Source organism: Ambystoma mexicanum, chromosome 6q (genome assembly GCF_040938575.1).
Source record: "Ambystoma mexicanum isolate Mex_15411 chromosome 6q, UKY_AmexF1_1, whole genome shotgun sequence".
In the NCBI taxonomy this organism is placed as follows: domain Eukaryota; kingdom Metazoa; phylum Chordata; class Amphibia; order Caudata; family Ambystomatidae; genus Ambystoma; species Ambystoma mexicanum.
This window is the reverse complement of record NC_090937.1, coordinates 278755144-278827232: the sequence shown is the minus strand read 5'-3', so window position 1 is coordinate 278827232 and position 72089 is coordinate 278755144. Positions and strand designations below refer to the sequence as shown.

The 72089-nt window shown below is 46.8% G+C and overlaps 1 long non-coding RNA gene across 1 annotated transcript; it reads right to left on the bottom strand.

Moving 5' to 3' along the window:
• Positions 1–52830: 52830 nt before the first annotated feature.
• On the bottom strand, positions 52831–58155 carry LOC138515970 (uncharacterized). The gene is made up of 2 exons (XR_011282188.1): positions 58057–58155; positions 52831–53250 (listed from the first exon to the last, which is right to left on the bottom strand). It is a non-coding gene; the product is annotated as an uncharacterized lncRNA (long non-coding RNA).
• Positions 58156–72089: the final 13934 nt, after the last annotated feature.

The window sequence follows — 72089 nt, the reverse complement described above, 5'->3', positions numbered from 1 at the left end:
TTTAGGGTATTGTATATCTCGCGTGTACATAGTACTGTGTAAAATGTGCTTTTCTTGTGTTTTTTTTTCATGTGTTATTTGATATACGCTGATTGTATTGGGATTTGTTATGGATGCTGTGTAAATAAAGTTTCCAACCCTGGGCCGGGGATATCTGTCCATTGTTCCTTCCGCCTCAGAATTCCATCTAGTCCCATAGCGCGGCTGGATGGTACAGTCCAGACAATCAGAAGAACACAGATAAGTCTTATAGTAAGAACACAACAGATACACATTTAAATAAAGGATTTCCACACCTTGGTGCCTGTTAATTTACCAATATTTCCCTCAGGGGACAAGCAACACAGCTTTCTAGGCCTTAATTGGGCCACGGACTACATATAGATCTGTTGGTTAACCTCAACTTCAGACAGGCTGTAAGCAAACTGAACACACTTGTTGAAAAACGGATACAGTTCCCATTGTTGATAATAGGTACAATTTCCTTTATTGAAATGGTACGTCAGACTAAATGTATGTATCTGTTCTAAATATTCCCTTAACGTGGACTATTTGCTCTGTTCTCCTCTCTTCTGCCACTGACTTGCGTCTCAGGGATTTCCATTACCTCAGAGCCATTTTCATCCAGAAAAGCACTAAATTGGGGATCAGATATTTTAGTGGCTGACATCCTGGAGCAAACTTTCTGCCTCTAGACCTTTACAAGCGAAATGGGTGTGTTTCACCATTGGAGGTTTTCCTGCAGTCAGACTGAGGTCTGATATTCCCAACTAGTGCTTTACATCCAAACACGTGGCCTGAATCGTGGTGCACAGTAAGAGGTAGGTTGGAGTTGATTGTGTATGTCCTAATTTCACAAAGAGTTAGTGTCTGTTGTGGATGTTTGAGGGTGGGTGGGAGTTCTGTCTTGGAATTTCTGTAAATGAAGAGCAGTAGTCTTATATCTGCCGAACAAACAAAAAGGGATTGCTAACTATAGGTTCACGCTTTTGTACTTTATCTTTGAACATCACCCTTACAACCACATCCACCTTACATCAGACCTTCTGCATGTCTCTACTCCATATAGTAGGTGTGTCTGCATGAATTCTGATTTCATGCATTTGACTTGGATATGTCTCCTAGTGTCACACTTCTCTCTTGCTGTGTATGGAGAGATACACTGGTTGTTTGGGGAATGAATTAAGACCTCCCTGTAGTTTATCCTTCTAGGATGCAATGAAAGGTCTTTGCATGCACTATAGAACATTTGTGGGACTGTTGCTTATTTTGGCCAAATGCTGAGGCTATAACCTGAAACAGCGGCTATCACCCAATTGCACAGACTTGCTTAAACATGTTGCCATTACCAGTAAGAAGCTTATGGTGAATGATTGTGCCATCCTATATACCCAAATACTTGTTGGCAGATTCCAAGTATACTTGTGGACTAAGGCGGGTCTGCCACCTCTGGCGAACCAGTAGAAGGAGTCAGACTAAGTAATGCCATGTTCAAGGATGTTTGTTTAAATAATAAGAAAAAAGCCTATCTGGCCCTACCGCTATGAGGGACGTTCCCTGCCTAACCAAGCTTAAAGTAAGGGTGCTCATCAAAGTACAAAAGAAACAGTCCTTAGTCCAAATCCTATTAGCTAATTTGCCCTACCACTTAAGAAAATATAACGCAATGTCAGATTTTAAGTCTTTACACGGTTCCCTTTTCCCAGGATAGACAATGTTTTCTTAATACAATTCCACCATTTCTTACTTGGTCCTTAATAGTATCCTTGTTTTGTTGTTAAGCACTGGAACCATTCGTGTTCATTGTCCTCCCAGTTCGTGTTTACAGGACTCTCCAAAGTCCTCTTGCCTTCGAACAGGCCTACTCCAGCGGGGTTTCGTTTGAGATTTCCAGGCTCCTGTAACCCTGGTGGCGTCCCAGCCTCGACTATGAATGTTTCTCAGTTTTCCCGGGCTCTCGAAATCCCTCTGGCCCTCTAGTAGGCTTGCTTTATCACAATTTTGGTAGGGCATCTGCCCGTACGGGCTTCCTCGGCTCCTGTAACTCATGTAGCTTTCCCAGCTTCTGATATCACAGTTCGCCCCTCTCAACGGCATTACCTCTTCGGGAGCGTTTTCTTCCCTTCGGCTGCTAATGCACTTTTCACATGGAAATCGGGGTACCAGTCTCTCCGCTGCGGTCTGGTTTTGCGGTCAGTTAATGGGCCCCAGGCCCACCATGCATTCCATGTAGTGCACCACCATGCGAGGCACTCGCTTTACCATCTCTGTCTCAGTCTCGACCATGGCTTCTTGGCAGGTCAGGACACCAGCCTTCCAGCATTTTGCAAGCATTTTGTTCACTCTTCTTACTACCGCTGGCTCCGTGGTCCAGCGTGGCTCTGCCCCTCCAGGACTTCTTCCCTCAGAGACTCACCTTTGCATAGGATTCTCTCTCCTGCATTCCAAGTCCTTCGTTCTTTTATGTACGTCATTACACAGCATAAAACAAACACAAAGGGTGTGGCGCCGCTCTTTAACTGCAGAGTTCAGGTGAGATTCAGCATTACTTGAAGCCAGAGAGATAGGAGAAATGTCACTATTGGGAGAATTAACAACAGTCTTTCCTATTCCCATGTAGGTCGATAATGTACTTTGGGCCGGGAATGTTTTACATATGGGAGTCCTTGTTCCTGAGTGGGGTGTCACTCCCAGTGAGGTTCCACTTACCCTGACCTGTAGGGAGGGTCTTGCTGAGCAGGCTCACCTCCCTAGCCTAGCCTCAAAAGGGGTGGCTCTCATCTGGGATGAAGAAACAAATGGTCCATATACGTCACACACTCTTGCCAATAGAGTCGCTGGGTACACACCTGTGGATAGTCTTCTTGGTCGTTGCATGTTAGCAGATTATTGGGACTGACTAGCAATATTTGCATTAACCTTGTGCCGAATTGTGCATACATTAATGTTAAACCACTTTGTGTGCAACAATGCTGTTCAAGGTTGATGTCAACGCCTATCCTTGAATGTTGTGCAAGCTACACAACCGCAATTGTTAAACAGCGTTTTTTAAATAAAAAATAAAGCTCCTTCTCTCCAAGGAGAAAATCAGTCTCAAAATGCTCTCATGCCACCACCTCAACGATCCCCAATTACCGTCACCACAGGGGTGTACATCTGTGTAGATCTGTAAATAATGAACATACATCTAACGTCTTTCTCTTGGAGCCCTCATTTACTCTTTCCAGCTCTTTCTCTGTGACCAGCCAGTTCAATGGATTGACTATTATCTTATGACTCTGTGGAGGTTTGTAAAGCACCCAGAGACAGGGCTGATCCAGCCATCAATATGCCCTCTGTTCAGTGTTTCTTGAGGAAGCGTTTTGTAATTTATGTAGGTACATACAAATACAAAATACAGACGCTAATCACAGACTTCTGCACCCTTCCAATCATTACAAGTATGGAGGGACAAATATCCCGAGGTTTAAACGCTAACCAGCATAGCAGTAGAAGTATTAATGCAATAGGCAGAACATATTCTGGGTACTGTGATAATGCCTTGTTCCTGACCCTGGGAGTGCTTGTGTGGGAGATTTAAGGGGCCAGTCACCACCACCTGCTACATTCTGTGGCACCCGGTGCTGTATGGGGAGATCTCCCTCAAAAACCCATGGCCATGGATCAAGGGCTCTTCACATGCAGAGCCTGCATGACACTGTTCTTTGAAGCAGGAAGCTAGATCAAGACGGGAGGAAACGGACAGCAACCGCGTCGAGCCAGGCTTCTCCCATGTAGCTCTAGCCCTAGTGAAGAGCTAACAGATGTCTGCATCACTGCGCAGGTCTGCCAATGAGGTAACCAAGATGACATACTAGCGTCTTGTAGGCTTGGTCCTCCCCTCAGAGATCCTGCTCGATTGTACAGCTTAATTCACTGTAAGTTACGCAAGACCTAATCCTGCACTGCCACATAATAATACTATTGCAGGAGGAACTTGGCTTTAGGGGGGTTGTTTGGAGTAGCAGGGCAGAGAAAATATCTGTAAAGAAGGGGTTGGAGATGCAAGAGAGGTTGGTGGTACAGAATAGGTTAAAGGCGGCAAAGAGCTGCAAAGAAGAGGAGAGGTTGGAAATCCAGAATGAAGTGAAGAAGCCAGAGGGGTTGGAAAAAATGGCTGTGTAAGAGGAAAGAGTAGGACAACAGGGAGAGGAGAGATGTGGTGGAGCTTTGGAAGGAGGAGTGGGAAAAGATGAAGCCAAGAGTGAAAGGAGGCTGAGTGATATATTGAAAGTAGCACTGAACCCAAATTGGAGAGGTGTAGTGAAGCCAAGTTTCAAATGACGAAGTGGTAGAGAAAAGCAAAAGGTAGGAGTTTGAAGTCCAGGACGTAGGAGGAGTTAGATCAGTGGAAGAAAAAGTGAAGGAGAGACTGGGATTGGAGGGTAGTGGTAGCTCATTTGGAGAAAGAGGTATAATAATCAACTAACATTCACAATTTGCAGAGGTTAGATGGGAGGAGGAACACGTTTATAGTGGAACATCAAGGAGGTCTGTCCAAAGACACTTCTAGGTTGCGGGTGATGTTAGACCTCAGGCCCATAGGCACAAGTGAGTCTGTATCTGGTGATGAGGAAAGTAAGAGTGGGTGAGCTTCTTAGGATCACCTCCCATGGTCAGGGGAAAAAACAAAAGCCTTCTAGGAACCCCATAGAACTTCCAAGCAAGCCTCCCCTCTGCGTTATGCTAACCCAAACCACAGATTTCCAAAGCGACCTGTTGAAATACATCAGCAATATCTTCCCTCGATTGGCCAATGGAAAACCTACCCACCTGCCAGGAAATGTTGACAAGAAACCCTGTGATGCAAGGGACATTCTTCAAGAGACAATTTGAAGAAGGGCTATTGAAGAAGGGTTTTTACGTAGGGAGGAATTCTTCATTAACTTGTGTCCGGTGTTACCAAAACTTAAGACTGACTATAAATGGTACAGAACCTGGTATGTGTTTATGCGCACTTCTCAAGGATATGAGGCATACATAGCTTAAGGTTGTCTGTAAAAAGTGAAAAACAGGGGTTCAACAGGGATCAGAACTTTCATCTGTGATTTTTCATCTGTAATTTCTAACATTTACTTTGACAGAGGTTAATATGTTACAAAAGCATGCTTTATATACCAAGTTTGAACCCCTGTTTTTCACTTTTTACAGACAACCTTAAGCTATGTATGCCTCATATCCTTGAGAAGTGTGCATAAACACATACCAGGTTCTGTACCATTTATAGTCAGTTTTAAGTTTTGGTAACACCAGACACAAGTTAATTAAGAATTCCTCCCTACGTAAAAAACCCCCAAAAAACGTATATCCACTCTATTCAAACCACAATATTTTTAGATGGGCATTCCGCCGTAAATTGTTTCAAGGGAACGCGATTCCCGCGCTGTACAATCTTGTTTTTCCCAAAATATGGCAGCGACATTAGAAACCATAAAAGGACTACCAGAGATGCTCAGACGTCCACTTTGATTTTTGCATTTTCAACTTTTAAAACCAAAATTGGTAATAACATACAAAATGAAACATATATTTGTAGTTCAGGAAAATTTGTAGTGTCCGAATATGGCATTTAATTGGACATTTCAAAAAATCGTGATTCGATCCAGACAACAATTTATAATTGGTTTCAAATTTCCTTCATTCATCCAACACTAGGGAAGCCCGTAACAACATATGTAATACCAACAGCTTAACACCAAAAACAAACATAATGAAAACTAAAGTAGGATTTAGCTGACTAGTTTTCATGGCCGCAATAATAACAGTAACACGGCACAGAGCAAATGTGGACTCTTTGCGACGGAACACGCCGACACAGGTAAGCGTGCTGGAGGGGCTCCCGCAGGGGGGCTTATTTCACATAATGCGACCGTACGTGCTAAACACGTGGAGTGCTAGCGCAACTTTAGCTTCAAGTAACCATGGTAAACACTCGCACACATGGCGTGCAAACACGATTTGGAAGACCATGGTTGATTTAAATGAAGACCTGGTCCAATGCTTATTTTCATGAATAAACTTTAACAGATAAGCCCAGTTTACAAGTTTACAACATGGAGTTCAAAATTAAAGTCACTTGGGAAATTATATTATGATATTCTTTAAACAATCTATAGCTCGCTCTATTCACTGGTAAAGTGCACTTCACTAATTCTAAAGGAAGGCAATTCATTAATGGGCCACATGATGTCTCTTTTTAGGGATTTAACCCATGACTATTTAACTCAAACCACCAACACATGAACCTTGAATCAACCTTACTAGGTAAGAAGAAACACACCTCCCTCTTTTTTGGGTTGATTAAGGTTTTAAAATAATTTCTTTGAAAAATGCAACGGGACATTATTTATTAACTAATTATTTCTTTATGTCTTTCTTCTTTATGTTTGCTATCATTATCTGTTGCATTTTCTTTCTTTTTGTCAACCATCCCTAACAATCCCACCCTTCCCCCTCCCTCAATGGCCAACCTTTTGCATGCATGCAATTGTTATGTTCTATTTGGAATGTGTATACAACTATTGCTCATTTATCTTTTTCGTTTTTGTAAATGTTAATAATAACTCTGTTAATGCAACTGGATTAGCCCTGATTTGAAAAAGACGCAGACGTCGAAACATGTGTAATCACAAAGGGCACGCCTTGAATTTATGTACAATTAAAAAAAAATTAAATTAAAAATTCAAAGCTTACAATTTGGAGAATAAGAGGCATTGTTTGGTCTTCCTTTTCTTCTCCACGACAAGTGCGCATGACACTAGTACAAGTAACATAGTTTGTTGTATTGTATAAAACTAGCCCTTTGAGGAGTCAGGAAGGCTGGGATTGGATTAACCTCATCTGACCCTTAACCTGCAACCTGACCTACAGATGAAAATCTTAGGCTACAAGATTCTGTCTTGGTGAATTTTTTTTGTTTTCTCTGTAGTGGTTGTGTGCAAATGAACCAAGTTCCCATCCCTCCCCTTTTCTTTTTTGTGCATAGTGAATAAGATGGTCCAGGCCACTTTGCTTGTGGGGCCAAACTTTGTGACAGTATCCACGAGCTGCCAAAAGAAATTAAGAGTTGAAACAGACCACCGCTTTGCGTTGACGTTCAAACGCTCCAGACCAGATCAGGCTGACCACACGCAAACGATGAGGTGGAACCTTTCCTGAGGAATGTTGCTGCTACCACTCGTCAGAGAGGCACTGTCAGTGGCATTTAGACAGGTCTGGCTCAAGGACACTTGCAATTCACTATATTAATAAAACAGCATGCATTTTAAATCTGTTATTAAACATGACGCATTTATTGAGTGAAATGCTAAATGCCATTACATGCTGCTTTGTTTAAAAATCTGCATGATTTTCCTTGAAATTCATTTGATCAAACTTCTTGGCTATGTAGTTGACTGAATCTTTTTTGTTTTTGTTTTTTATTAGTCTCATTTGGTTTCCAAATAAACCTTTAAAACATTTAATATGATATAAAACATTAATTTAAAATTACATAAAATGCATTTTATAATAGAAATATATTGCTATACATCGTCTATCAATTAATTGATTACTATGCAATTAGGTATCCAGTGATAATAACAAATAAATGTTAACAAATAATTTTCTCACGAATAAAAAATACTGGAAAAACACAGCATTTTCCTATTAAAAATATATATGGTGTGGGGCAAGGTATTAAAACGGGTGGGGAGGGGAGTCGAGGGTTGGGTTATAATCGTAGAGAAATGGAGCTTGGAGGGACACCCCCCAACTTAAAACATGTTTCGTTAAATTCACATAGATCCTGCAATTATGAACCTTATCAAATATTAAAACAGATATATGCTTCAAATAATCAATACCCCTTTTTTCTATAATTTCAAAGCCATTTTTTCCACAGTTCAAATACCATATTTGATGCAATGATTCATCTACCCGATGATATATATGACCAGAATTCGTTAGTAATAATACAATCTAAATTGTGACTACGTCTGGTATCGTGCAACTCATAATATAGCTTTATAGACCGAGGGAAGGGTCATTATTGCAGGATAATGCATACGTTGGGGAGGGGTCATTATCCTAAGCAATAATGTCCCGTCCCAAGGTCTATAAGGCTCTAAGAGTGGTAGTAGCAATACATGTTTTGGAGTTTTGAGGGTGAATTAAAAATGTTACTTTAATGAGTAAGGTAATTAGAAAGAGTGAGTTAGTAAATTAAATGTGGTTTTATTTTGAAGTGTTTAAATGACAACAACTTGCAAACTTGGTTAAAATGGAGTGGGTTTAACATGGGCATGCATTATACATCATGTAAAAATGAACGTATCATCTATAAGAAAGTGAAAGCATATTAGCTTTCTCGTTGGTATGTTTAAAAGGATGTCGCAGTGAAACAAATTTCCTCTGAGAGAATAGGGCCCTTATTCACAGAAACTTTTCCAATTGGGTTTTCCATTATAAAACGCTTCTATGAAATAGTGTCCTGTTAAAAAAAACGTTGCCTCGAATTTGCATTGTGATTTCCGTTTGTTTTTGAAGTTAGAATGGTCAGAATGCAGTCAATATCAGTAGTTATTGACTGCGCTCTGAACAGTGTTTTTGTTTGAGAGGAGGCCAATAACAATCTCCACGCGCTAATAAGGTTTAAGCAAAGAACATAAAGTTAATAAATGACATGTGGATTCTAATGACAGTGCAAATCCTATAACATCTCTCTGTTCTTGGAATTCCCATCTGTGCACCATTGATCAGCAATGACGGTAGACAGTTTAATCTTAGTTGCATAACAATTTTGTTCTAAATAAAATTCATGTATTTTCTAGTAGTGAGTAATTTGAAGGACTGTCTCGAATACTCATTAAGATTTTTAATGAACTTAAATGGGTAATTTTCATGGAGCAGTCCCATTCATTAGCCTTTTTAGTAAGTGTTTTTTGTTTATCCAATAATTTTCTTCCAGATTTATAGACCAATTCTTTTTACAAGAATTCACATATTTAGCTAAAACCTTCAGTATACAAGCCTCATCTTTGGATAGTAATAATCCAAAGTCCCTCAAAATTGTGTTTTTTTCACTTTTTAACATTTTCCTGGACTGAATCGCTGGGGCTGTGAATTTTCCACAGGGCATTCTTTTTGTTTTTCCATGATACCTTCAACTATCCCTCTGTAAATAACTCTCCTCTCGATCCCTTTGCTCCTCTACTTCTAACTCCCTTAGGGTCAGTCGTTTCTCAAAGAAATGAGCTGGGGGCAGATCTCTCTCTTCAGCTGGGGCCTCCCTTTGGAACAGCCTCCCAGCCACCTTGAAACTTGAGGAGAACCATCTCCGATTTCCACAAGCACCTTAAGACCTTCCTCTTCGCTTCTGCCCTTGCCCCTTTTCTCCCCTACTGATCTTTTTTCTCTCTTGGCACCGTGCACCTGTCCACCCTCTGTCCTTTAGGCCCAGGTACCTGCTCACACTGCCTCCCTCCTGCACTGCCTGCGGGCCACCCCTTGCACTGGGATCTGTAATTGTAGCCACACAGTCCCCCACTTTTCTTCTGCACTTATTGTCATGTTCACCTGGCTCCCACAGAGGCGTCGATCTGAACTGGACAGCTGCGGTCTCCACCAATGTGACGCGTAGGGCCGAGATGAAGGACTGGACTGGCCCACCTAGCTTCGTTTGCTTGGCCCGTAGGAATATTCTTTTGCAAATGGAGAAAGGGGATTAACCACCCGTGGAGTTGAGCGTAAATCCCCCCACCCCCGCTGTTCTCCCCACAGAACACCTTTGATGTCCCCTCTTATAGTCTCACCTTATGGTTTGAAAAGATGAGCTCTCCATCCTGCATTGAGCACAGGGGCGCGTTGATAACCAGTTGCTTCACTGGCTCGAAGGAATTGGTGAGTTCCAGAACAATATTGACTCCGAAAAGTATGTAGTTCGTAAGAGTTCACATGTCTGACTTTCACTCTTGTCCGATTCCTTGCAGTTTGCCGCTTGACCCCAGCGAAGAGTTCCTCGTGGTAGCTGACGAAGTTCAGGTAAGGATTTGGCTTCTCCTACACAGTTCAATAAAATAAGGCCAGAATGTAACCTGTTGCTTGCTCCCTTATTCAGGTGTGGAGAGAAAATATGAAGTTCGGGGAATAATGCCTCCGGCGGTAAAATTAGGTAAGTCTATTGTGGTGAGAAGAGTTCCCCTTGTTTGTCCCTTTGTCTCACCTTGTTGTCCCTTTTGTTCCCCTTAGGGGCTGGGGTACGGCGAGGATGCAATGGAGACTGCGCCGACCCGTGAAGAGGAATAGTACCCCCGGCGATAATCAGATAAGTCTATGGGGGTAGTTACTATTGCCTCTGTTTATTCCCTTGGCTCACCTTTGCTGTTCTTGTGTTCCCCTTAGGTGCCAGAGTGCGGCGGGAACGTGCAGAATGATGCGGTGGATCGTGAGGATGCTGCCAAGACCGGTGAGTTCAGCGCGGCGCTGCAGCAGGTGAGGCGGCGCACGTAAAATGCTTCTTTCTTCCAGCTCGAAGGCGCGGTGGATCTGGAATTCAGGTAAGGATCGAAGGTTTTGCTCTTATTCTAACCTCTTCTCCTTCTGTTCCTCCCTTTTTCTAGGAGCTGCAGGCTCGAGGCGGTCGTGGCAGAAGACTGGATGCAGGCTTGCAGGCACGGTTAGCATTAGGCTGCTGGATGCAGAATGACGCGAAGCGTGTGCTGCTCTTCGGGCGTGGTTTAAATAGCCTCCAAAGTAGTCCCAGGTAGGTATTCCTCCCCAGCCCCACCCGAGTAAAAAATAGTCCCTTGGTAAAATAGTCCCTTCCAAGCCTCATTTGGCTTGGAGCTCTGCAGCATGGTCTGCATCAGGTAAGCTTGCAGCATGGTCTGCATCAGGTAAATTCTACTCTATGAGCCTGGCGCCATAGGTGCCAGGACTGACTCTCCATATGATCCTGGCGCCATAGACGCCAGGACTGCACCCAAACAGCCCCTAGCAGGGGTTTTTGGGCTTGCTCAAAATAACTTGACGCCTGCTTCCGGGGTTGCTGGACCTGGTCTGGTTCCCCGGGGGTAGGCATCATGACACTTATCAGATATACCCTATCTGACTAATCATGCACTTTCCACTTGCTGGCTGCACTACCACTTTTCATTGCTTGTATTTATTTATTTATTTCACTTATTCTGTTCTCTCCTCTGTTCTGCACTTTCCACTTCTCCTCCTTCCTCGTACTTTCCCCCTTTTTTCCCTTTTCCATGCACTTGAGCGTTCTTAATGTCACTGGGCCTAGTAAGATCGTTGTTTTTGTTCTCCCTTGTTCCCCTCCCTTTGCTTGGTCCCGCTCTGAAACACTTGTGTATGGGGGCAATATAAATAAAATATCATTTCATATCATATCAGGATGGTGGGGGAATGTTATTTTCAGAATTTAAGTTAAAGGGATCCAACATATAAAGGGCATTGGGTCTCATTACAAGTTTACTGGTATGTGGGCGGTAAATATACCCAGATACCACCAAACTGTATACTGCTACCGCCACGTGGTCCGGCAGTATTACCACCAGATCACAAGTGGCGTTGGCGGTGTAAGTTCCCATTTTGTTTTAGTCCATAGGAGTCTATGGGGGATTTTTGGCAGAATTACCACCGCAGTAATTCCACCGCAGTAATTCCACTGCAGGGGAATCTACCAACTGTAGGCCAAACTCATAGTTGGGTGGTGCAATAATTTGGCGGTATATGGTAATACCACTGCATTTTACCCGCACTGCCCAACTAGTAATTTGGCCGAATGTTGCTTCCTATTTAATGTTGATTTGCTAAGGGTATATGCTCCAGAAAAAAAAAATATTCATTCAGAGGTGACAGTAACAAATATTTAATAGTAATTCTTAAACCTATGGTACTGGGCTACATGTAAAACGGTGCTTTAAGGAAACAGGCTTCACACACGAGTAATTAAGACAGTTCAGCGAGTTAAGTGCTCACCTCAGAGATATATGTGCAACCTGCAGTCATATGATGGGTCCTACCATGATCTTTACATTGATTATCATTAAATTGGGTGCTAATAGCACCTATTATTATATTGCTTAGAAGGTCTAGCATTCTACCATGCAGCACTATATAAAATATTGGAATATGTTTAGTAAGATAGAAGGTCTGTGGCATATGTTAAACTTGTTACAGCGTTATTAGCTGAGGAACCCTACACACACAACCCTCCACAACTCCCTGACATTGAGGCAGACTCTCCTAAAGTAAGGGAGGCTTGAGGTGCAGTCAGGAAGTGATGTCAGTATCTGGGTATGGGAGGCGATACCTTGCATATGATGAAAATGTAACTGACACATGTGCGGGTATAACTGGCATAAAATATAAGTGGCTCACAATGAAAGTACCTAGCCACATGGAGCTTTGCTGGCATATTGAGGTAGCTCTCCTTACCTATGATGGTTCTGCTGGGAAGTCCACTGACATATCGTGACTGCACCCATGGCGCATCAGCGCTGTACCCTAGTTAATAGGTTGTTGGTAACAAAATGAACCTTTTACCTACTTTAGAAAATATCCATTATTTATTTAATGTTTGCTTATCATACAGATTTTACATCAGTGATGGTGCTTCCCTTGGCACCTGCAAGGTTAAAAATCATGAACCGGTACTTCATATGATGTAACTGAGGTCATAGGTTATTCGATGGCACTTCCTGAGATGTCGTTGAGTGAGTGATGTCACTTCCGCAGCCCCAGATGTTTTGGTGAAATGACGTCACTAATCACATCTGTCAGGGGCTTTCAGATGACTTCTCATAACTCATTTTAATCTTCTTAGACCAGGAAAATAAGTGTAGCCTGGTTCTGTAGCACACACAAAACTTATAGCTCACTGTCCCAGTGAAACATACCACTGTAACCCGCAGCGCATTACACCAGCAATTGATGCCCAGTAAATGAATACCTCCATGGGAGCTGAAACACCATGCCTCTACCAGCTACTCTCCCTGCTACCAGGTAGTTGGATGGGTCTTAAAAGCAAACTGTACTAAACTGTACTAAAAGACCATCCAAACCTGTTAAGCTATGCTCCTTCTTAGAGAGACAGCAGTAACACATCATTCACGCCCATCGACACCCAAGGACACACAACCAGACACTGTCACAACACCTACGATATCAGTCTGGTCCAATGTTCTCTAATTATGTTTCTCTGAGTGCAGAACTTGCATGCTTTCATGTGCACGCTATTTTCCATGTGCGCAACGCACAACTGACTAACGAAGAAAGCCGCTTTGTGAGCATGTGCAATTAGTGAGCTATAATCTCAGAAGGGAATTGGAAGGGATGGTCCCCAGCCCCAATTACTGTAATTCTTTACATAGTACTATAAAACGTGCATCTTAAAGCACTTTCCCCAAATACATTGGCATAAAAAACAAATGTTTCATAGATGGTTCAGTGAGAGCTCATAAACCAATCCAAGACTTCACGATCTGCCACAGTACGTAGCAAAATCAATCCAGCGCAGATATAAATGCTGAGATGCAACAAATAATGCATTATAGAACATTGGTCTAAGTGTGGTTTTTCATTTAATGTGTACCATGTTTTATGACACTGGAAGAAAATGTGCTCATCTGAAAATGTATTAAAAAGAACAAATATCGCTTATCAGAACTCATGTGGGTGGCAGTATTTGCCAAACGGAATAATGGCAGCCAAAAGGAGCAGACATGCCCGAAAACATAACAATGGGACTTCATGTGTTACTTGAATTAGGTAATGAAGGGGTCAGGGAACATGCCTCTCATAGTTTATTTGGCAGAGGAATAACTGTATCAGAATAGCAGCACCCCAGAGTATGATCATCAGAATACCTTTTCCACTGCTTACCATCACCATTACATTGCACTGAGAACAGAGCAGTGACAACACTTACTCATAACTGGCTGTACAGAGAAGCAGAGAAGAACACACCTTTACTCACAAAAAAACAGGAAAATACTTCCAACCCGAAAAATAATGAGCAAAACTATGCCAAACAATAAAAACAGGATACAGTGGGCATGTAGAGGCCTTCCTCTTGCTTCCTCCCACAAAGGTCCGCTGATATTTACCGAGCACCTTTACCAGCAGGACAGGAAGGAGCTCTAACAATATTACAGCCTGTTCTGAAGAGAAACCTGAAGGAAAAATTATGGTTTTTTATAGTCATGAATTACTAGGTGAAAAGAAGGATTACTGTAAGGAAACCATAGTGTCAACAGTAAGACGACAGACACAAGTGATCACAGTTCAAGGGTGTTTATTGAACTTTAAATAAAGGTTTGAAAAATGCCTGTCTAATCCTAAATCTAAAGATGGGAGCAAGCTACGACCATCAAATAATAATAACACAGTCCTAGTGATGTCTTGTCAAAATAAAAGGGCCTATACTAAAAAGAAAATATTGCCAATCCTTATCTCGAATTGCAAATAGTATGGGAAACAGTGTTATGTAAAAGAAATAAGTGTCCAAGAAATGATAAGTCAGGATATCCCGACCGCTGGCCTCCCTTCCCCACGTTTTCAGCACAGGACAAGGTGGCCCACTCGAGCTTAGCACAGTCTCTGGATTCTCTAGCACGAGGGTGCAGTTCAAACATTAGCATCAGGGCCTTCTGTGCCCAAGTCTCTTTGCCTATCAAAGTTTCTTATTTCAGAGGGTCTGATGTGACAAACAAACAATAAGTTCCTTTCCTCTCAGGATTTCACACGCACTATAATTTCTCATGTGATTCACCATTGACATTAGTCAGACACTTTCGCTAAGGCCACTTGAGCTTCGCCGGACCACTCTGTTGCTTCACAACATTTTATATACTGGATTCTTTCTCTGTCGCTGCTTCGTAGGGCTACAAATTCCACAATGTAACAGTCACTTGTTACGATAATTGCTTTAAATGTCACAAATCGGGTTCTCTCCCATTGTACACAAGAACTCACCAGTTGACTTGACCTTCCTTCTATTAAGCTTTGTCTTTGCCTTGGGTCCGGGCCTCCTGTGCCGGCCTTGCTCCTCCCCAACTCCGTCGTTTAACCGGGAGGGAATTCGAACAGCCCCAGCAAGGCGAGCATCTATCCTCAGGGTCAGGCCATCACCAAGGGCCCTCAGCGACACCCAGCTGGTAACTGAGTACCGCCTGAACAGGGAGACCATCACTGAGCTGCTGGACACAATTCATGAAGACATTGGGAGCAGGATCAACATGCCTACAGCCATGCCCCCACTGGTGAAGCTGGTGGCAGTCCTGCAGTTCCTGGGGACAGGCACCTTCCAGGACTCTGCGCCCATGATGCATGCCATGGCACAGCCCACATTCAGTGCAGTTCTGGGCCAGGTGCTGGATGCCCTTCTGCGCCATGTCAACCCATATATTGCACTGCTGACCACCCAGGCCCAGGTCAATGACATGAAGGCAAGGTTCCATGCCACTGCACAACAGCCATTGACTGCACCCATGTTGCGTTGGTGGTGCCCCAGGCCCATGAGGCTGTATACAGAAACTGGAAGCACTACCACTCCCTCAACGTGTAGGTGACCTGCAGGACTGACCTCATCACCCACTGCTGTGTCCGCTACCCAGGTTCCACCTGTGACTCCATGGTACTACACAACAGCACACAGCCAGGATACATGGAGAGGACAACAGACCTGGATTGTGGGTGTGCACAACACCTGCCACATATTCACATTAAAGCACCAGGCCAGAAAGGTGGGGTGGGGTGAGGGGGGTGGCCGTAGCAACGCATGAATGAAGCATAGCATGACAAGTGCATTCACCGGCAGGACCCAGGCAGCACCAGCACCAATGAAAGATGGCATTCCACGGAGCATGCACGCGTCAGACACACCTGGGCACACATGCTGACGGGGACACACTGCTGCCGTCACAACGACACATCATACCACATGTACCACAATGCATAAGGAATGCAGCACAGACCCACACGGCAGCACCCAACAGCATGCCCACCCATGCCACAGCCATTTGCCCATATTCAGTCACCTGGAACACGCCACAGAACACCCACCACATTGCCACAGAATGCATCTATAGGCTAAGGCATGCATCTCGCCATACACAAAGGCCGCACAGACAGCACACAGTGCAATGGCGGGATGTACACTTGCATGCATACGTCGACCAATGCCCCAACACAGTGTGTGAGCATACCCATGTATGAGACAAGTGACTAATGTCAGTGTTCCACCCCATGCAGTACACTCTGGATATCCACATCTGGCGTGGCCGATGTCCCCTATGTGTGATCCACGTACACCGCACAAGACCGCCTACACCTATGCCCACAGCCGGACCTGTGTAAGCATTGAACGCACCTTTGGACTCCTCAAGGCACCATTCCATTGCCTAGATCGCACTGGTGGAGCCCTGATGTATGCCCGGACAAAGTTGGGAAAATAGTCCTGACTCATTTGTCCTTCGCCCCAAAGGAATGGGCTCTTGCGCTCCCCTAACCCCAGCCTAGCCCCCGCATTCATCCTGTTCTCTGCTGGCCCCCAATGCTAGTGGACAAGGCTCAGTAAAAAGAGAATAGAAATTGTAGCAGTAAAACACACTCTGGGATATTTGCATACCCACAATAATGTTCCTGCAAACAAATATTTGAAGCCTTGCTGGGGTATGATGGGGCATTCTAAGAAAAGCAGGAAATGTCACAAATCTGCATACATTGTAAACAATTGTTTTGCAGGCCAATGAAAACTGTTTGCAACATCTCCTCCCCTAATACAGTTGAATGGGATTTTGCAAGTGCTCAGTTGAACTGCTTATGACAGGTGTTGGGTCTTGACTTCATCAGTAAGTCAAGGACGCTTTAATATAGCAGGAAACGAAATAATACACAGAGCCGAAGGTGACCGTCTTATCTCTTCATTAATTAGGCACAAACTGAGTTGTGGGCGGTAGCCCCACCCACTAGTAACAAGTGGGTCGCAGCCCACTGGAACCAACACAATAGAAAGGAGACTCGACTGCTTTACACTAAACAGTATCAGTAGAGATGGGAAATTACATCTCCCCCTTCCTTAGCATATAAACTGGGTTGTTAGTTGATTTCCTCTATCCATCTTGATGGTTTTCATATTGTCCTCCGTGATGGGATGCGTGCAGGTGGATGCTCACTTGGTTTTGGACAGTCACTGTCACTTTCGTCAGCGTCTCTGTCTTCTACTTCTATGTAGTCAGAGTCTATATCTGATGACTCATCTGCCATGGTCATTTTAGTGCCTGATGGTTCTCGGTCACCTTCGAAAGTCCAGAAGAACGATGAATTCCGTGTGATGGTGCCTTGTGGGCTTGCAGCAGTTATCATTGACCCTTGTATGTGGGTCACGTCATTGGCTCTGGCTTGAACGCTGGAGCGTCTTTGGCATTTTGATTTTGTCGGACTAGAACCTGGTCACCTATTTGGATGGAGCTTGGTCTCACGTGTCTCCAGAGGGCCGCATATTATTTCATCTTTATTTTGCTTTCCGTGTCTTTCGCTCTTGCATTGTCCACATAGGTGTTGGGAAGAGTATAACAGGGGTTGTGTGGTAGCGTGGTTCTTACTACCCACCCAAACATCAGGGCTGATGGACATTCCCCCGTCAAACTGTGAGGTGTGTTCCTGTTTTATCGTAGTAGTGTGCAGATAGCCTGCATGAAAGATCCGTTGGTAATGGAGCAGATTTGGAGGGCACGTTTTACATTGCTCATGCATTTCTCCACCATTCCAATCGCTTGTGGCCACAGTGGCGTGATCTTGCAACGTTGAAAACCAAGGTGTTCCGCAAACATGGCAAAATCATGCCCGCTGAATGGTGGGCCGTTGTCTGATTTTACTATGGATTGGATCCCATAGTCCGCGAAAGTCTTGTCCAAGGCTCGTATTACTGCCTGGGCGCTAGTGGAGTGGATGAGGTGCACTTCAGGGAAGCGAGACATTTCATCAATGATCACTAGCATGTACTTGCCATTTTCCAGGGGCCCAAACATGTCCATGGCTACTCCATCCCATACTTGCAGAGGCATCAATGCTGTTTTGAGCAGCTCAGGGAATGTGCTTGGGGCGACTGCCTGGCATGCGAGGCACTTGCCCAGTAGTTGTTCCAGCTTTTCGTCCATCTGGGGAAACCAAACTTTGGTTCTGAGCTGCCGTTTGGTCGACACTTTTCCCCTGTGGCCCAAGTGTGCTAGGGCTAGCACTTGTTCCTGTAGACTAGCTGGGACAACAATTCTGTTCTCTTTTAACAGAAGGCCTTACAGCAATGTTTATAGTGTGTGTCTGATGAGTTTGAACGTGCAAAAGTGTCTTTCTTCACTTGGAGATAGATTTCATCCATGATTGAGTCTGTCGTACCACTGACCGGTCTTCAGGCACTCTTGTATTGTTTGGAGTAGATGATCTTTCTGTGTGGCTTCTACTAGTTGACCCATCGTGATGGATTTGGGGAGAGCATTGCTTATTAAGTAACTTATGTATTGATTAGCTTTGACAGACTGACATTCATCGTGGGCTGGAAGTGGGTACCTGGACTGGAAGTCCACTGGGTTATTATCCTTTCCTGCTTGATGTATGATTTTGAAGAAGTACTCTTGTACCCTTAGTCCCCACCTGACGATGCATGGCAGCATCTTGGCAGTTGGTTTACCATATATGGTGGTGAGGGCCTGGTGGTCAGTGATGATTGCGAATGGACGTCCATATAGGAATAGGTGGTAGTGTTCACATGCCCATACGACCGCTAGGCTTTCCTTCTCGGGTTGAGAGTATGCACATTCGGTTGCTGACAGACTGCGGCTTGCATAGGCTACAATGCGTCTCGGGGAGTCTGGTGATGCTCTTGGCTTGGATTGTGCCAGTTTCGCTCCTAGTCCCACTGGGCTGGCGTCTACTGTCAGTTCAGTATCAAGGTCCGGATCATAGTAGTCCATGCACAATGCTGTTGCGATGCGCTTTTTAATTTCCTGGAAGGCTTTCTCGCATGCACTTGACCAGTTGAATTCTTGTTGTTTCTCTGTGAGTAATCTGAGAGGCGTGCTTATGGACGCAAAGTCTTGGATGTAGCGCATGCAGTAACTCGCCATTCCTAGGAACGAGCGTACTGCTGACACAGAAGTGGGTGTAGGGGCCTCCACCCGCGCTTGCATCTTTTCAGGGTCAGGTTGTAGGCCATTGCTCGAGAATATGTGTCAAAAGAATTTTAACGTCGATCTACTTGTCCGCGTTGAGTGTGAGATTAGCGTTTTCAAGAGCCATGCACACTCTTCTTAGGGTGTCATTCTTTATTTCTTGGGTGGTGCCAAATATTAAAATGTCATCACTATAATTTAAGCAATTTGGGATGTGCCTAATCACTTGGTGGATTTCATTTTGAAAGATTTTGGCCGTAGATGACAAGCTGGGCCTTTTGTATCTAAATAATCCCAGGTGTGTTGAGAATGTGGTGATGTATCTCGACGATGGACGCAGTTCAAGCTGGTGGTAGGCCTTGTTTAAATCCAGTTTAAAGAACACTTTTGCCCCTTGGAGTAGATGCATCATGTCTGTTATCCTGGGGGCAAGGTGGCGTTCTCTTTCTATGGCTACATTCGGGGCCCTCATGTCTATGCAGATGCGGATGCTGGTTTTGTTCTCCTTTTTAGGCACGGGGTCAATATTGGATACCCAGGGTGTGGGTCCTGACGCCGGTTCAATAATGTCTTGATGTAGTAGAGATTGAATTTTGTCTTCCACACACCTCTGGATGTTGAGGGGGCTTCCCCTGTAATGTTGGGCCATCGGTGGAATGTGCAGGTTTATGTGTAGCGTGATCTGTCTGTCCTTTAGCTTTCCCAGAACCTTGAAAAGCACCGGATAATAATTTCTGTATCATGTCGTTCGGGCTGGTGGTGTATGCAGACATTATTTGGTACATTATGTGAATGAGGCCCATTTGGATGACTGATTTGAAGCTCAATATGCTTCCTCCTGGCACATCTTCTCCTTTTATGACGTAGATCTTGACTCTTTGGCTTTTATCTTTATATTGGCATGTGGCCGTGAACATGCCTTGACAATTGATAGGTTTGTTTGACTCGTAGGGGTAGATCAGGGTGTCTGCTTCTCTTAACTCCTTCTTTGTGGTGAGAGACTTGTAAGTATCAAAATTAATTACGTTTACCATTGCTCCGGTGTCAATTCGAAATTCCTGACTTTGTCCATTTAATTGTAGCAGTACTGTTGGACTATATTCTGCGTCTGTGCTGTTTCCAATGGCATGGACGTACCCTCTTTTGCGGTCCCCGCTGGATGAGGATGAATGTGAGGCACGTCTTCTTCGAGGCGATTCATCTAGGTATCTTATTTTCTGTCTTGGTTTCCTTTGTTGGGAGTCGTGCCTACTTCTGTAACAACTGGAGCTGTCTCTCTTTTCCTCCCGCCGTCTGATGTTGCATGACGGCTCCCGTGATGTGCTATGAGAGCAGCGCCTGCTGGTGGTCGGTGATTGCTGCATGTTGGGCTGTGAACTTTCCTGCCTCGAATGGCGGCCATCTTGTCTCCAGGAGTCTCTGTCGGTTTCAGCTGATTGAAAGAATTTGATGTTCCTGCAGACAGACTGGAAGTGGTTATCGCCACCGCATTTGTCACAATGAAGACCTATCCACGGGCATGGACCAACATGAGGAAATTTGAATCCGCATCTATAGCATTTTTTTTGTTCTGCAGTGTCTGTGTCTGTGCTCATCCAGGTGGGGCATTAAATGGGATTTGTCTCACCTGATCCTTCTACCTAGAGGGAAACTGGGCTGGCACACGTGTGCAGAGCCTAAGGGGAAGACGCGGCACTTAGAGAGTAATTCTGCAGTTCATCACCCTTGTGTACCTGTCTCTCCATTCCGCACTATCCCTGCATTACCTCTATGTCCCTCTTCCTGGTTCCAGTACTTACATGTGAGGTATCCCATCTCCTCCAGGAATCCTTTTTCTCTTTCTAAACACTGGAAGTCGGTCCAAGCCCTTTGCTGAGGGATATTAGCATTGTCCACCCGACCAGCCACAGTTCTTTATTTTACTGCCCCATGCAAGAACTCACCTTCATATGGTTTCCTTACCTTCTCTTGCTGTGTTTAAGTGAGCTTCGTTCAGGTGCCAGTGGCGAGTCCTGCTGCAGAGTGAATCAGGATCCTTCTCTCGCGGGCATGCTGGGTCCCCTGAAAAACGTATGGTCCCAAGCTTGTGAAGCTGCATTGCTGTGGATAGCAAGGCCCTGTGGTACTCCGGCCTCATTGTCCCTCATCTGCCATGCCCTGGCTTCCTTCAGCAGAGAGGCTGCAGGGAGGTCATGGGCATGCCCCCATTGGTCTGGGGCAAAGTGGTTGGTGGGCCTGGGCTCCTAAGCCGCTCCAGCACTTCCAGTTTGGGTTCCCATAGAGACGGTTGATGCTGAGACCGTCTCCATGGGACCCCACTCGCTTCCTGCACTTTATGGTGCATATTTATTCTCTCCCTGCTACTGGGGAAGGTGTATTGTTGTTAGTGCAACCACAGTTCTTCTTTTGTAGTGCTGGTGGTCTAATTGTGAGTTTGCTGTCTTGATGGGGAAACACACGGCCAAAAGGAAGCACATATTGTTTTCCTCTTCATCTTCTTTGTCGCAGTCCTCCCCGGAGCAGACTTCCAAACACAGAGCTGAATGGTCTGAGAAATAGCTCTGGCAGGTTTTGGAGAAGGCTCTTCAGGAAGAGAAGGCCACATTCCACAAGAGGAGGGTTCGGGCTTGCACTCCGCCATCCAGTCCTTCCTCCTCCTCCTTTCGGACTGCTTCTTCTGACTCACCGGCCTTTAGAGATGGGTATCTATGGGGGAGTATTTGGATAAGGAGGCATTGGTGTCTGTGCTCATCCAGGTGGGGCATTAAATGGGATTTGTCTCACCTGATCCTTCTACTGGCCATACGGAAGGGGAGCCCAGGGTCCCTCCTCCTCAGTTTAAGAAAGCCTTGGAGGATAGCCTTCCTCTGCTAACTGACATCAAGGAGGAGGTCTTGGCAGCTTGGAAAGAACCTGACGGGGTTCCTGTTCCCCATTTTTTGGCTGAGCTGTACCCTCCCAGGGTGAAGAGAAGATCCTGCCACAGTCTGTGAGGGTCAATGATATTCACCCTCTCCTGGTGGGTCGCTCTTCCGTGGCCCCAGAAGAGGCCATAAAGGATGGGACTGACAGGAAGGCAGAGGGGTCCTTGAGAGAGTCTTATGCTGGGACGCACTCATCCTTGCACTGCTCTATATACATTCCTCTTACACTGGTGAAACTGCTCTTGATGGTCTGTGGACTGTCTCAAAGGCCTTGCAGGAGGGGTCTGACCCTCTGCCCCACATTCAGATGGTTGGCTCGCAGCTGGAATTCTTGTCTGAGTTGGCTTACGACGCAGTCAGGGCTTCTGCCATGACCCTGGGTTCTGTGTTTGCTGGCTGCCGACATCTCCATCTGTGGGACTGGCAGACAGACTCCCACCAGAAGGTGGTTGCCCTGAGATCCCTTTGAGGGCCATACTCTCTTTGTGGGCTCCTTGGAGGAGAAGGTCCACAAGGTGTACCCGGAGGATAAGCATGAGGGGAAGTTGCATAAGAAGCATGAATAAAAGCCTTCAGTGCAGAAGACTGACAAGTTTAAGCCTCGGGCCCCTCACTATGATGCTTGTCGTCCCGGCCAGGAGAGGCCCTGGTGGGTTCCTAAGGGCAGGTGTCCGTCACCTGGTGGTCGTCTTCAGGGGTTCTGGAAGGTTTGGTCTTGGTTGTCCCGGGCATCCTTGGGCCAATCAGTTGGTGAGGTGGGGCAGTCACCTGCAGTGCAGCTCTCTCCCGTGCCCTCGGAGACTGTCTGGATTCCGCAGCCAGAAACTTGCAGAAGAGGTCTGCCATGCGTCTGTCTGTTCTGAAGCTTCTTCGGTAGCGGGTGGTGTCTGCGGTCTCTCGCCGAGAGAGGGGTCTGGGCCCATATTCTTCTTGGTCCCCAAACCACAGGGGATGTTGTGTCTCATGATAGATCTGAAGGAGCTAATTTGGCACATTCTCACCTGCCACTTCAAAATGGAATGTTTGCAGCAAGTGATTCCCCTAGTCCAGAAAAGAGATTCCCTGGCATCTCTCTGTCTCTACGACGCTTCTTTCCATGTTCCCATCTGGGGTCCCCATCAGTGTTTCCTCTGCTTCTTGGTGGAGGGGCTACATTATCAGTTCTGTGCTCTCCTCTTCGGCTTGAAGTCGGCACCCAGACTTTCCACAAAGATTTTGGGTCCTGTGTTGGACATCCTCCATCATCAAAAGAACCGGGTTTTCCCATATGTGGACGACTGGCTGGTGTTGACACCCTCGTTTTCTCGCCTTAGGATCCAACTGCATCGGACTTGTCGGACTTGGAACAAGTTGCAAATGTCAAGGTGACTGGATCTCCAGTTCATTGGGGCTCGGTTCTGGACTGGGGGGATCGGGTTCTGTTGCCCTAGGACACGGCTGTCAACCTGTTGAGAACGCTTTGGTCTCTGTTAGTCAGATCAGAGGCTCCTGTTAGGGAGTTTCCTAGGTCCTTGGGACACATGGCATCCTGCGTCTTCCTGATGCCTCTGACCTGTCTTCACCTGCATTCTCTCCTGGATCATCTGCACCTGAACTGGAGGGAGTCGGAGCACGACTTTAACTGCCTTCTTCCTGTGCTGCCCTCTCTGCGGAGGGCCCTGCAGTGGTTGTTCTATCCTTGGGGTTCTTCTGAAGGGCTTTCTCCTTTCCCAGCCCTGTCCGATCACTCTTATCACTGATGCCAGCCACAATAGTTGAGGCCTGTTCTGAGGGACCAATCCTTCCAGGGGCTGTGGAGGTCCTGGGAGGTGATACATGGCAGCCGTTTTTCAGGCTCTCCAAGCCTTTTGGCCTTGCCTTGGGGGGAGGGCTGTGGAGGTGTGTATTGCTTGCCAAGTGCACAGACAATTATTTACCACCAGTACATTTGCAGAGCACAGAAAATATGTTGAACCCAGGTAGACGGAGCAATGACTCACAACCAGATACGCAGTTAGAAATAATGAGCACTTATACAGCTATTTATTCATAGCTAAGATGCAACAAGTGATAAAACAGAAATAAATCACAGAGAGGATAGAGAATTCAAAAGAAGATACATCACCTTGGGCCTAACTGAATCCCTCATCTAGCCAGAAGCGGCTGGAAGACCCCGGTAACAGCCAGGCAGAGAGCACAACAGCCCACAGGAAGGTCCGAACAAGGCGTCCCCCCTCCGACTGAGGTCTTTGTGTTTTTTCCCCACCCGACCTCTCCAGAGCCTCCCAATATATGCCCTCCTAAAAAGGGGTGGCAATTTCTCTAACCTTCTGGCATTAGAACTTGCGCATTGTTGAGTGACCGTTGGTTGCCGGCCGGGTCAACAGACAGTAACACCCAAGGAGCAAAGCTTCCCTCTTCTAAACACCACGGAAAAACAATTCCATAACTCATAGCAAGACACAACAAAACCCGCTTCCCAGCACACTGTCCTTGAATAAAGTCTGAATACCAGGCTCAGCAACGGATAACACTGAAAGCAGGTCTTTTAGCAAAGCAAGTGCAGTTTTCACTGAGGCATGGAATAAATATCCATTATAGCTCTGAGTGCCCCCAGAATGCACTGCACATCAGTGCCATGTTTTACCTCAAGCATAACAATTCCATCCTGGGATATTTATCTTCCATAGTCTAGTGGCAGAGGAGCCGGTCTCTGAAACCGACGAAACATTAGAACCAAGTTAGGAATACATTGAATACAACAACAACCAATTATTATAATAGCCAAAATAATGCAAATGCCGGCAAAGGCGTAACGCAGTGTACCCCCAATGTCAGGAATCCATGAAAATAACCAATCCCACCAATTCCCAGCATGATCTTGAGACACTTGGGAAATGAGGTCCCCCAAACCTCTAATATGACTTTCAATGGATCGTGAATGGTCACTTAGATTGAAACAACACATACCTTCAACTGCGTTACAGCCCAAATTATGTTTCAGCAAGAGATAATCAACGGCAGCCCTGTTTTGCAAAGTTGCTTTTCTAATAACTTTGCTATCAAGGAGCAACTCTTCTAATGCTTGAGAAGTATGATTCAGTCCTTTTACCACTAAACATGCTAGTTTAATCAAAGATTTATAACCCCCAGCGGCTAAACCCCAGACTCCCACTAATGAAAGGGCTAATGCTAGATCCTCAGCACACGTGAATCACAATCTGGGGATAAACCCACAGATTCAAAATTTGACCTTTTGCTTCGAGACATTGCTGGGTGTAAAGGGAACATCATTAGCCCTAATCCAGTTAAGGCACATGGACCTCCGGAAATGTTCGCTGGAATGTAAGTGTATGTGATGTTGCCACATGAGAAGAGCCACCCTGTTGGAAGTTTAATGTGACTTAAATGGCTGGCAGCTATCACTGCATGATTACAGGACATAGTATTATTCACACTGGTACATGTGTGTAACGCTCACCTGGTATCCACGGGGACATCACTCAGCCTGTTCTGACCTTTTACGACCTCGAACCCTTCCATGGAGTCTACTCGACTGGAGACTGGGCCTGAAACACAGGATTGATAGAGTTTAACTCCCTATTGTCTCTGTGTGCTTGAACCCCTTCTTCCCGGTGGTCCAACCCTTCCCTTTGATCCACAGCTCACCTTGTTTTCTTGGAAAGTGTGCTCTCCGTCCTGCTTTCAGCGCAGGGGCGCGTTGATTGATGGAGGCTCGCTGCTGCCTAGTTACTTCACTGGCAAGAGTCCGACAGGTAAGTATAATGAGTCTTTTGAACAGTTCTCTAACTTCGTTCCTTTCCTTCCTTAGATGATGGCCGGCGTCCAGGGATGGCGACGTGCTGCTGAGATGAGTAGCGCTGAAGGTGAGTGAGAGCGCGATGCGCGATGCGACCCTTTCATATTTGTATTGAACTGAGTTCTTTTTCTGTGTCTTTTAAGTGCCACGACGTTTTCAGCGTGGATGCCGGTTATGAAGAAGAAATGCGGTGAGTAAGCGCGGTATGCGGCGCCTCTAGATGTTTCCACGCTAAACTGGAGTGTCTTTTCCCTCTTGCAGATGGATGAGAATTTCCGGAGACAGAGTTCCCCCCAGAGCAGCTTGGATTCAGGTAAGCGTTTGAAGCTTGTACAGTCTTTAAAAATAAGCAAAGATTTGCTGAATGCTTACTAATGCCTTTTTTTCTGTTCTTTTACCTTTTCCTCAGAAAGCGGCATGCCGGGATGGGAATGACACCGCCGAAGATGCCCTCAGAACAGAAGGAGCGATGAATAATGGGCAGAAGCGCCGCAAGGTAAGGCTGTTCCTAACGGTGTTCTTGTTCTTGCAGGAGCTTAGCGCAGAAGAAAGATGCAGGCCTACTGGAGACCGATCCGAACACGGTGAGTGTCACGCTGCAGGTGCAGAAAACGCAAAGCATGTTTCTCAGCCTGGGCGTGGCTTAAATTGTCTCTGGGTATCCCAGGTGTCTCTGGGCTGAGCCACACCCAAAAGACTAGACTGCACATGCAGTTCTGGGAACCGAAATATGTGGGGGCATCCATCTTGTCCCCATCAATGCACTTCAAGTCCAATCCCCAATGTTATCCTATGGGAGTGAGTGAGTCTGGTGCCACAAGCGCCAAGTCTGACTCCAAGTGGGTCTTTGGAGGGATGGAGAGGCCCGTGAGGGCCATGTAAGTGATCGTGGCCTGGCTCCAGCCTGACATCTTGGAGGGCTGGGGACATGAGGGGCAGGAATCATGACAGCACTCCCCCCGAGGCCCCTCTCAAGGTGGCTCTTCTGTCTGGTCCTGGTTTGGATGGTTTTGATGAAATCGTCTAAGCAAGCGAGGTGCATGGATGTACTCACAAGGCTCCCATGTCCTGTCTTGTGGACCATACCCCTTCCAGTCTACTAAGTAGTATAATTTGGATCTGACGTACTTTGAATCCAGGATGTCCTTGACTTCGAATTCTGGCTCTCCGGCGATTACTACTGGCTGCGGTGGCATTGCTACCCGGGTCCTAGGTTGACCAGGTTTAAGGAGAGACACGTGGAACACAGGATGAATCTGCATGTTTGACGGCAAAGCTAGTCTGACCGCCACAGGATTTATCACAGAGGTGACGGTGAATGGACCCAGGTATCTTGGACGGAAAGTTTGGGTTCCTTTAATGGACAAGTGTTTATATGCCAGCCAGACTTTGTCTCCCGCTTGGTAGTTGGGGGCCTTTGCTCGGTGTTGATCAGCAAACTTCTTTTGACGATTCTTAGCTTGAAGTAGGTGTTCAGCTGCCCTTTTAAAGGTTTGAGAAATGGTTGTGTGCAAGGTTTTGACTGCTGGCATTTCCAGGGTTGTAGGAACGTCCAACTCAGAAGTATGTGGGTGCCTGCCATACATGGTATAAAAGGGTGTCTGCCCAGTGCTGGTGTGTAGGGAATTATTATAAGTAAATTCAGCTATCCATAATAGGTCGAACCAGCTTCCTTCAGCTTGGCGTAACATGCAACGCAGGTACTGCTCGAGCGTCTGATTTGCCCTCTCAGTTTGACCATCCGTTTGGGGATGGTGACTGGTGGATAGCCGGATGTCGATCTGGGCCATAGAGCAGCATTTTCTCCACAAGTTAGATACGAATTGAGTACCTCGGTCTGAGACCAAAACTGAAGGAAACCCATGGAGCCGTACGATGCCTTCAAGAAATATCTTTGTCAGAGTGGAAGCATTTGGGAGCCCCTTGAGAGGAATGAAATGTGCCATTTTTGAAAATAGGTCCACGACCACAAGAATAGTGTTAAACCCTTGACTGGGTGGTAAATCAGTAATACAATCGAGGGAGAACATGTGCCAGGGTGCTGGTGGGATTTCCAATGGTTGTAATAGCCCAGCCGGTTTCTGCTTGGATGACTTCTTTTGAGTACACACTCCACAAGATAGGATGAATTGGATAATGTCTTTACGCCACGTGGGCCACCAATAATTTCATTTTACCTTGGCTAGGGTTTTAGCGATTCCGTGGTGGCCCTCGATCAAGGAATCATGATAACCGGACATGACTTGTTCTCGTAGGTCTTGGTTTGGTAAGAATAAACGATTCCTGAAGTAGGGCAACTGATCTTTTATCATGTAATGTTCTCCTTGTGCATTCCATGCTTGTAATTGCTCCGGACTCATCAGGTTTTGGATTTCTTCATGTAATTCTTTCTGAGTTATGGTTGCTGTGATTCCTAGGAGCTTGTCACTCGGGATGATTGCTATTGGGTCAGGGGTCTGATACCCTTGCTCTTCCACCCCCATACGGGAAAGGGCATCGGCCTTCCCGTTTTTCACCCCTGGTCGAAATATAATCACATAGTCATATTCAGCAAAACAAAGAGCCCAACGTAGTTGTCGTGAGGATTGGGCCTTTGCTGTTTTTAGGTACTGGAGGTTCCGGTGGTCAGTTATTACGGTGATTGGGTGTCTGGTGCCCAAGAGGTAGTGCCGCCATGTCTTAAAGGCTGACTTAATGGCCAGGAGTTCTTTGCCTGTGATAGCGTAATTGAGTTCAGGGGGTGTGAATTTATGCGACCAGAAGGCAACAGAGTGTAACTAGCCCGTTTTGGGGTCCTTTTGTGAGAGGACGGCTCCCATTGCGATGCTTGAGGCATCCGTTTCCACCAGGTATGGGAGATCAGGGCGAGGGTGGCGTAAGATTGGGGCAGATGTGAATCTTGCTTTGGGTTCCTGGAAAGCTTCCTTGGCTTCTGTTGTCCACTGGAACCTTTTGTTGCTTTTCCGTAGCAATGACGTGATGGGATGCACGATTTGTGAAAATCCTGGGATGAACCAGCGGTAGAAGTTTGCAAAACCCAGCATACTTTGAACCCCCTTGAATTAATTTGGGGACGGCCAGTTCAGGATAGCGTCTACCTTGTGTACATCCATTCGGATTCCATTCGGGCTGAAAATAAAGCCCAGGAATTCCACCTCGGAGACGTGGAATGAGCAGTTTTCGAGCTTGGAGTAGAGCTGGTGTTGACAGAGTTTCTCCAATATGGATCGGACGTGTATAACGTGGTCCTGCTTTGATGCAGAATATACTAGAATATTGTCAATGTACACTAGAGCACGGACATCGTTCATGAAGTATTGAAATGCTGCAGGCGTGTTGCAAAGGCCAAAGGGCATTACTTGGTATTCGTACAAGCTGTATTTGGTGTGAAAAGCAGTTTTCCATTCGTCCCCCTGTTTTACGCGAACAAGGTGATATGCCCCCCTCAGGTCTAGTTTTGTGTAGATTTGGGCATCTTTGACTTGATCAAGCAATTCAGGGATCAGTGGCAGGGGGTGGTGGTATTTTACGGTAATCTGGTCCAGTGCGCGATAGTCAATGCGCGTTCTCAATTCCCCCTCCTTTTTCGGTACGAAGAATAGAGGACTGGCTGCTGGAGACTTCGAGGGACGGATGAACCCGTTGGCCAGGTATTGGTCAAGAAAGGCCTTCAGGTGCTGGTTTTCTGGTTCCGTGAGTGCGTAAATTCACCCACAATGGATTTGTGCGCCGGGTATCAGGTCGATTTGGCAATCGTATGGTCTATGCGGTGGCAGGGTATTAGCCTGTTCTTTCTGAAAGACATCTTGAAAGTCCTGGTATTCACTTGGTAGGGTGCCGATTGCCACAGTCACAAGCGTGGAGGTTCTGGTATCTATTGGTGGTTTCTCTTGGCGATAACATGTGTGGGCGCAAGTCTTGGGAAAGGCCAATTCTTTTGCTTGCCAATCGATTTGAGGATTGTGAGCTACCAACCATGGCATTCCCAAAATCAACCGGAACTGTGGTGCCTTAATGAGGTTGAAAACGATAGATTATTGGTGTCCATCCTGGCACAGAAGGGTTAAAGCTGCAGTACATTGGGATACTGGACCAGAAGCTATTTCCGTGCTGTCGACAGTGGTAACAGTGTCAGTGGTTGATTTAGGGCGTAACGGAAGCCCCATCTTTGCCGCAAAATCCTGGCCGATGTAATTCCCAACGGCACCACTGTCAATGTACGCTCTTACTGCGTGCATCCAAGATGGTTGTTGGTGATTGATGAAGACCACAGATAGTGCAAAATGGAAGGTCTGTAGTTCACTTTCTTCGCTTGACAAGTGGACCCCTACACTTGCCGGGCTGGGGAGTTTTCCGATTCCTTGATGGTATCTTCCTTGTCCATGGCCCCTACCGTCCTCCTCGGTGACTTCACAGGACACTCTTTAAGGAAATGACCTGACCTTCCACAGTACAGACATAACTGCTGCTGTCTCCTTTTATCCCTTTCCGCTTTAGTCAAGGGGATCTGACCCCCCCGATTTGCATTGGTTCTCCTGAACCTTCCGGTGTGCGGGCAATATTGTCCTTTGAACGCACATACATAGGGCAAGGGTCTGGTCTAGTTCGATCTGCTCGTCGGTCCTGCAACCTATGATCCAGGTGAACAACAAGGTCAATGAATTCTGGGCAGTCTTTCGGGGGGCTCACTACTTGTGCGAGAACATCCTTGAGCTCCCACCGCAACCTCCGATGAAATAACGTGGTTCTCTTCTCCACTGGCCATTCTGCTTCAACTACGAGTCTATTGAACGTGGCTACGTATGTTAATAGGGCTTGGTTCCCTTGGCGTAGGGACAGAAGTTCGTTGTCTAATGCCTGCCCATGAGTACGACGAGCGAACAGCTTTTCCATCTCCTGCTGAAAGCCCATGAAGTCATGCAGCAAAGGATCGTCTTGGGCAACAAAGGGTACAGACCAGTCCGTGGCGCTACCACTCAGGTAGGATAGCACAAAAGCGCCCCGTGATTGGTCATTCGGAAAGGCCCCTAGTCTACAAAGGAAGTGCAGGCGGCACTGGTTCATGAACGTTGCAAACCTCTTGGGATCCCCCGTAAATCGTTCAGGCGGGGCCAAGGGAACTGCCCCAGGAAGGGTTATCTGAACAGGATTGGCTGATGGTGCTAGCATCGAGGGCACGCTTCCCGGCAATGGTGCATGCCCTGCTTGTGACTGGAGAAGTTGCCGGCTTAAATCATCAGTGCGTTCTTTGGCTACTATCAGCTCTCTCCTCAGGGTGTTGGTCTCCTGCCTGGCTGCATGTACTTCGGAACATAGCTGCCCCAACATGTGGGCTAACTGGTCGGTTTCTGACGTTTCCATGACGCCCAGGTGGATTTTGATGTGAGGCTTTGCGTTCTGTAATGCTCACCTGGTATCAACGGGGACGTCACTAAGCCTGTTCTGACCTCTTACGACCTCAAACCCTTCCATAGAGTCTACTCGGCTGGAGACTGGGCCTGAAACACAGGATTGGTAGAGTTTAACTCCCTATTTTCTCTGTGTGCTTGAACCCCTTCTTTCCCGGGGTCCAACCCTTCCCTTTGATCCACAGCTCACCTTGTTTTCTTGGAAAGTGTGTTCTCCATCCTGCTTTCAGCGCAGGGGCGCGTTGATTGATGCGGGCTCGTTGCTGCCTAGTTACTTCACTGGCAAGAGTCCGACAGGTAAGTATAATGAGTCTTTTGAACAGTTCTCTAACTTTGTTCCTTTCCTTCAATAGATGATGGCCGGCGTCCGGGGATGGCGATGTGCTGCTGAGATGAGTAGCGCTGAAGGTGATTGTGAGCGCGATGCGACCCTTTCGTATTTGTATTGAACTGAGTTATTTTTCTGTGTCTTTTAGTTGCCGCGTCGTTTTCAGCATGGATGCCGTTTATGAAGAAGAAATGTGGTGAGTAAGCACGGTATGCGGCGCCTCTAGATGTTTCCATGCTAACCTGGAGTGTCTTTTCCAGAGACAGAGTTCCCCCAGAGTGGCTGGGATTCAGGTAAGCGTTTGAAGCTCGTACAGTCTTTAAAAATAAGCGAAGATTTGCGGAATGATTACTAATGCCTTTTTTCTGTTCTTTTCCCTTTTCCTCAGGAAGCGGCGTGCCGGGATGGGAATGACACCGCCGAAGATGCCCGCAGAAAAGAAGGAGTGATGAATTATGGGCAGAAGCGCTGCAAGGTAAGGCTGTTCCTAACAGTGTTCTTGTTCTTGCAGGAGCTTAGCGCAGAAGAAAGATGCAGGCCTACTGGAGACCGATCCGAACACGGTAAGTGTCACGCTGCAGGTGCAGAAAACGCAAAGCATGTTTCTCAGCCTGGCCGTGGCTTAAATAGTCTCTGGGTATCCCAGGTGTCTCTGGGCTGAACCACACCCAAAAGACTAGACTGCACATGCAGTTCTGGGAACCGAAATATCTGGGGGCATCCATCTCATCTTGTCCCCATCAATGCACTACAAGTCCAATCCCCAATGTTATCCCATGGGAGTGAGTGAGTCTGGTGCCACAAGCGCCAAGTCTGACTCCAAGTGGGTCTTTGGGAGATGGAGAGGCCCTTGAGGGCCATGTAGGTGATCGTGGCCTTGCTCCAGCCTGACATCTTGGAGGGCTGGGGACATGAGGGGCAGGAATCATGACAATGTGCTTGGAACTCGTGAACACAACCTTCTCTCAAACACAGTTTGATTTTTCTGTTGTATATTTTATGTTATAATACGTGTCAAGTTTCTCCATTTGCGATCTGTTTCCTGGCAAAATCTGGAGTACTCATAGACTGAAAAGGATTGTCTCTTATCGAAATCTGAACCAAAGAATCATTGTGCGTGATGCCAAAAATGTGCTTTAGAACCGGAACTGGCGTCGGTACCGCTACTAAACATGGTGTCAGCAAAGCTTCTGCATGTTGCACGTCAGTAAGGCAAAAGTGCGTAATGCTGAGTACTTGCTGTGCCAAATATGTCCACATATTCTCTGCTTGTGTAATCATCGGGAATATTTTCATCGTCCTAGAGACATCTGTTGTATCTCTGCCATCAACGTTGTTTGCGTCTGCACCTGACGTGATTTTCGCATTCCACAAATCCATTTCTTCGGTCTGGCTGGCTATTCGGCATCGGCATAGGGCTGCTTATGGACATCATTGCTCATCGTCATCGGTCTCCCCTGGATCGCTGGCACAGATGCGACATGTTTCGTGGGAAGCAGCATGCCGTTGGACTCTCTCAAACATAGTCCATTTAGTCCCACAATTACACCAGCCAGACACAGGATCTTCAAGGCAATCCCAGAAAAGAGATATCAGTGTTGAAAATCACTCTCTTAGGTAACATTTGTCTGCGGGCACATACTGCCATTTCTTTCTACCGGGCTCCATCACTAAGACTACCTGGTCTTTGCCTGATGCAATAACATCTACGGGCACTGGTGGGCCACTTGGTCTTTCAACCCACACCTTCGCACCCGAACCCATACTGTCCGAAGAGCCAAAACCACAATCCCCATGGGTAATTAACATTGTGGGAGGCTCCCCCTTTTTAATCATGGGCAATTTAACAGGAACAACAATCAACTGGGCCACCCGGTCGCTCTTATGGATCGGTAACAATTGGTCCCCACTATTCATCAAGATGACTTTGATCTTGCCTTGATAATCGACATCAATGACCCCTCCCAGCACTTGAACTCCCTTCAATGCTAGGCCAGATCTAGGGGCAATCCATCCCATATGCTCTGGAGGAATTTGTACCCCAATCCCTGTTCCAATCACAACAATCCCTCTTGGGTGGTCTAATCTGATTTCCTCATGAGAATGCAAGTCTACCCCTGCTGACTCTGGAGTCGCCCGATAGGGAGCTAAAGAACCCGGGGTAATTTCCCAATACAGGAGGGTTTCTCTAACTGAGTTGGGTTGAATCTGTAAAGCAGGAGTCATTAGCCGCATCAAAGGACTTTCATGATTATTCACAGGCCTATTGTTTAACACTTGCACCGCATCAAACACACAATCACGCCAGCCTGCTAAACTGCCATCTCCAGATTTGCGCAGCTGTTCTTTCAACACGCCATTCATTTGTTCAATTAATCCTGAAGCTGCAGGGTAATAGGGCACGTGGTAGAGCCATTCAATATTCTTTTCCTGACAGTAGTCCTGTATTAATTTGCCTTTGAAGTGTGACCCATTGTCACTTTGAATCCGTAAAGGCACCCCATAATGCAACGTGATCTGATCCAACAACTTAATGGTGTTCAGTTGTGTGGCACGTTTGCACGGTAAAACCATCATGTATCCAGAGTATGTATCCACAATAGTGCATGCATACTGACAGCCTTTACTGATTGGCAGGGGACCGATATAATCATTCTGCCAAATTTGACCTGGTAATTTTCCTCTTCGCAACGTACCCTGGACAATCTGAGAGATAGGTCTATGCTGTTGGTGTTGGCACACTGGACATTGCAAAATGATTGTTTTCACTACCTCTAAAGGAATACTGATTCCTCAAGCTTGTGCCCACCTGGTAGTAGCCTTTTCTCCAAGGTGCCCACATTTCTGGTGAGCCCACTTGGACAAACCCTCCAAATCGTTTTCCTGAGCCTCGGCATCCACAGATGAAATCTTGGTGTGTTCATCTGCAACAGAATTAAACCAACGTTCTAATGAATCTGCAGCACAATGCGCATCCACATGATACACAGTGACTTCACTTTGTGATAACATCTCAGCAATATCTTGTCACAGTTCTTTTCCCCACAACTCTTTTGAATGAATCATCCACCCATTCTTTTGCCAGGTTGGCAGCCACGCCGCCAATCCATTCGCCACTGACCATGAATCTTGTACAAATGGCATCGACCAGGGGTCACTTGTTTTAATGCTTGGTAAACTGCGTAAAGTTCTGCAAACTGACTGCTCTTCCCTTTCCCTGATGTTGTCAAAATCTTTTTTGTCTTGGGGTTATAAAACACTGCTTTCCAATATCGCTCAGTTCCCACATATTGGGCCGAGCCATCTGTAAACCAGGCATGTTCTGTCTGCTCTACGGTCAGATTGCCATAAGGTACTCCCCATTTCACGGGAGATTCGCGTTTTTCAGGCACTTTCGGTGGTATATAATCTGAGGGTGGTATGTTGGCCACTTGCTCATGTAATTTGGCAACTCCACCCCTCCCTGATTTGGCTCTGTCTTGAATGTACCATTTCCATTTGATTATGCTGGCTTCTTGAGCATGTCCTATTCTGTGTGTTTTAGGAGAGCTCAGCACCCATTGCATAATTGGGATTTCAGGCCTCATCAGCACATCATGCCCCACTGTCATTTGCTCAATATCGACCAGGGCCCAATAACATACCAGCAACTGCTTCTCAAACAGAGTGTATGAGTTACCAGCCTCAGGCAATTTACGACTCCAAAACCCCAATGGCACACGTTTCATATCCTGTTTCTGCCACACACTCCAGTTGGCGTAATTGTCTTGCACAGACACATTCAATTCCACTTCGCCTTCCTTTAATGGCCATAGATCAAGCACCTGCTGCACAGTGTCTTTCGCCAAATCATATGCTTTTTACTGCTCCTCCCCCCACTGAAACTCATATTTATTTCAGGTCACTTTGTAGAGGGGAGCCAGTATCTGCCCTAAATGAGGAATGCGCTGTCTCCAAAACCCAAACAGCCCTATGAACTGCTGAGCTTGCTTTTTGTTCAATGGAGTGGTGAACTCAAGAATTTTCTGTCGGGCCTTCGGTACCATCTTGTGATGCCCATTATCCCACTGAATCCCTAGGAATATCACTGTCTCAGCTGGCCCTTGGATTTTGTTCGGGTTAATCTCCCACCCTTCCTTCTTCAATCCTTCCATAATGACTTCTAACTGGTTTTGCACACTGCGCTCATCCTTACCCTGAATCAAAATATCATCAATATAATGAGAGATTTGTATTTCAGGTTTATGCGGTATCTTGTCTAAGTGCTCTGCTACCAGCCGGTGACAGATAGTCGGGCTATGTATGTACCCAATAGGTAACCTTGTGACGGTGTACTGATGCCCGTTCCAAAAAAATGCAAATTGTTCTTGCCACTCTTCAGCAATTGGCACAGAAAAAAATGCATTGGCTAAACCTACCACTGCATACCAGGTCACCTCAAACCTTTGGACATTTCCAATCAAGGTAATGGCATCTGGGACTGTGGGTACCAAGGGAGGAGTGTGTTTGTTTAATTCCCGGTAATCCACCGTCATCCTCCAAGACCTGTCACCTTTTTTGACAGGCAAGAGTGGGTTGTTCCACGCGATAGTAATAGGGCGTAACACACCCGCCTCTATGTACTCTTTGATGGTGTCTGAAATGTCCTTGTGCCCCGCAGGAATGCAGTATTGCTTCATCGCTACCCGCTTGGTCGCCAGAGGCACCTGCACTGGGGGCATCTTCAATTTGCTTACGGTAATGGGTGTGCAGGTCAATGCACTCACCCCAAACTGATACGTTTTACCACCAAGTCCCAAGGTCAATCCTTCTAGAATGTCAAAGCCAATTATATGCTCAGGTATCGGGACTATCAACACTTGGTATTTCTTCCTAGTCAAATTGCCTATTTTCATATCCACTTCTGTTTGTACTGCGGGGGTCTCCTTCCCCCCTAGCCCGGTAATGGTAAAGTGTCTGCCTTTGAATCGTGTTGGATTTCCATGAATCAGAGAGGCCTCCGCCCTAGTGTCTATCAATGCTCGCACCACTTGTGTATTTCCCGGCCCCCAAAAAATCTTAACATTAACGTGGGGACGCCTATCAACTTTTATGCGAGCGGACGCTGCCGGGGATTGGCCATAAACCTAGTCATATTTTGAATGAGTGTAACCTGACGCTGCCTCTAACATTGCACTCACCACATTCCTCAAATCAGCGTATGTTGGCTGGTACGGGAAGGTGTCCCCATAGGCCCTTCTTCCTGTTCTTCCTCAGGAGGAGCAGAAGGTGAGGTGTCCCTCTGTGGCTTAGTCACCACCTGTTTCTTAACCTTTTTATAGCGCTCTTTGGCTGCAAGCCCTCTCTTTTTGTATAGTTCATACATTACCCTGGTTTCAATGCCATCAATTTCTTCTCGTGGCACACCATCTTTAACAAAGCCAAAAACATGTCCTTTCTGGACACTCGGGAGTCTCTACTATCTTGCCTTCTGCCTTCAGTTCTTCTCTCACTACGCCCCTCTCTCTCTCGGGGCTTGTCATCACTCTTGTCCCACTCCCCTAAATCTGCCAATTGCCGGATGGCATCCACTACTTCATCAGTGGGTTTGCCCTTCATACCTACGAGCAAAGTCATAATGACACTTGTATGCAGGCGGTGCAGTTCTGATCACCATATTCCTGGTTGAAACTGAAAGCGGCACGGCCCCCATGTGTCCTGGAGTATCTACATGAATTACCTCCTTCATAGCATGCTCTCTGACCTTTTGAATCGCCTCTTTCAAAGTGTACCACCTCTTTTCCTCGCTAGGCCAATCTGTGGTAATGGGGTACTTACGGTTACATGCCTGGGCTGCTAGGTGCAACAAAGAAACCTGTGAATCTTGCCCATTGTCATCAGGGGCGGCCCTTAAGACCTCCTGTATATTGGTGTCAGTTGACAAAGGCAAAAAGCGCGGTGAGTCTGTGGAATCTACCAACAACCCTGCAGCACCCCCATCTAGCAATCCCACCATTCATGTCAGTAAAGGTTCCCCTGACTTTTGCCTGAAACGAGTAATGATTTCCCCAACCTCCTGCTGGGTGTAATCTTCCAGAGTGGTTAAATCCACAACCCCGCCCGCAGGATTCTGTGGGTAGGATCCAGCACGCCGTCTCCTAACCGGCTTCACTTCCACTGTCTTTTGCTTCAATTCTGCCTTAGAATCAGACTCATTTGCCGAGCTACTCTCTGGGCTTGTTGAGTCAAAAATGTCTCCATTCCACTTATCAGGATCCCAGTCCACACCTGCAGTAATGATTACAGTTGCCACTTTACTTTGGTTGACCCCCCCTCGCCTTTTTTTATACTTATAGCGCGCTACCCTAACGGTGGCACGCTCTGCCACAGCTTGATACTTATCAGCTTTGTCTTTAAAAGGTTTAATCTGAATTTCCTGCATCAAAGATATTTGTTGCTTGGCAGCTAACTCTTTTTCCAATTGTAAAATATGTTCTGTCATTTCCACAGTTTTCTGATGCATTTTCCTATAGGCATGCAGAAGGACCCACCCCTGCCTGCCCAATGCAATGCATTCACGTCCCCTTTCTACTGAAATCTGCTGTAAACAAAGCATTACTTCTGACGGAGCAGCTTCTCCCAAACTAGGGTCCCATGTTTCACTCAGCCCCGCTCCGCACGCCCACACCTGGGATAATTTATCATATGGGCTTTTAGCCCAACCTGGAATCATAACCTTGGGTTCACCGCCAGCGGGAACACCCTTTTTCCTGAACAAACTATTCATCATTACAGTAATTTGCAAAACTTCTTTTTTATTTTTATTTTTTTTCTCCTTTCCACACTGCAGTCACTCACGCAAGCACGCACACACACTCAAAGAGAGAGAAAAAAAAACAGATGAACACAGTCCAACGCTCACTGCCAAATGAAAGCAAACTTTCGCTCACAGAGCCAAAATGTATTGCTTGCCAAGTCCACAGACAATTATTTATCACCAGTACATTTGCAGAGCACAGAAAATATTTTGAACGCAGGTAGACGGAGCAATAACTCACAACCAGATACGCAGTTAGAAATAATGAGCACTTATACGGCTATTTATTCATAGCTAAGAAGCAACAAGTGATAAAACAGAAATAAATCACAGAGAAGGTAGAGAATTCAAAAGAAGATACATCACCGTGGGCGTAACTGAATCCCTCATCTCGCCAGAATTGGCTGGAAGACCCCGGTAACAGCCAGGCAGAGAGCACAACAGCCCACAGGAAGGTCCGAACAAGGCGTCCCCCCTCCGACTGAGGTCTTTGTGTTTTTCCCCCACCCGACCTCTCCAGAGCCTCCCAATATATGCCCTCCTAAAAAGGGGTGGCAATTTCTCGAACCTTCTGGCATTAGCACTTGCACATTGTTGAGTGACTGTTGGTTGCCGGCCGGGTCAACCGACAGTAACCCCCAAAGAGTAAAGCTTCACTCTTCTAAACACCACGGAAAAGCAATTCCATAACTCATAGCAAGACTGTAACGCTCACTTGGTATCCACGGGGACGTCACTCAGCCTGTTCTGACCTCTTACGACCTCGAACCCTTCCCTAGAGTTTACTCGACTGGAAACTGGGCCTTGTTTTCTTGGAAAGTGTGCTCTCCATCCTGATTGATGCGATTGATGCGGGCTTGTTGCTGCCTAGTTACTTCACTGGCAAGAGTCCTACAGGTAAGTATAATGAGCCTTTTGAACAGTTCTCTAACTTCGTTCCTTTCCTTCCTTAGATGATGGCCGGCATCCGGGGATGGCGACGTGCTGCTGAGATGAGTAGCGCTGAAGGTGATTGAGAGCGCGATGCACGATGCGACCCTTTCGTATTTGTATTGAACTGAGTTCTTTTTCTGTGTCTTTTAGTTGCCGCATCGTTTTCAGCGTGGATGCCGTTCATAAAGAAGAAATGTGGTGAGTAAGCGCGGTATGCGGCGCCTCTAGATGTTTCCATGCTAACCTGGAGTGTCTTTTCCCTCTTGCAGATGGATGAGAAGTTCCGGAGACAGAGTTCCCCCAGAGCGGCTGGGATTCAGGTAAGCGTTTGAAGCTCGTACAGTCTTTAAAAATAAGCGAAGATTTGCTGAATGTTTACTAATGCCTTTTTTCTGTTCTTTTCCCTTTTCCTTAGGAAGCGGCGTGCCGGGATGGGAATGACACCGCCGAAGATGCCCGCAGAACAGAAGAAGCGATGAATGATGGGCAGAAGCGCTGCAAGGTTAGGCTGTTCCTAACGGTGTTCTTGTTCTTGCAGGAGCTGAGCGCAGAAGAAAGATGCAGGCCTACTGGAGACCGATCCGAACACGGTGAGTGTCTCGCTGCAGGTGCAGAAAACACAAAGCATGTTTCTCAGCCTGGGCGTGGCTTAAATAGTCTCTGGGTATCTCAGGTGTCTCTGGGCTGAACCACACCCAAAAGACTAGACTGCACATGCAGTTCTGGGAACCGAAATATGTGGGGGCATCCATCTTGTCCCCATCAATGCACTACAAGTCCAATCCCCAATGTTATCCTATGGGAGTGAGTGAGTCTGGTGCCACAAGCGCCAAGTCTGACTCCAAGTGGGTCTTTGGAGGGATGTAGGTGATCGTGGCCTGGATCCAGCCTGACATCTTGGAGGGCTGGGGACATGAGGGCAGGAATCATGACAAAGACACAACAAAACCTGCTTCCCAGCACACTGTCCTTCACTAAAGTCTGCATACCAGGCTCAGCAATGGATAACATTAAAAGGTCTTTTAGCAAAGCAAGTGCAGTTTTCACTGAGGCATGGAATAAATATCCATTATAGCTCTGAGTGCCCCCAGAATGCACTGCGCATCAGCGCCATGTTTTAGCTCAAGCATAACACGGTGTGGACAGACAATACCACGACTGTGTCCTACATCAGCAGACAGGGCTTGCTAGTTCAGGTAATTGGGGGCCCTGGCGAAGTCCCTGGGGTTCTGGGTGTTTCTGGGTGGAGCGGCACCTGCTGTCTCTGAGGGCAATGCACGTCAGGGGTGTGCACAACGCGATGGTGGACCAGCTCAGCAGGGTGTTCCCATCCACTGACCGGGTGTTGTGGAAGAGGGCCCTCTAGGATTTCTGCTTGAGGTGGGGTGTCTCATGGTTGGAACTGTTTGCCTCCCCCAGCCGGCTCTGGTGTCCCAGTTTTGCACCCAGTTTCCTTGTCCAGGGGTGTGGGGGCAGATGTAATTGTCTTCCTGTAGCCTCAGGATCTCCTTTATGCCTTCCCTCCTCTCCCCTGCTCTCCCAGGTGTTGGTCAAAATCAGGGTAGTCAAAACGTGGTGGTGATTCTGGTAGCTCCCATATGGCCATACAGGAGTTGGCTCCCTTAGTTGTTGAACTTGGCAGTGGGGCCAGGTCTGTCTCTGCAATGGGTTCCATCCACGGTCCTTCCTGCTCAAGGGTTGGGGGTCAGCTGGGGGGGGCTTGGAAGTTGAAAGGGGCCGGCTGCAGGTCAGGGTGTTCTCTGTAGATATGGTGGCCTCTATCCAGGGGGGACTGGTGTCTGTCCATGGTAAAGTCGTACTCCAGGCACTGGGATGTGTTTCAGGGCTGGTGCACTAGGCATGGTTCCAGTGGGGCTACCGGCTCTCTTGCGAAGGTGCTTCAGTTCTTGCAGGATGGTTTTGACCTTGGCCTCTCTGTGTCCTCCTTGCAGACCCAGTGTGCTGCAGTCTGGGGTTTTCATGTGTCCTCTTGTTGGGGTGCCAAGGACTGCATTCTGGTTTCTCGGCTTTTGAAGGGGTTTTTCTTGCGTTGTCCTGTGGAGGTTTTGGACTTACCCCCTTGGGATCTCACTCTGGTTTTCAAGGCCATTCATGCTTCCCCTTTTGAGCCCCTGGAGGATTTTTCTCTGAAGATTCTCACCATTAAGACAGCCTTTTTGGTAGCTATCACGTCGTCTAAGTGGCTCAGAGAACTTTGTACTCTTTTGTGTAGGCCTTCCTTTTTTGTTGGTACGGGAGGATGCTCTATCCCTCAGATGTGACAGCCTCTTTTCTGCAGAAAGTGTCTTTTGAGTTTCACCGCTCTCAGGAAGTGGTGCTTTGTGACTTTTATCCCAATCCGGACTCTGCTGACGAGTAGGGGTTGAGTCGGTTGAATGTCTGCAGGTTGGTGTTGGTTTACCTTGCTCGCTCCCAGCCTCTTTGGAAGGAGGACAATCTCTCTATCACTTTTGGGGGCCCTAAGCCGTCCCCGAAGGTCCTCGGTGCCAGCCATAGGTCATTGGGTCCGGGAGGCTATTTTTCTGGCATACCAGTCTGCAGGGGTTCACTATACTGCGGGGTGCAGGGTAGGTCCACAATAGCCATGGCTGCCTCGTGGGTGGAGGCGCTGAGGATCTCGCTTAAGGAGAATTGTCAGGCAGCGACCTGGACCTCTCCTGATATCTTTATCCAGCACTATCATTTCAATGTGCACTAGGTGGGTGCTGTGTCTTTTTGTTCCAGTGTTCTGGGGGCCTGGGTCTTCTGACTCTCTGGTTGTGTTGTTCTGAATAAATGGAACTGACCTTTTGTATCTCATTTTTTCTGGTGTGTCTTGTTCTTGCCTATCCAGCTTGCTGCCTTTGGTATACCTCACACGAAAGTACTGGAAAGAGGAAGAGGGACGTGGAGGTAATGCAGTGCACACTTACTGGTAATCTTCATGACTCCTACTTGTTATAGTACTGCAGTACCGACTCTCCCTCTAGACTTGGCTGAATGGGGCTGTGATTGGATTTTTGCAGACTCTCCCTCTAGACTTGGCTGAATGGGGCTGTGATTGGATTTTTGCAGAACAATGGCCATTCGGGTGGGCACTGCTGATATCCCTCAGCTAAGGGGGCAGGACTGATTTACAGAGTTTAGAAATAGAAAAAGGATTCCTGCCGGAGGTGGGTCACCTCACGCGCATTCTACTCTGGTTTACGGCCGACCTCTGGTTGCAGGGAGGTCGTTCAGCATTCATTGGCCTGCACGGGCCTACACACATACAGCGGAGCAAACAGATAACACGACACGCTGTGAGTATGCATAAACCCAGACTGACGTCTTCGACGCAGTTCCGGTGGTTCCTTTATTCTTCTCCCCGCCCCCATCACGTGACCCCGGTCTCCCATGATACATGTGAAACCACAACGCGTAAGTATGGTAACAAGGATGAGTAGAACTAGTAGTAATGAAGATTACCAGTAAATAATCCCTGCATTACCTCATATATCACAAAATGTGCAGCCGTTAACTGTTTCAGTTTAGCTATCTAGGAAAGCAGGTCAATGATAAAAAAAAAAAAAAAGGAAAGTGCCTGAAAACGCTTACCGTAATTCCAATCCAGTAGGGGGCAGAGCAGATTTGTTTCCATACAATAAAGATGGAAATTCTTAACCCTATGTAGACACTCGCCTAGGGAAGCAAGCAGAGCTAGGTTTCATTAGGCTCCATCTGCGGGGTGTGGGTGGTGGGCGGCAGAAAGGAATTTCCCCCAGATTTCCCAAAACCCTTTGTACCGCGCTGGCAAGACATAAAGTAGGTGAGCCGTACAGGCCAGTGCACATTTACCCCCATCTGCCCAAAAACATTTAGAAAATAAGGTGTCGTGTGCGCGCCGCTTCTGGTGGATAGAGTAAAACACACAAGACTAGAAAGTTCGACTCTCTGCTGACACGTTCGCATAATCGGCCCTCTCTGTTCATGTCCCTCAGGTCATGCTCTTTCTATGGAACATAAAAGAAGTCATATTGCCAGTATTCTTGGAACGCTCAAAAATGGCTTTAAAACAAAACACATGGGCGCAGAGAGGTCTTCAAATGGCTTTTTTCCGACTCATATTTTGTCTTTATTTTTAGTTCTTTTTTTAAATTCCTTTGTGGGAAAAATACACTTGAAAACAAAAAATGTAAATGTGCCATGACATATCCATGAGGGCAATTGCACCTTTGAAAGGTTCATCGTAGGTGAGAGCCTTTGGGGACAGGAAAATGTCTCCTGTGATTCTGGCGTGCTGCACTACAATGCACTGCCAGGTAGTCGCTGAATGCATTTCTAACCAGAATGTGGGAAGGCACGAGGGTCTGGGCTCTGACCAAAGAAGTGTTTTTAGCAACAGGAATCCAACCCACAAATCTCCCTCCCTGTCTCAGCCATTCATTTTCGTTCATCTTGCTTCAATATGGTAAGTGCATTTAAGTAAAGAAAGCCAAGAGCATTAAACCTCGCCTGAAAGGAAATCATATTTATCATCAATTTTTAACAACTGGATGCAAAAAAGGCATATCAACTATTATGTCCCCACTCAGGGGAAGGCTGATGCAGGCAGTGTGGTGTGACCCTCTCAAGTGTATTGCCCCTTTAAGGGAATGTGTCCCTACCCTGTGTATTGCCCTTTTAACATGGGCCATGACTCTGTCAGGTCCTAAGTTAATAAAAGGAGCCTCTGCAGACATGTGCATTAGAACGGCTACAGACTCCCAAAGAGGAACGACTGAGTCCGTGTCTCATTCATGTAGGCCTCCAGGCTCACACCGTGTGAGCACGGGCCTGCAGGCCAAGGTGCTGTGGGACCCTCGTGCCAGGACGGTGGCAGAGGTCTGCATGGCTAAGGGTATGGCTCGCCCTGCCCCCAACAAAGACGGGGTGTTCCCTGGCAACGATCCATGGTGCTGATGTGCCGTAACATACTGTGGTCTGCTGGCTGTCCCTAGCAGGCCCCAATACAACAGGCACCAACTCACAACACGGCACACAAGGACCACACGGCTCGAGCTCATGGTGCAAACTAAACTTTATTCTTTTTTGTCCCTCACACCTCAAATGTGGTCACATGACCATTTCGGTTCCCCTTGCTTTCTATCACGTGCCCCCCTGGGACCAATAGCACGACAGTACATACACTGTTGCTCTATTGGCAAAGGCACGGGTATAAACTGTTCTTCCACAGCTGCGTTTTGCCCCATTTGCAGGTCCCCTAGTTGAATGCTGCCATCTTGTTTTCCACTGCCAGACTAAGACAGATTCCCTCTGACTCCAAGTACTCGCTATTTGTGTAAGCCCTTTTTGTTTTTTCAACTTCGAAAGCTGCAGATTGGAGACATAAGAACAAAAAAACTGTCACCGCATGCCTAGAAAACAAAGGCAGATTGCTTCACCCCACCCTTGCAGCCCGGGGATGGGTGGAGAATACTGAACACATGTGTCTGGCAGGTGCTAACATTTCATCCCACTTCGGGTGTGTTCTGCTCACTAGGATGTGATCTTGGCAATCGATCATTGATTATTTGGCCTTCTCCACAGTATCCATGTACATGAGGATATTGTAGAAATGTGCATAGGTACATACCATTTGAGGCAGTTGTCTAATGAGAGCAGCCTGAATTGATTTTAAATGCTGCTTTATTAATTTAATAAAGTATCTACGTTCTACCGACACACGGCCAATTTTGCAGTGTTTTTCTCTGAGGAGTCAGGAGAGTCGCACGGGAGCGTGCCCTCTGACTTTTTTCCCCCGCTCTGGGATAGGCCCTGTGACACCACCGCACTCCATCCCACTGCATGAGCGGCGTGCTGTTGTGACATGGGACAGGGCGCGCTGGCGGCACACGTGCATCACTACATCATACCCATTTCTTCTTATAAAAGTTCACATTGGCTGAGATCAATACGTTCATACTGACAGAACCTCTCTGGAACCCATCTTCTTTTTCTGGGTCTCTCTTCGCCTGACTTGGCGACTGTGTCATCTTCATGTCGTTCAGTGTCTTCCTCGCAACTTCTGTTTTCTTCCTCTCTGCTCGGCATGGTCGCTTCTTCATTGGTTGGTGCGTTGAACTGTTCTCTGGTTCTGTAAGGTGAAACAATGAACTCTCAGTGGGGTGCTCTCATCACTTCTCGTCACTTGTTCCACTTCTTCTATTCCTCTCCCTTGGCACACATGGGCGCTCGTCATGTATCCATGTCTGGGTCTGTACATTTTGGCAACAGTGCTTGTGCGTAGCTACATCTGCCCGCATCTCCTGGCATGTGTGTGTGATTGGGCCTTTTGCTGTGACTGACACGTATTAGTCCTGTTCCCTTGACCATTTGGTGTTTCTCTGCCTGGGGATGCATATATTTGGACTCAACATTTGCATTTACATAGGGTTTGTTGTACTTACCACCATCACCTTGGATCCCAGCTCCTGCCTCTACTGTCCCGACTCTCTCTTTGCCCTGTAAATGAATGATGCAACAGCACCCCTCCTCCCAGGGCATGAGGTTTAGGAGTGCCCTCCTGTGGCAGCAGATTCCCTCCTGTCTTTGGATAGTAGTTTGTTGACCCTTAGGCGCAAGTCGTCCCACCGCTTGTGGCAGTCCCTCTGTATGCAGGGCACAGTCCCCACAGCCATGACCTTGTCTGCCACCTCCTGCCAGATGGCCGTCTTCCACCTTTTGCTGGTCGTCCTGTGGCCAGCCCCAAAGAAGGCCTCTGCATGCTGCACCACTGTGTCTCGCAGTGCAGCCAGCTCCGCCTCTGCGAACTTTGGCTTCCTTAGCCGGATGTCAGAAACTGGATTTCCTGCTCCCAGACATGTTGGCAGATGGCAGTTGGAAGTGGGGGATTCAAAGGGGTTTGAGTTTTCAAAATGGCTGCCAGGAGCTTCCCATTCTGGCGGTGATGTTATGTCCGGCACTGGTAGTTCCAATGACAGTGATTCTGGTGCCAGGGAGTCCAGCAGTTTGGGTGCCAGTATCGCTATTACCGGCACATTTCTGCCAGTAATACCAGTGCATTACTGCCAACAGCAGTAATTCTTGCGTGCGTTATTACAATATCCGGCAGGGCTGTATGCCTTCCGCTCGAGGACCTGTAACGCACCAGTAATTCTGGCGTTCGGCCTGCTGGAAACGGTAATACCAGTACTCCAGAAATACCGGCATTTTCATTTCAAATTTGTAATGAGGGCCCTTGACTTGGTTCGCGCAACATTAAACAAACAAGGTCAAAGGGTTTAAATGTTGTTAGTGTGGTTTTCTCTCCACGTTGAAGGAAGGGGATGTTGCATGTGGGGCTGCACTATGTTGCTCCAGGTCAGCATTTGTTGTGCCTCCTACCCAACATGCACAGGCAGTGGCTGAATTCATGTCACCACACCTGAGAATAAAGGATAGTAGTTCAGACAGAAGAGTTAAGGAAAATTGAGATTGAGGCTGCTACAAAAGTATCAGCAATTGAGACAGTTTGCTATTAGGGGAAATGGGGAACACTCTAATGGTAGCCTAAATTAGCCACTTGAGGGCCAGGTCATTGGACGGAAGACGCCCTGACAAAAGCCTAAGAAGAGGGGGAGAACAAGGTTAGAGTGTACACAGACAAAACGGTCCCTTGTGCACCATTAATAATAAAATGCACGGTTAATGGAAGCGAACCATTAATACAATTTATGGCCCCAGCAGCTTCTGGTTTACACTCACATTGATTTCTGCACATATTGCTTTTTTTCGCATCAACCATTCAAAATGCCGTTTAAGTCAGCAAGACCCTGTCACAATTCTGTCTCTTTGCCTAGTACGTGCTTCATGCATCTTCCCTGATGCTTTTCTAAGTGTGGAAATGCTAACTGTTTGTGAACTCTCTCTGACTCTCTGGCACGCTCAATTGAAAGGTGTAATGTGTCAGGCTCTATGCTGAGGGAGGAAAAACACACATACTTTAGAGACGGTGGTGGTTAATTAGGAAGGCCTGCCAAAACGTTTAGTAAGCCGGTCATGTTTCACACTATCAAAAGTGATTTTGCAAAAAAATGTTCAGTTAGTTGCTTCGGTGCAAAATGTCATTAGAGTGAAACCCAAACGTCCCCTGCCTAATAGGCTATTAAAATCAGGAACTCCGGTGCCAGCCCCTTTTTGGGACAATAATAAATCGTGCAAGTATCAAGTGACTAAAGCAAATGGAGTATTTGGGGTCAACCAAACCTGGAATGCATTTGTGGTAAAACAATTCCTCCAGATGATACCGTGTAGTAGAGACACGGTATCATCTGGAGGAATTGTTCTACCATGGATGGGGCACACCACATTATCAAGTACACCAGTTACCAGCACAAAGATGGTGGTGATGTGAAGTATATTCATTTGCAGACATAGCCCTGAGGATGCACTGATCTAGTCTGAAATGCATCGGCTTTTGGGTTCTGCACCTGGGAATGTTTTCAAAGAGGGCAGATGGAATGCCAATATAAGACTTTTAACAAAGCAATGAGCTCCACGAGCTCAGTCTCTCCAGCACCAGCCGCGTAGTAAGTTTTTGTCTGCAAAGCGGCATCGCGCACGGCTCTGTGTTGAATACTTGGGCCTTTAAAAAGCAACTTAGTCCGGTGTTCTCTGTGTTTTCCCCCTCAACCACCTCTGCATCCATTTCCTTATTTCTCTTTGTGACCCACCTCCCGGCCCTCCCAGCACCTTCGATTGGCCCCTCCACGCTCTGTACACAAGTCAACGAGGGCCTAGCCCCCTCCGGCACCTCCACAAGCTCATTCTCTCCAGCACTTACACCATGCATTCTTAGAGAGATATGTGACCACCAGCCTAAATCTATTCATGGCTGGACAGCAAATATTGCCTGAATTACAATATTAACTAGTACCATACCTAGAGAGAACTATGAAGATTAGCCTGCCTCACGTCTAGATAGAACTGTAAATGTTAGCATGTGCCACACTTAGATGGAATTCTTAAGTTTAGCCTGCGCCACATCTAGATAGAACTGTAAATGTTAGCGTTTGCCACACTTGGACGGAATCCTCACCCTAGCCTGCGGCGCATCTAGATAGAAATATGATTGTTAGCATATGCCACACCTAGATGGAATTCTTAAGTTTGGCCTGCGCCACATATTGATAGAATTGTAAATGTTAGCATGTGCCACACTTGGTCGGAATCCTCAACCTAGCCTGCGTCACATCTAGATAGAAATGTGATTGTTAGCATATACCAAACTTAGATGGAATTCTTAAGTTTAGCCTGTGCCAAATATAGATAGAACTGTAAATGTTAGCATGTGCCACACTTAAGAGGGAATCAGTAACATAGCCTGCGTCGCATCTATATAGAATTGTACATTTAAGCATATGCCACACTTAGATGGAATTCTTAAGTTTAGCCTGCGCCACATCTAGATAGAACTGTAAATGTTAGCATGTGCCACAATTGGACGGAATCCTCAACCTAGCCTGCGTTGCATCTAGATAGAAATATGATTGTTAGCATAGTCCACACTTAGATGGAATTCTTAAGTTTAGCCTGTGCCACATAAAGATAGAAATTTAAATGTTAGCATGTGCCACACTTGGTCAGAATCTTCAAACCTAGCCTGCGTCACATCTAGAAAGAACTGTAAATGTTAGCATGTGCCACACTTGGTCGGAATCCTCAACCTAGCCTGAGTCACATCTATATAGAAATGTGATTGTTAGCATATGCCACACTTAGATGGAATTCTTAAGTTTAGCCTCCATCGCATCTAGATAGAAATGGGTTTTCTTTGCATATACCACACTCAGATGGAATACTTAAGTTTAATCTGCGCAACATCTAGATAGAAATGTGATTTAATGATTGACATGCGATTTCACCGAGCCTGGACCAAGCGTATAATCATGAATCAATAAACAACTCATTAACAATCTCACACCTCTGCATACACCTCTCAAACTCTAAACAAACACAACCCTATAGCACAACAAACCGCACAAACTTCACTACACTGCAACAACAAAACAAAACACACATAGACTCGCACAACAGTACACGGGGGCTACCGAACGGAAAGCATCCCTAGCCCAGCCAACTGACCCACCGGGCTGAGGCCGCCAACAGCACATCACTGCTCTCTTGCACTTTTCCAGCTTATTCCCGCTAACTCACCCCCCTCCTTCCCTTTTTTTCAGAGCCGCCAGAGCGCCAATGGACCATTCCGGTGGTGATAGTGCGCGGTAGAAATATCCTTTAATATTAACATTAATGTTAAACTGCTCCGTGGTAAGTTTTTATCTGCAAAGCAGCGCATCCAATAACGCTGCAGCCAGACTGCTCCTCGCCCTCTCGCTCAGAGAACACACCACCCCTGCACTTGGAATTCTGCACTGGCTCCCAGTTAGCCTAAGAGCAACCTTCAGAGCCATGTGCATCACACACCAAGCTCTCCATAATTCGGGATCTGAGTTCCTTCAGAACAAAATCATCCACTACCAGCCCCCCAGAAACCTCTGATTGGCACAGCTCTCCTCCTGGCTATTCCACTGCACCACTCCACCAGAGTTGGTGGCTAGGCTTTCTCTATCCTACTGCCCACCATCTGAAACACTCTTCTCCTGCACATCCGGTGCATCAGAAACTACCTCTCCTTCAAAAAAGTCCTCAAAACCTGGCTTTTTACTTTTCTATCCTGAAAGCCACATAATCCTGAAGTAGATGAACTGTTCTCCCCAGCCGGGGCCGGCTGCATTCATAGCGTCTCCAACCTTTTTGCTTCATACAATTGATGGTGCCGACTGTGTTTGTGGCAGCCCGGGACCACACACTCTCATACACCTATAACGAGCCTGGCTTCCCTTAAGCTCCACTAGCTAGCTCATACCACTCTCATAGGCAATGTCACAGTATTGATGAACGACTGCACCAGGTAAACCGACAGAAAACCGGCTAATCACAACAATAGTAGAAGGGGCACAGTGGTGTGATTGAACCAACGCCTCCTCCACTGCAATCTAACACCTAACCCACATAGAAGAATCTGGCTGCCCGTGGCGATTAGTTGGGACATAGACTGTTGTTGCAGCTAACCGTTATATCACAGCCGCAAGAACCAACAGAAGAAGCCAAACACTTTAGCGGATGCCCTAACATCAAAACGCCTCCAACTGGCGGGCATGGTACCTATAATACACCACTCCACTGGCCGCAGGCACGGCTAATCACATACATCAGTATACAGCAACAACTACGACAACAATCCGGCCGTGTTGTTCACATAAATTCTGCACCTACCTACACCTGCCTATGCCTCAACACCTCTTGACAGCAGAATGCAGCGCAATCCTACGATAAATTTGGGCAAGCTGAACACATAACAAGTCACTAGCACTGACGCCAACCCTTTCCTTCTCAGCACCTCTCCACGTGCCTGAACTACATGGGCAGCTTTTTCTACCAGAGCCTGGGCAGCCCTGCTCTGCCTTTTTGCCAAAATACACACACATCATAACTGTGCTGCAAGATCTCCAACACTCCAGACTTCGATCCTCCAAGGGCGATCCCATAACAGCGCATTGAAACTATAATAATGGTCAAATTGGCACTATACAAATGACAAGTACAATACAATAACATTTGACCATATTTGTTATGGTCCTATATTGTATCAATACGCAACAATGCAGTAGCGATTGCTACATATGGAGTCACCAATTCTGATGAATTAGATTCACCAGTCTGCTTGGGTCGTTATTTCCCTGGAAAAGTGCATTCCAGGTTTTGGTTGATCCCAAATACTGCTTATGATAGATAAAATGTGACAATAATTTTTGTTTAAAACTGTGGTGCCCGCTCACACTACTTACAGTCTCAGCTCAGTGGCAATCAGTAAATGCATGTGGCTGTGAACAGAGAGGTTGAGGGTTCGAGGCTACCAACGGGAGGCAGATATGTATGTGACAATGGTGATAATGGGAAGCCAAGGAACTGTTTAACTGTTTATCAATAAATATCACATTGATTTAGTGTATTTCTGAAGTGGGCACCCTCTCTTTAGGACGGGTTTTTAAATTTAAAGAAACTCCCGGGACAGGAGAATGAGGGCCTAATTCCGCGACGGTCTCAGGCAAACAGTGACGTCTGTTCTTCCTAAAGCAGGGGGACTTGCCAAGTGACCTTGCCCTGTTGATCTGGCCTTCCCTCGGCTCTACAAACAAAGCTGGTATTGTTGGCGCAAATGACTGACATGCACCCATTGTCGGCGGCCATTGACAATGCCATGGAAAAGAGAAAGCAGGGATGCTAAAATTGCAACGAAAACTTTGGTCAAGGACGAATCCTTTGACTGCCACAGTTCGACCAGCTGCCAAGAACCCAGTTCCAATCATGCATGCATTTTCCCATAAGATTTACTGCCTGGTGTGAACCCGCACATCCAGGTGGTGTTATGAAAACAAACGGCTGTAACGTCATAGAAGACACATAAAATAATTACTGGAATAAAGAAACCATTGGCTAATCTCAGACTATCATTCATTTTAAGTCTTATCGCGTGGAAGTGAAGTGTTCGCGGATTTGTTATTAAGGGCGGTGAACGTGTGGCTGGCATGTTTTCTTCTACACACATGGGGTTACATGAGTATGCACGCATTTGTGAATTCAGAGTACTCTGTGTATTTGGTGGGGAACATTTGAACCCGTATACATATACGTGTTCGTGTGTGGGGGTGGCGTGAGAGGCACTGTGGGGGTGAGGGAGAAACTGAAATGAACTCCTTACATATGTAAATGAGGTTCACAGAGTATTTCTCTTGTTTTAAAGGCCGCTTTCTTTGCATTCTTGCTGAAGCCCTGTAACAATTAGCAGTGAGTCAGGAAAGCAGCATAGATAGGTCCATGGCTGGAAGGCAGCTTCATCGCGTGCGAGGGGATGGGCGGCGGAAGGGGGCGGGATTTCAGACTCACAAGATCAGGGATTGGTTCCTTCCTTTACCCATACCTAGAGGGCGTCCATTTCACCAGATAACTACCCGTAGATCGGAAACACCTGTTTTGGAACAACAGAGAAGACCCGCCATTAGATGTATTCAACTGTCTAGTGTTCTGTGATGTTCTCGAAACGCAAACAACGAAATGAGCTGCCTTGAAAAGACTTTTCGAGATGTTGCAAATGGAAACGCGGTTTCGGTGAACCTATGTGTTTTTCAGAATTTTGTTTTCACGTAGTTGAAATTAACGTATCTGCCATCGATGTTATCTTAACTTTGTGTGGGAAGACCACATTTCCCATTTCTGTTTTACTTTCTCCTCTGCCCTGCGGTGCCCCATACCCTGGACCCCCTTCTGTTTGTTTTGAATATTTGTTCAAAAGACACAATGACTAATCCCCCACACTAACGTGAGATGGGGGTTTAGATTCTATTAAAGACAAGGAGGCGATTATTATGCATTACAATCTTTACTCTGAAACCACAGCAGCAAAGAAAAAACTTTTACAAACAAAAAAGTTTCAACAACAGAACTAGATAAAGTTCAATGTCAATGCATGGGGAACTCCCCAAACCATCATGGAGGATAGGTCATACCCTGCAGGGGACCAATGAGCAGGGACCCTCCTTTATATATGTCCATTACTCTAACGCCAACCCCTCTTTCTGCAGCTGACTTGCACCAGACGCCCAATGGAACGGTTGAACTGCGTAGCGCAGAGAAAAAGGATCCAGCGAAACCGGAGATCTCAACCTTTCCGCAGCCTGAAGCAATGAAGAAGTTCTTCTGGATAGGACTTCTCACCCGAAATCACGCACTCCAGAACTTGTAACTGCGATCCACACTCCTGAGCAGAACCTCAACTCGTACCTGTAAGAACAACAAGCAAGAAGGGTGGGTGGTTGGGAAGAACAACAAACCAAAGAATGTTCTCACTTGAACCACCTGTCTACATGCGTATCACAATTGTCATATCATATCATATCATATCCAGGGTGGGTGGGAGGGATAATAATCGCCTCCTTGTCTTTAATAGAATCTAAACCCCCATCTCACGTTAGTGTGGGGGATTAGTCATTCTATGACAAGACAGGAGGCTCATATTATGCAAGTTCAAAGCCCTTGCATCTCATTAGTAAGTACAAAATGATCCAATATAATAGATAATATAATAAAATTAAAGGAAAGGTAACATTTTTTAAATGCTTTCATTAAATCAATCTGTTGACCAATCAGAGAATTGCCCAAGACTAGGTTGCCCGAAAAGCTGTCTTATAAGGCAAAGTCAAATCCACTGCAAGAAAAACAGGAATGTGCCAAATCCAGCGTTCCTTACAGGCCACCAAAACCAACTGGTTAAAAGAGGGGAAAACAGTGAACAAAGTTTTCCTATACTAATAGGTTAGGACAAAACCATCTGAAATAAACACCTATGTTGTTCAATCAAATATTCAAAACACTTAAATTCGTACCATTTTTGGGGACCTAGAAAGCAAACCAATGAAAACAAACACCTAGCTCTCCTGGAGATAAAGAAAAGTACCCCATAGGGGTGAAAGTCTTATAGGTTCCATCCCATGCATTAAAGGAAGATATCGCATTAGAAACAGGGCATGTCACAGAACTACACTGGGGAACCAAGAGGGAAAGACAAATCTTCAAAAGGGTAAAATGGGAGTAAAAAATCATTTTTATAAATTTTGTAATAGGACAATCCATCCTGAGCGGAGCTGAAAAGCAATAGAATTAATCTACAATTGTCTTCAGACATATGTGTATACTAAGGAGGGAATTCTTCTGGAGGCAGAAGCAGAATGGAAGAGAGGGCCCCACCTGAGAAGCTAAACCCGTCAAACCGCCAACACGGAGACCCTCAGACCTCCCGAACTCTTGAAGAAGGACTCTGCTACCATGACAAAAGGCAGATATTATAAACCTGATCCTTAAGAGGCCAAACTTGGCAAGAAGAAAAAATGTATCCGACATCCAATCACTACCATTATAGTGATATCTAAACTCCTTTGTAGGTATGCCCGGTGCTTGAACCTTGATCCCTCCTCCCTGGTGATAAATCCCCTAGCGGATCAAAAGTAACCGAAGGAGGACACCAAATTTCCAAAATCTTAGCAAGACTCTAAACTGCAAAGAACTGATCACTAAATGGTTAAACTGAAGGTGTACACCAGAAGAGGTCCAACCTATATTTCAGCCAATTTGCAGATCTTTGAAGCTCACAGCACCCTGAGCTGGCACCTTACTGCAAACAAACTCTTGTGAAAACCCCAAAGGTCCACCTGCCATACAGGTGACTATGATAATCAAGTCATCAACCAAATATATATATCCCAGCACTCTGGTAATCGTAGCGGCAGACACCGTCTGAAAGTTAATGTATAGACTCTGGAACGCATCGTGATAGAGGGTCATAACGTGGATGGGGGATAGTATCACTCCCAGACCCCTCTATCCCACCAAGGGATATTGAGCCTTCCCAAAAGAGGAGAAACCTCCCCCACTTATCCAAAGGAAAAACCTTGCAATCCAGAAAGAAAACTACCCTGAGGACCACATTAAAGCCCCGCTTTACACCGTTAAGAGAAATAAATACCCACTAGCGCCTCTAACCAATCCCCTGACTGGACAGACTCCAGTTAACTTATTGAAATACCAGAGATTAGCACAAAGGAAAGTAACAGACGGGAGGGAAATGCTCAGTGCGAGTCTGCACTGGTCACCCGCCAGAACTCCTGTAAAAAGGAAAAAACTGAAACCATTGGATACTCCCAGAGGTGTAATATTATGATGCAATCTCCCCGAAGGATGGCAGGAAAACTGAAACCATTGGATACTCCCAGAGGCGTAATATTATGATGCAATCTCCCCCAAGGATGGCAGGAAGGGGAATGAGGGGGAAAGAACTCTGGATAATTATCAATGCCCTGTAAATGCAAGGTTGAGAAGAAATCTGGGACCACTGTCCCCTCAAACCCTGAGGTCTGAGTCACTGTATTCATGTGAGGCTGACTGGCCACTAAGGGAATCAGGGGAAGGAAAAACTAAGCACATTGTCCATAGCAAAACAGTACTTATACAGTACTACGAACCCTCAGGTATATGAGTGGTGCTTAACACTACTACGAGCGTTGTGTGGTGTGAGGTGTTCACTTATCGATCTCAGCAGGATAAAAGACTGATGTAGACCTTTCCAAAATTAGGAACCTGTATCAGAACGGTCAGCACGGATATGAAAACAGCACTCTAAAGAGGTTAAGCAATGCTCATGAGGGTACAGAAGCCTGCGTGTACTCCTCGAGCAGAGGAGAAGTTGCAACACACTGTTAGACGGTTAGCTGAACCATAGGCCAAGCTTTGGGAGGAAAAACATGAGGCAGGCGCCAGCAAGTTATTATTTGGCAACTCGTCTAACTGATACCATCAAGTGTTTCCAAACACTCCATCCAAGTAAAACATGGTTGCTCAACTTGTCATGTAAAAAAACTGAACGGTTACCCTCGAGCTGACCCTGTCTCCACCAGAAACCAAAAGAATAAGGAATGTCCAATGGGACAAAAGTAGGGGAGAACAAACGTCCCCACTAAAGAGAGCCTTAAGCCCTACAGACCTCAATAGAGGCATAACGCATCATCTTTATTCTTCCTCATGTTGAGAGAAAATACTGTAGCTTAATCAGCACTGGTATTGGGTGGAGCAATTGAGGTCGGGAATCAAAACCTAAGGAAAGGACTGAGTTGTCCTGAAACTAACTAAGGTAAAGGGTGACAGAATTTTTAACTAAAAGATGAATGATAACACCAGATAGATGGTTAGAGAGGAAGGTACAACCCCATATGGGTCTGTTTACAACCACTTCCACACTCTTTTCTTTAAAGCACTTAATAAATAAAGAATATATAATATATGAAATATATATAAAATATCCAAAGAAGAGGGGTTACGCCCTCACAGGGGACCGAATCCCCGGCCCTTATATAAGCTGATACTCACTGAGCTTTCTGGGCCACTGACAATTCTGAAAAAAACGCAAATGTGTTCCAGTCAACACTTAAACATATTGTGTATCAAAGCGTACATTGAGCAAGTGCCCCTCAACTGCTCACCCCAGCAGGGTGAGGCAACCAATAGTACACGAGGGAGCACCTCGCAGTAGGAACAAGGCGAAGCCTGAAACCGAGCAGGTTACTGCACGCCTACAAGACCAAACAATGGCGTCAGCCATATGCAGCACCTAAACAAAGCTGCCGACCTTAAGGAAGGAATACACTGAGCAAGTGCACCTCCAACTGCTCGCCCGAGCAGGGCGTGATAATCAGCAGTACACGAGGGGGTAACCTCGCATTAGAACTCAGGCAGAGCCTGAAACCGAGCAGGTTATGGTGCATGCCAGTTAAGGTAATTACCCAAGTTGCCCACTTTAAGGGAGGAAACACTGAGCAAGTGTACCTCAACTGCTCACCCTAGCAGGGGGTGGACACAGCCGTATACAAGGGGACCCCTCGCAGAAACCCCAGGTAACCTTGCCACCGAGTAGGTGACTGCACCTTTCCAGGGAAGATAACCCAAACAAAAGAAAACTGTCAAGTTGAAGGTAGGATACACTGAGCAAGTGCACCTCCAACTGCTCGCCCGAGCAGGGTGTGATAATCAGCAGTACACGAGGGGGTAACCTCGCAATAGAATCAGGCTGAACCTGAAACCGAACTTATGGCACCTACAGTGAAGGCAAAGCACATAACTTAAGAAATAAGTAAATGAATAAATAAACAAAGAAAATAAAATAAAACTGCAGACTGGCAGTGCATCGGGCTCTTGCGCTGGATGGTCAGACTTTGACCTAACAAACCCACAGTCTATCAGTAAACATTCTTTCTTTCCAGCACTAAAGGTAAGGAAATGTGTTGTGTCACCAGGGATACGAAATTACAAACATTTAACAAAACCACATTTTTACTATTAAAATGTTTGTGCTATAATTTTTCTGAAGAAGTCATGAACCGACCAAATGCCCATTAGGAAATCCCTGCTCAACTGAGCAAAAAAAGGTGACAATCAAATACCTCCATTGTAAAATACAATTATTTAAAATATAACAATTAAAATATCTAATCTTAAAATATACAAATAAACATGCGCTGGTCGGCCGCGAACCCGGGTCTTCCTGCATGGGAGACCTGCAGCTCTATATTTGAGCTAACTTGGCTCAGTACTGAAACAGAGGCTTTTGTTACAAACATAAGCCACAGGGGCAGGCCGAACCCAAAGCCTGCAGCACCTGGAATCCCCAGGTGACCATAAATCTGTCAAGGGGCACGAATTCAAACAGGCGAAATGAAGAGGGAACAGTGTAAACAACACTGCTCTCGCGCACGCCGGGAGCGAGTTGATTAATGCACTAGAAACACCTGAGTTTACAAGCGTGAGAAATTTTTAAAGAAGAAATAAATTAGAGAGCTCCCTCGAACTCACAACCTCATGGACTGTAGTCCGAAATTCAACCATTGTACCACTGCTTCAGCTGAAACAGGAAGTATGAGCATAATACATATTTTCTTTTTGAAAGACACCAAAATGAAACCAACGGCCGCACGCGGCTATCCAGATACATTGTATCAAATACACAAATTCCTTTATAATAAAAGGTAATTAACACATATTTACCATATAAATAATATATGTCATATTCAAACTAATAAAGCCTACTACTGACAAACAATGTAAGACACAACTGAAAGGGGTGACTTAGCTCTGTGGTGTCAGCAGCAAAGAAAGAGGGGTTGGCGTTAGAGTAATGGACATATATAAAGGAGGGTCCCTGCTCATTGGTCCCCTGCAGGGTATGACCTATCCTCCATGATGGTTTGGGGAGTTCCCCATGCATTGACATTGAACTTTATCTAGTTCTGTTGTTGAAACTTTTTTGTTTGTAAAAGTTTTTTCTTTGCTGCTGTGGTTTCAGAGTAAAGATTGTAATGCATAATATGAGCCTCCTGTCTTGTCATAGAATTCGTTAACATTTCTGCGTGAAAATCCCAAGAAGAGGATAGATTTCATTAAGCCAGACGAGTTCCCTGCCAAATACTTGGAGACAAGCAGTTATTGATCTGAGCATACAATCTTGGAAAGCAGATAGTGAATGCAACGTCGTTACTGTGGCGGCCCGCCACCAGTCACCAGGGCGGGCCGCACCAGAATGCCAGGATCACCCGGACCACCAAAGACCCTGCAGGCTCGCAGTGAACGGACCACAGGGGGCACCCTGCAGCATCCGGAGCACTCGACAGAGACACTGTGGCTGGGAGCACCCAGCATATGGCAGCCTCGGCGCTGGGGGCACCTAGGCCGTGGCTGCGGCAATAGGCCATGATCACATGGCGTACAAAGACCAAAGAACCACGCAGAGGCTGAATTGCCACTTCCTGGGGTTCTGCTGCACTGCCTCTCACGTGCCAGCAGAGCCCCTTTCATTCAGATGAGTCGTGACGGAGTCATGACTTATTACCTTAAAGGCGGCATACACAGTTAAGTGGGCCATGCACCACACTGCTCCTTTATTATAACAAAACCAACAAAACATAACATCAGGACCTTATAACCAGGCCCATACAAGTGGTGCATTCGAGTCCGCACACCACTCCTATCGACTAGTCAATCACTGCAAACTATGCTGCATTCCAGTCCGTGCACCCATGGGAGGCCCAGTGGCCAGTGTTGGGATCAGAAAATGCCTGGATCAAACTGACCACATGTGCTGCTACAGTACAAGAAGAACACATTTTCCACATCTTCGTCCTCCACATAGTCGTACAGTCTCCTCCTTTACTCATCTTCCACCTGGACCAGCGCTACTTTGGGCCGCTTCCTCCCCATGGCTCCTTTTACATACCTCCTGCTGATGACCCAACCATGCTGGCCGGTGTTGGGGCTGGGCACAGCCGTGCGAAGTGGTCTTCTTGTCCGCACCTTCCACACGTATGGCCTTTGGCCGGGCACTCCTGCGCATGCGGGAGTCCCATCCACACTGATGGCATATCGTGATACCTGACCCTCTCCGTGGCCACTCCGATCTTTTTGTTGTTCTGCCTCCTTGCCATCTGCCTACGGCCAACAACTCCTCCAACTTCACTCATTGCCTGGGTGTTTCCAGCATCAGCTGCTGCCTGGAGAGGTCCATAGCCGAGGCACGCGCCTGCTCCAGGTCCTGGGCATGGCCCACCTCTAGTATTCAGTCGAGGCCCAGCCCTGGCTCCCCGAGGACCTGTTTCTGCAGTTCAGAGGAGATACAGCCACAGATGGTCTGAGCCCTGATCTCGTCATCCTCAAAGTTACCCAGAGCGCAGGACAACGCGATGCCACGCGGCTTGCCATGGAATGTGTCAAGGCTCTCCCTTCCCTCGTGTTTCGTGCATCTCATCCTGAACCATTCATAATCCCTTTTGACCATGGGCATAAAGTACTCGTTCAGTGCTGCAATGGTGGCGTCATATGACTGGTCTCTGGGGCGCAAGGTCTTAAACAGTCTTTGGACAGCCGGGCCGGCTGAGTACAGCAGGGTTGGGCGTTTTGCCATGTCATTGATTTCGACAGCCTCGAAATACAACTCGAGGTTTTCCACCCACGCCGTCCACCAGGGTCCTAGACTGGCAGGAGCTCCCACAACATCAAAGGAATACAGGGGCTCAAGCTGGCCCTTATGTCGAAATGCCGGTTCATTTTCCTCATTTCCCTTTGGTGGTTTCTTGATTCAGTGCAGTTGATACTCCCTGATGATGGGCACCCAGTGTAGCTCAGCTAGTTGGTTGTCCTTGAGGGTGCACAAGGGTACACTTGTGGAGCCGCTACCCTTCCGTGTCTCTCCTGGTGAAAGGTGAAGAAATGTTGCGAGGGGTGGATTAATGGGCCCTCAGGGCTTGTACTTGTGCCCCTTATTGATGAGCCTCCAGGGCTGCAGAGTGGTGACTGATGGGCCCATGCTGTGAGGGATGTATTAATGGGCCCTCAAGGCTTGTACTTGTGCCCCTTATCGATGAGCCTTCGGGGCTACAGAGTGGTGACTGACGGGCCCTCAGGGCATCTGTCTGGGCAGCGCTGCAGTGTTACCTGCTCGTGGGCAAAGTAGCCCCTGATTTTTCTCTCGCCCCCTCCCCCCCACCTGATGGGCTGGGAGGCTCAGGCCCTGTAGCTCCCTGCAGGGACCACAGATTGCTCTCGCGGCCAGTTCCGTGTTCATCTGAAACATAGTAGTGGGCCCTGTGTTGGGTGGCCATGCCCCTCCTCTCGCTGTACAATTCCTTTGCCCTTATTTTTCAGGTTTTTTTTCTTTTTGCGGCCAATGTACGGGCCACCACACTCACACAGCCTCACCCGCCCTGCTCCCAATGCTCTTTGGGCACCGGAGCGGGAGCCCGAGAGCCCGCTGCACCATCACCGCCGCAGGCCCGGAGCTCGTCAGGCCTCTCCCCTTATTGCCAGGCCACTGCAGGGCCTCAGCGGTCTTGTATCTCACCACTGCGGGCCACGTGCCTTTTTTGTTCCCTCCTTTGCTCTGCTGCTCTGCCTCTCACGTGCCAGCAGAGGCCCTTTTATTCAGACGAGTCCTGAGGGAGCCATGAGTCATTTTCTTAAAGGGGCCATACGCCCACAGTTAAGTGGGCCATACACCACAGTTACCAACCGATTTCTAGTTTAAAAAGTAATGCTGAAGCACATGGCAGACTTTCACAGCGTCTGAATGAAAGAAAATCCGCCGGCGGTAAGAGCGCGAAAATTCCCCAATGAGCCCAATGGGGAATGGGGCATTCCGAATGGGCTCAATGGGGAATGGGGAATGACTTTACCGCCAAACTCGTGATCCGGCGCTATTAGGGCCGGGGATTTCGGCAGTAGGGCTATTACCGCCGGCGGTAATACTGCCGGCGGTAACGGCCAAGTCGCGATCAGGCCCTTAGCCTTGACCGCCTGTCAAGCTACCGTGGATTGGTCTGGCTTGCCCAGAAGGTTCCCCTGTTCCACTAAACTAGGGTGGCCTCCTAAACTTTTGCCCACCAGGTCAGAGTTTAGAAATCCATCTTAACAGCCTGTACTCCTCCATTAACCTCTGATGGCCTAATCCTGTCTCTCCCATTTCATCGTCTGCCATCCTCTTGGCACTTCACCTTTTAGTCTGACTGGGCCTCATTAGGACCCTGCCGGTCCAGAGACAAGGGTGCCAGTAAGCTCACTGGCACCCTTGTTTCCGGACCGGCATATTACAGGTCTGTTAGGCAGAAACCTGTGCAGTTCCCTTAGGGACCACTGCAAAAGGCTTAAGACTACAGGTGTTGGCAGTAAACCCAATTGGTAGCAGTCTGTACCACCCAGATTTACCTGGTAGCTTCGGCTGAGCAGCCAGACTTCTCTCAAGAAGAGTTAGACAGTATATAGTGTATACTAGATAGGTACCAAAATACAGTAGCACAAGCAAACACTGACCAGAGCTTTGGTATCAAGTATATAATTATTTATTTAAAGACACACTTAGAAACACTCTAGCACTATTATTGTAAGCAAATTCAAAAACACAGTCACTATTAATATATATACACCCCTTATTCCTTATTAGACAAGTCTTAGTTTACACCACTTATTTCCAGACAGAGGTGAGCGCTTAACTAAAGATGGCACTCCAATAAGTTAAGAAAAATGGAGGGAAAAGGCAGAAATTAGAAATAGCACACAACACAATACTTTAGAAGCACTCAGCAAGGCAGGAAAGTCAAATTCTACTTGTGAGCAAAAAGTTCAGAGGCCAGGCTCCCTCTTGCAGAGAGTAGAACACCAATGCGTCCAAGATCACACAGTTTAAAAGGCTTGGAAAGTCTTGCAGAGAGTTTAAAAAGGAATCAGTTCAGCTCAGAAAAGTTCAGTTAGCCAGCCTAGGGCCAACCCAAGTGGTAAATTGAGGATTTAAGAGACACCCCACACAGACCGTGGCGAGGGAGGCCAGGCAGACACAGTACCTTGAAAGTGGAGAGAATCCTCCAGCGGGGGCAGTTGTTCCTGGCAGCGGGTGCAAGTCGCAGCGTCGTCCAGAGGAAGAGATGGTCTCGACGTGGAGGAAAGCTGAATGTCGTTGCACTGCCAGGGAAGAAACCAGCTGTGGAGTTCTCCGGTTAAAAGGTACTACCCTTTAATTCGCAGTAGTGGAAAAACATGGTATCCCGGTTGCCGGGGTGCTTGGCACCGGCAAGGCGGCCATGAGATGATCCGGGAAGGTGAAAAGGCGGGCAAACTGGTTAGCCACACCAGTCAAAGGAAGAAGACTCTTCGGGATGAAGATCTCCCCTGTCGTTGGAAGAAGTGGTGAGTCGGTTCAGCAGGGCTCCACCGGTGGTGTCGCCGTTGCAGGTCAGCTCAGCTTCTCCCTCTTCGGATTCTTTGGTCCTGTGGCGACGTCTGGAGTCCCAGTCCCCAAAGCCCTGCTTTTATGCAGAAAACCCCCATTCATCAGTCCTAGCTGTCACTCAAACATGCTAAGTGGTGAGTCGGGCGGCTCACCACTGGGCCAATCACACAAGAGTGCGATTTGAGTTGCCGAGGCAACTCAGTCCAGGGTGCCTAAACCCCCTCCCACACCCCCTGTGGTACCCAGACAGAGTGGCACCACTTTTGGCGGCTTCTGTGGAGAAGCCCGCCAAAAAGTGGAACAAAGGGCTCGACTTGGGTTGGAGTCACAGAAGCGAACACAAATGCCATTTTGTTCTGGCAAAAAATACCAACCAGTGAATTAATATTAAATAAATAAACCTGCGGTATGTTTGAGGCTATGTTAAAAAGTATTAGCCTTGAACAATGGGAAAATCCCATAGGAATATATTTGCGGTTGAATATAAAAAGTAGTATCCACTGCCACCAGCCAAAACTCGCTCAGGGGGGACTGGACAGTGCCCCCTCAAACAACAGACCCAGGGGCAATCGAATTGCCCCTACCAGTATGCCCACAATATGATGGTTTGTACTGATTCTGTTCACAATTTAGGACTAGTAAAGCCAATGGTGACTTTACATGCCCTGGGAGACAGTAGTCAGTCCCAGGGTACGGAGTCTATGTTTGGGGGTCACTATGACACCCCTGTGTTACGGCACGGAGGGTTCTGTGTAACACACATACCAAAAACACATGAAGCCCTATGGAGTAAAAGACCCCATAGCCCATAAAACACATACAAAGTCAAAGGATATCTCAAATCATGTCTAAGAGTGGGAAAAAAAGAGACTCACTCTTAGCAGGAGAAACAAATAAACCCCAAAAAATCCAGCAAAGCTGCTGGGGGACTCACTAGGTTTGGGAAATTAGCCTTAACAGAGAATTCTCCCTAACACTCGCCCCCCCCCAGACTAAGGGACAGGTGGATTTAATCCACTCCTGGATGAATCTCATACCTCTAGTCGATGACATACATCCTAGAGAGACCATCAGCATGTTGGTGGTGACACCCTGACCTGTGCTCAATGGTGAAATCAAACCCTTGCAAGCAGATTGACCATTTCAGTAGTTTTGGGGTTTCCCCCTTCATTTGCATCAGCCATCTCAAGGGTTGGTGGTCAGTCTGAATGACAAAAGTAGAACCATACAAGTATGGCCTAAACTTCTTCAGTGCCACACACTAGCAAAACATTCTCTTTCAATTGTTGCCCACCTTGTCTCAGGATCCTTCAGCTTTCTGCTGATGAAGCAAATGGGGTGCTCCCTACCTTTCTCATCCAGTTGGCTAAGGACTGCACCTATACCTACATTAGATGTCATAAATCTCCCCCCCCGTCTCACCTGTGATCGGGATTTCCCTTGTTCGGCTGCAGGACTCTTCCTGTGGATGGTTCGGGTCTTGAATAGGCTCGCCCGAGCCTCGTCAGGTTGCAGGACGTGTTCAGAGTTCCGGGAAGTTCGTGGTTCCAGGGTATCCAGGATAGCGATGAACGAGTAAGAAGGGGGGGAAATCCAGGAGCGGGATAAAAGGCAAGGAAGGAAGTAAGCGGATCAAAGGAAACCAATGTGGAGAGTAAACACACGTCGGGTCACTACCGAAGATAGCGTTCAGATGCGCGGACCCGCAGGGGTGTGACCAATTTATAGTACGTGCCACGACGTGAAAGCTAGTGCGTAGCACAGAGCTTGGTACGGCCATGTTGGCAGGAACAAGGAGTACAAGCCCTTCGTGACAGTGACCATGAGGTCCAGAAGGGGCAATTTCGCCGGGTCATGACATTAGAAGCATCTGTCTGCACAATGAAAGTTTGGTGATAGTCAGGAGCTCTCAATACTGGTGCTTGGCATAGAGCTTTCTTCAGGTTTTCAAAGGCCTGATTGCACTCCTCATTCCATTTGACATTCTTAGGGAATTTTGGAGAAGAGATTACATTCAGTGGAGAAGCTATGGACCCATAGTTCTCTATGAAATTCCTGTAATACCCAGTGAGGCGTAGAAGGCTCTCACCTGGGTTTGAGTAGTAGGTGTTGTCCAATTTTGCACAGCTTCAATCTTACTGAGCAAAGGCCTTATTTCTCCACCTCCTACATCATGCCCAAGGTAGACTTCCTTACTCTGACCAATCTGGCATTTACTTGCCTTTATGGTCAGATTGGCCTGTCCAAGAGCCTGCAAAACATGTCCTAGGTGGTTAACATGCTCTTCCCAGGATTGGCTGAATACTGCAATGTCATCCAAGTATGCCATGCAGAAGTCCTCCATCCCAGCCAGAACCTGATTTACCATCCTTTGGAATGTTGCAGGTGCATTTTTCAATCCAAAAGGCATAACCTTAAACTGATACACGCCAACTGGGGTAGAAAATGCAGTTTTCTCCTTGGCATGGTCTGTCAGGGCTATTTGCCAATAGCCTGATGTAAGGTCAAATGTGCTGAGGAACTTGGCTGAACCAAGTCTATCCACCAACTTATCTGTTCTTGGCAAAGGGTGGGCATCGGTCTTGGTGACTGCATTAAGAGCTCTATAATCCACACAGAATCTCAATTCTTTGGATCCTGCCTTTGGTACTAACACAACTGCGCTAGACCATGGACTAGTAGAGGGCTCTATTACCCCGAGATCAAGCATCTTCTTGACCTCCCCTTTGATGTGGGTCCTTACATTTCTGACATTCTATATCCTCTGCTTTTGACTGGCAAACAGTCACCAGTGAGTATATCATGCTGTCCCCAAGGGGTCACGCCTGGTGAAAGTGAGAACAGAGAGGCAAACTGATTTAACATAGATTTGCACTCTTCTTGTTGCTCAGGTGTCAGATTTGAAGAGAGATTTACTCCTTCAATCTTTTCATCTAAGGGTAAGCCTCTGAGGAGATCAGGGAGAGCTTCACTCTCTTCTTCCTCTTCTGTTGAAGCTAGAAGCAAGGCTCCAACTTCAGGCCTGGAGACACATGCCTTTAGTCGGTTGGTGTGGAAGACTCTGGGAGCCTCCTTAGGATTGCCCAAGTCCACCAGATAGTTCACCTCTCCAAGTCTACCCACAACCTTGAAGGGTCCCATCAATTTATCTTGCAAGGCCCTCTGCCTTGTTGGGATCATAACTAGAACTAGCTGGTCTTGAGTGAACTCAACCATGTTAGCCTTTTGGTCATGCCAATGCTTGACCAAAGCTTGCCCAGCTTTCAGGTTATCACTAGCTTCTGCCATCATGTGTGGCATTCTCCTCCGGAGACCTATCACATAGTCAGTCACTCTGACTGGCTTGGGGGAAGAAGCACTCTCCAACCCCTCCTTAATCAGGGCCAATGGACCTCTGACTGGATGTCCATAAAGAAGTTCAAAGGGAGAATAATCTACTCCCTCCTGAGGGACTTCTCTATAAGCAAAGAGAAGGCATGGCAATAGAAGGTCCCACTTTCTTTTAAGGGGATCTTCTAAAGCACCTATCATGCTCTTCATGGTTCTGTTGAACCTTTCTACCAATCTGTTTGTCTGAGGGCGGTAGGCGGTAGAGAACCTGTAAGTAACTCCACAGGTTTTCCACATGGCTTTCATGTAGTGGGACATAAAATGTGACCCCCTGTCAGAGATTACTTCCTTAGGAAACCCAACCCTGGTAAAAATACCAAGGAGGGCCTTAGCCACAGCCTGAGCTGTAACAGTCCTCATAGGAATTGCCTCAGGGTACCTAGTAGCATGGTCTACTACAACAAGGATAAACCTGTTGCCTGAGGAGGTTGGGGGATCAATGGGACCAACAATGTCAATCCCTACCCTCTCAAATGGGACTCCCACAACTGGGAGAGGCACTAAAGGTGCCACATTCCTGGAACCAACCTTACCAGAAGTTTGGCAGGTGTGGCAGCTCTTGCAAAACTTATCTGCCTCAGCCCCCATTTTTGGCCAATAAAAGTAGAGTGAGAGCCTTTCCTTGGTCCTCTTGAAATTCAAGTGACCAGCCAAAGGAATCTCATGGGCCAGTTGCAAGAACTGTTGTCCGTTGTCTTGAGGTACTACAAGCCGCTTGTAGTCTCCAGGTGCAGACTCAGTTGGTTCACTGTAGAAGAGGCCATCTTCCCAGTGCAACCTATACTTCCCATGCTCTTGCCCATCAGCCTGAGAAGCTGCCTGTTGGCGAAGACCTTCCAGAGTTGGACATTCTCTCTGTCCCTTACTGAAGTCTGCCCTGTTGGGTCCACCTTCTGCCAGTAAAGACTGCAGCGCAGGATGGTCAACAGGATCCAGATCTCCAATGAGTTCTTGCCCTTCCACTAGCTCTTCTTCAGAGTCTAGCTCAACCACACAGGGTTGTACCTCCCTCTCAGCCTCAGCTGGAGGTGGAGTTACAGGTGTAACTTTGGACAACCTAGGGGAAGTCCTTGTTGGAAGCACAGGAGTGCTTGCTGCTGGCTGTTTCCTAGAAGTCTTGGGTTTCCCCTTTGCTTCTTGTTGTTCAGAGATAGCAAGTTGTAACTCCAGTGGAGTAGGAGTGATATCCTTCTTCATCATCTCCTTGGGAGTACCTCTCATGGTTCTCTCCCTTGCAGGTCTGGTGAGCTCCTGTAACCTTTTACTAGGAGTTCTGGGGGTATGTGAGACTACTCCAAGAGTCTTCAGGTCATTACCCAACAGAACCCTTCCTGGTACCTCACTTTGTATGCTCACAGGTATCTTCACAGTCATGTCATTACACTGGATGAGAACTGGTAACTGACGAAGCATCTGCACAGGCCCTCCAGCTAACTTGGTGAGGCGTTTGGGTGCCTTAGCAACATCCTCTGCCTGAAAAATGATGTATCCACCACAGTTATGCTGGCCCAAGTGTCCCTAATGGCAGGAGTCTCCTGACCATTCACCTGGACACTGTCCTTATAATGCTCTTTAGTATTATCTGGGATAGAATTATATACATCTAAATTCTGTTGTTCCCACAACCCCAGAGACAGTAAAGAAACACTAGCTGACACTCCAATGGGTTCATCAGCTAGTAACAGAAAGTTTCCACTTGCCATTTGTACTTCCTCCTCTGGAGCGAAGGCTAAGGAGACAAGCTGGACCCCTGAATGTTTACCCTTACATCTGGGATCTCCTTTCACATGGTCAGGCGAGCTACAAATATAGCATTTACCAAATGCTTTCTGGAATGGTGGCTTGCTCTGACCTCCTTCTGGTTTACCACCAGAAGGTACACTACTCTGATTTGGTTTCCCTTGTGGCTTACTCCTATTGTTTTTTTTTGGGGCCCTCTTTGGGATTGGAATTATTAGAATTCTCTTTGGAGTCCTTTTTTGGCTGTTTCCCCTCATCCTTTTTCTGGGTTACCCCAGAGTGCTTGTGAGTAGCCCTGTTGGCAACCCACAAGTCAGCAGCCTTAGCTAGTTTTCTGGAATCTAATTCCTTTGAATCAGCTAAGTGCTGTCTGAGCTCAGGAGAGCAAGCATCATAAATTGACTCCAACATCACAAGATTCTTCATTCCCTCATAAGTGTTCACCTTGTAACCCTTAATCCATCCCTCTAAGTTCTTCAAACTTTCACTCACCCAGGTAGCCTAAGGGGTACCATCATGCTTTTTGAGGGTCCTAAACCTCTTAAGGTACTGGGAAGGGGTCGTCCCAAATCTAGCTATCAAAGCTAGCTTCACACATTCATAATCCTTCTTATCCTCCTCCCCCAACTCGATTACCACATCAGTTGCAACAGGGGGGAGCCTAGAGAACAACCAGGAAAGTAACTCATTTCCTGTAATGTTCTGGAGCCCATGATTATACTCAAACAAACTCAACCAATCCAACACATTCAACTTAGGCTCATACATACCCACAAGCTCTTTAGGCATCCGGGGTCTTTTGGGACTGGAACTCCTAGAGGATCTGGAGAGAGAAGCATTTTCAACAGACAATGTCTTCATCTCTAGCTCATGCTTGAGCTCCATTTCTCTGAGCCTTAGTTCTTGGTGCCTTTGTTCTGTATGAGCATTAAGTCTCTTAAACTCCAATTCAAGTTTAATTTTCTCTAGTTCAAGACATTGAGGACTAATGGTGGGACCTGGTAAAGGTCCAGTAGGTACAGCTGGCAGAGCAGGTAGAGGCCTAGGGGAGACAACTACATCATCTTCACCCTCCTCTTCTGCTTCTGACTCAAGATTATCAATACTAGCATCAACATCAATATCATTGCTGTTATCTACATTTGCTGGAGTGGTAGGTTCCTCTGAACCACCATCCAGACTTTGGTTTGCTAACAGCCTTTCTATTAGCTCCATTTTCTTGCCTTTAGTCAGGAGATTCTTATGCTTACAGAGAACTCTTAAACAATCAGCAGTTTTTGTAGCAAGGGACTCTTGACTATAACTTTCCAATGTTGACAGGTTTAGAAAATAACTTTTTTAGTGCTAAGCTTTGTGGTTAGTTGCACTGAGGTATCTATAAGCACACTAAAATGTATACTCAATACAAATCCCACCACTGTACACCAGTTTTAGGCAGAAACCTGTGCAGTTCCATTAGGGACCACTGCAAAAGGCTTAAGACTACAGGTGTTGGCAGTAAACCCAATTGGTAGCAGTCTGTACCACCCAGATTTACCTGGTAGCTGTGGCTGAGCAGCCAGACTTCTCTCAAGAAGAGTTAGACAGTATATAGAGTATACAAGATAGGTACCAAAATACAGTAGCACAAGCAAACCCTGACCAGAGGTTTGGTATCAAGTATATAATTATTTATTTAAAGACACACTTAGAAACACTTTAGCACTATTATTGTAAGCAAGTTCAAAAAACACAGTCACTATTAATATATATACATCCCTTATTCCTTATTAGACAAGTCTTAGTTAACACCACTTATTTCCAGACAGAGGTGAGCGCTTAACTAAAGATGACACTCCAATAAGTTAAGAAAAGGGGAGGGAAAAGGCAGAAATTAAAAATACCACACAACACAATACTTTAGAAGCACTCAGCATGGCAGGAAAGTCAAAGTCTACTTGTGAGGGAGTAGAACACCAATGCGCCCAAGATCACACAGTTTAAAAGGCTTGGACAGTTTTGCAGAGAGTTTAAAAAGGAATCAGTTCAGCTCAGAAAAGTTCAGTTAGCCAGCCTAGGGCCAACCCAAGTGGTAAGTTGAGGATTTAAGAGACACCCCACACAGACCGTTGCGAGGGAGGCCAGGCGGACACAGTACATTGAAAGTGGAGAGAATCCTCCAGCGGGGGCAGTTGTTCCTGGCAGCGGGTGCAAGTCACGGCGTCGTCCAGAGTAAGAGATGGTCACGACGTGCAGGAAAGCTGAAGGTCGTTGCACTGCCAGGGAAGAAACCAGCCGCAGAGTTCTCCGGTTAAAAGGTATTACCCTTTTATTTGCGTAGTGGAAAAACGTAGTATCCCGGTTGCCGGGGTGCTTGGCACAGGCAAGGCAGCCACGAGATGATCCAGGAAGGCGAAAAGGCAGGCAAACTGGTTATCCCCACCAGTCAAAGGAAGAAGACTCTTCGGGATGAAGATCTCCTCTGTCGTTGGAAGAAGTGGTGAGTCGGTTCAGCAGGGCTCCACCAGTGGTGTCGTCGTTGCAGGTCGGCTCAGCTTCTCCTTCTTCGGATTCTTTGGTCCTGTGGCGACGTCTGAAGTCCCAGTCCCCAATGTCCTGCTTTTATGCAGAAAACCCCCATTCATCAGTCCTAGCTGTCACTCAAACATGCTAAGTGGTGAGCCGGGCGGCTCACCACTGGGCCAATCACACAGGAGTGTGACTTGAGTTGCCGAGGCAACTCAGTCCAGGGTGCCTAAACCCCCTCCCACACCCCCTGTGGTACCCAGACAGAGTGGCACCACTTTTGGAGGCTTCTGTGGAGAAGCCCGCCAAAAAGTGGAACAAAGGGCTCAACTTGGGTTGGAGTCACAGAAGCGAACACAAACGCCATTTTGGAACCTAGTTCTGGCAAAAAATACCAACTGGTGAATTAATATTAAATAAATAAACCGGCGGTATGTTTGAGGCTATGTTAAAAAGTATTAGCCTCGAACAATGGGAAAATCCCGTATGAATATATTCGCGGTTGAATATAAAAAGTAGTATCCACTGCCACCAGCCAAAACTCGCTCAGGGGGGACTAGACAGTGACCCTCGAACAACAGACCCAGGGGCAATCAAATTGCCCCTACCAGTACACCCACAATATGATGGTTTGTACTGGTTCTGTTCACAATTTAGGACTAGTAAAGCCAATGGTGACTTTACATGCCCTGGGAGACATTAGTCAGTCCCAGGGTACGGAGTCTATGTTTGGGGGTCACTATGACACCCCTGTATTACGGCACGGAGGGTGCTGTGTAACACACATACCAAAAACACATGAAGCCCTATGGAGTAAAAGACCCCATAGCCCATAAAACACATACAAAGTCAAAGGATATCTCAAATCATGTCTAAGAGTGGGAAAAAAAGAGTCTCACTCTTAGCAGGAGAAAAAAATAAACGCCAAAAAATCCAGAAAAGCTGCTGGGGGACTCACTAGGTTTGGGAAATTAGCCTTAACAGAGAATTCTCCCTAACAAGGTCTGACTGCTGGATATGCTATGCCTGACAGGTCTGACCCTGCCGGGCGCAGCGGCCACAGTAGGAAAACCAGTCACGGAAGCACCGGCACTGTTAGCAACGGTGCCGCTGCTTCCGTGTCCCCACTCCCATAGAGTCCTATGGGACTCTATGGGAATGAGGACTTACATTTTACTGGCACCTGACTTCCTGGGCCGCCGGACTTGTAACCTCCCGGTGGCACTGGAAAGTCAGACGCCGATAAAATATTACAGGTCTGGCGGCAACCTGCCGGTAGCACCAGCAGGGACTGCCGGACCTGTAATGAGGCCCAATGGGCCTCATTATAATGTTGCCGGTCTGGAAACAAGGGTTCCTGCCGGAGCCACTGTGCCCGACAGGTCTGACCCTGCCGGGCTCAGCAGCCACGGTAGGCAGACATGTCGCGGGAGCAGCAGCACCGTTGCTAACGGTGCCGGTGCTCCTGTGTCCCCACTCCCATAGTGTCCCATTGGACTCTATGGGAATGGGAATTAGCAAATGTACCGGCACCTGACTTCCCGACCACCAGACTTGTAATAGCCCGGTGGCAGCAGGAAGTTAGGCACCGGTAAATTATTACGGTTGCGGCGGCAACCCGCCGGTAGCACCGGCAGGGTTACCGTCGGACCCGTAGTGAGGCCCAATATCTTTA